General features: G+C 40.4%; 3 protein-coding genes and 3 long non-coding RNA genes across 8 annotated transcripts; 2 read left to right on the forward strand and 4 right to left on the reverse strand.

The window, feature by feature from the left end:
* Positions 1-22,282: 22,282 nt before the first annotated feature.
* Positions 22,283-26,566, reverse strand: LOC121688094 (protein RoBo-1-like). 2 transcript variants are annotated; one of them, XM_042067457.1, is made up of 5 exons: positions 26,282-26,566; positions 23,627-23,740; positions 23,149-23,295; positions 22,744-22,851; positions 22,283-22,609 (listed from the first exon to the last, which is right to left on the reverse strand). In XM_042067457.1, exons 1-5 carry the CDS (start codon positions 26,286-26,288, stop codon positions 22,407-22,409), a joined length of 579 nt encoding a protein of 192 aa, XP_041923391.1. In that variant the 5' UTR covers positions 26,289-26,566; the 3' UTR covers positions 22,283-22,406. The 2 variants fall into 2 exon arrangements, with proteins under 2 accessions (XP_041923391.1, XP_041923392.1); XM_042067458.1 differs by lacking the exon at positions 26,282-26,566 and adding an exon at positions 26,061-26,174.
* Positions 26,567-32,280: 5,714 nt separating this feature from the next.
* On the forward strand, positions 32,281-43,487 carry LOC121688099. Its single transcript, XR_006024499.1, has 3 exons — positions 32,281-32,297; positions 43,240-43,297; positions 43,441-43,487. It is a non-coding gene; the product is annotated as an uncharacterized LOC121688099 (long non-coding RNA).
* Positions 32,997-35,242, reverse strand: LOC121688095. 2 transcript variants are annotated; one of them, XR_006024496.1, is made up of 4 exons: positions 34,717-35,242; positions 34,021-34,100; positions 33,636-33,707; positions 32,997-33,137 (listed from the first exon to the last, which is right to left on the reverse strand). It is a non-coding gene; the product is annotated as an uncharacterized LOC121688095 (long non-coding RNA). The 2 variants fall into 2 exon arrangements; XR_006024495.1 differs by having other exon boundaries at positions 33,004-33,137; positions 34,032-34,100.
* A 6,611-nt stretch (positions 43,488-50,098) lies between the features above and the next one.
* LOC121688096 lies at positions 50,099-50,541 on the reverse strand. Its single transcript, XR_006024497.1, has 3 exons — positions 50,453-50,541; positions 50,254-50,361; positions 50,099-50,163 (listed from the first exon to the last, which is right to left on the reverse strand). It is a non-coding gene; the product is annotated as an uncharacterized LOC121688096 (long non-coding RNA).
* A 3,688-nt stretch (positions 50,542-54,229) lies between these two features.
* LOC121688929 (paraneoplastic antigen Ma3 homolog) lies at positions 54,230-55,898 on the forward strand. Its single transcript, XM_042068841.1, has 3 exons — positions 54,230-54,333; positions 54,418-54,745; positions 54,867-55,898. Exons 1-3 carry the CDS (start codon positions 54,230-54,232, stop codon positions 55,896-55,898), a joined length of 1,464 nt encoding a protein of 487 aa, XP_041924775.1.
* A 7,955-nt stretch (positions 55,899-63,853) lies between these two features.
* On the reverse strand, positions 63,854-65,843 carry LOC121688092 (ly6/PLAUR domain-containing protein 3-like). The gene is made up of 5 exons (XM_042067454.1): positions 65,739-65,843; positions 65,233-65,349; positions 64,751-64,897; positions 64,368-64,475; positions 63,854-64,225 (listed from the first exon to the last, which is right to left on the reverse strand). The coding sequence occupies exons 1-5, from the start codon at positions 65,785-65,787 to the stop codon at positions 63,993-63,995; spliced, it is 654 nt and encodes a 217-aa protein (XP_041923388.1). The 5' UTR covers positions 65,788-65,843; the 3' UTR covers positions 63,854-63,992.
* Positions 65,844-72,089: the final 6,246 nt, after the last annotated feature.

The raw sequence follows: 72,089 nt of genomic DNA on the forward strand, positions 1-72,089 counted from the left end.
CTTTGATCCTGTGCACTTCCTTTGCCAGTGACTTTTTCCCACTAAAACCATGGAATCACTGAATTCCAAACCATGGTATCACTGAATTCCACCCAGGTGGAAGCAATGTACAGAGACACAGCCGTAATCAAAGGATGCATGAAAATGGAGGCCAAATTGTCAACCTGATGAAAACATTCTGCAAGCACTGAGGGAATCATGGCTGTTACATAGCCCATGTAACATCCCTGTACTGTACTTTGCAGCGGCACTGTTTTGAAATACAACTCCTAACTGGCTTTGGTGCCTCTGTTTTGGTTGTTCTTTTGTTTACGAGTCTATTCTGTACAGATGCACAAAAATAACATGTAGCTATCTGTCCATTGCTGTTTTGAATTGTCCACAGATTACATAGACATTAAAATATAATATATAACATGCACAAATTCAATACCATTCTTACCAGAGTATGCCACAGCAACAGCACAGTGTTTTCTTTTTTTCTATTTTACTCACTCAATAATATTCAGTCTTTTACCCACTCAATAATATTTCAGTCTATTAGCAGATATTAATTTATTTAGATTCCTGTATGTATGTGTGTGAATGAGTGAATTAATTTGTTACACAAAACATTTTCACAATGTTCTGCTGTCTCCTTAGTAAATGGAACTAGACCATTTTAGGAAAGTTGGCATCTTTGTGCATGTTCTGATCGTAGGAACTGTCCCTATAGGACCTCCACCAGGGCCGTTTTTGGGGGTAGACAGAGTGCTGGCATTAAGCTATTAAGATTTAGAAATATAATGGGGGGGAGAGATTCTGTAATGCATCTGTTGCTACTATGCAGTCTTAATTCCTCACCCCAAAAGTGTAGCCTATCCCTTCTTCTTCATTCCCGAAATCTTTTCTGAAGCTGCACATAGCACCACTCATAAATAACTTTAAAACTTTGCCGCCAGAAGGTCGCAACAGAAGAAATACCATGGGCCGTCAAACAGTTTGTTGTTATATGCCATAATGCTGCGCTCAATTTTTGTGAAAAACTACAAATATTCCAATAGGACATTATAATCTGAATAATATCTACATGTCTAGAACTTACCTTAAGATTGGAAATAATCCACATACTTCGGTTATTGCTTATTCTGAATCTGAATATGATCTTAATCCGGTTAAGGCAATCAGAAAATGTTGTTTACATGGCAGTGTCTTATTCGGAATATTGTCTTAACTGGATTAATATTGAAATATTAATGTCCATGTAAACGCACTCAGTTATTCCTTTGTCTCCTGCTAATTCAACTAGGAAAGCTGCGAGAGCTGTAACCCCTACAAGGTTAATTCATTTGAAAATGTTCCCTCTGCATTTGTCTCACACACTGCATCACACTTCTCACATCATACCGAGGGCAGTGTTCACCCCTTCTTACGTCTTTTTGTCTCAAAGCCATTTCTATCACTCCTCTGGCTGAGAGAGAGGTCACTCTCCTCTCTGCACACCCAACCACCCATCTGTCAATCATTTTTGTCAGGCCCTTAAGTGCCATTTTGATTAGTGCCTGTCCTTATTTCACCCCACAGCGATGATTTTATTGGTCCTTGTCACAAAATTGTCTTTTTTTATTCTGATGCTATTTGAAAATGATTGGATGTTATGTTCACCAGTTGTCTCTTTCAAACAAGCCCAGTGCTGTTAGTTGCTATTGCCACATGCTGTTTTAGCCATGCAAATCCTCCTTGTCAGACCAATACTGTATCTCAACTATCAAGGATCCTACAGCAGCCATCCTCTTCCAGGAAAGTCTACCCTTCGGTGTAATGAAATGCCATTGAAAGTCATTGATTGAAGGTCATCACGTACTGTAGGCCTCAAAATACTCAGAGACTCTTTGAAACCTAATATCCAAAAACATAATGATGCATTCCATATAAAAGAAAAATAATATTGGTTTATGTTTAATTACTAATTTGGCAGTGTATTACGTTTCCCCACCTGTGTTTTGCCAGACTCTATTTCCTTTCCCTCCTCTAAACTTAACAACAGCTTTCAAGTGTAATTCAGACTACATCGATTAACCGCCCATCTCCAGTGAATGGCGTAATTAATTCAACAAGCTATAAAAGCAGTGCAATCCATTCTCTCTCTCTCTTCCACTCCTTTGCACCTTCTCCATGTTTTGTCTGTGCCCACATATTGCCTTTGTAACAGAAGGCAGTCTTCAATGAATAAAGCAAGTCAATTAAAAATGTTAACAAAAAGATTATCCAGATTAAGGGCCCCGTTCACACCAAGAACAATAACTATGAAGATAATGTCAAGCGATAACGTTCTAGGTAATGTGAATGATGACGTTCACACATAGTATAACGATAACGACACAAAGAAAGATATCATTGGGGATCACTTTCGGAGCGATTTCGGGAACGAAAATCTTGACAGAATCCATAACATTTTAGCCATCACATTCATCAACACGAGGAGAGACTTTCCTTAGTGTGATCTGTGTGGATGCTTTTATCGCTATTGTTATAGTTATCTTTAGTTATCATTCCTGGTGTGAACGGTCCTTAACACTGTATCATTATTAATATTAACCAGATAAGGCAGTCTGCAATTTCACAGAATTCATCTTGACATGGATTTCTTGAGAAAGCAGAGGCTAAATAATTGTGCCCAAAGAAGGTTGTTAGCTTGGTGTAGTGATCATTTACAAAACAGGGCTGCATATTCCTCCCTATTCTTTTCTTGTCAGACCGCTTACACTCCGTCAACCAGGACTCAGCACCACCTTTTTGCAAACTCGAATATAACTTCTTTCTGCTGCAGTGAAGATGTGGCGTGTCTGGCCACTCACCTGCTTTCATCTTCTCTGTAAACATGTAGCGTGGAAAACTATGTAGCCCAAAGTTCCATGTCATTGACATTTCCACCTAATCTATTTGGTTGTGCAATCAGATGAGGTTCTTCTGTTTCTTATTTCTCTGGTTTCTGCAGCTTGATATAAAGTGCCCTCTTCACTGAACTCCAAGCCCTGGAGAAATTGGTGTTTTTCCCTCCATTTCTGTCAGTGCATAACATTTTTTCCCTCTCACACTATATAGATTACAATATTAGCCACTGTGCCAACCAGAGTGTAAAAAAGACATGGAGCGTGTTCTGTGCCTTGCCAGTGGATATTTTTGATAGATGTGACTCATTGCCTGGGCTGCTTGGGTCTCAAACACCTGAAGGAGACTCTCTCGAACCCCTACTGTGTGATGCCCTTGTCCTAGAATTAGCAGTGGCGGGAGAGCTGCTGCCTGGTGGCAATGTGGTAGTGAGTGCTATACACTGGATGCTGCCTCTGGCTCCCTACTTGTACACAGATACAGAATGTAAATCAGCTTGGTGAAGGTTTTCAACTGCTCTACCATGAAGATGAAGTAAAATGTGTTTCTGGTTCATCGCAGCCATGGAGATATTTTACAAACCTGGATAAAATCACCTCCTAGCAAATTTGAATTTGATCTGATGGTCAGTCTGGCAAGGAGGCCATTGACACTTATTTCCAATGTTCCAAAAACCCAGGCACCAATCACAATCGCTTATCCGGCATGGGCAGGCTTTATATTATGACAGATAAAGCAGTGCATTCAACACAACCAATGGCTGTACTGATGGCAACAGGGTTAAACAGATATGGATGTGTAGTTTCTTTGGAATTGAGTAAACAACTGCATTTAAAACCTTTGTTTAGAAGAAAGATTTTATTGCTGCACTTCTGAAACGATTTGGCAAGAGCTTAACCAAGTTTAATTTCACTGCTGGTTATGCCCCTGGAAGTTCTGAGTCAATTAAGCCTTTCCAGGCCCACTCTCAATCTCAATCCCGGTCTGGTGTCAACCAGGCTAGAGGAAATTATTTTCTCCAAAGTTTGAACTATATTAAATCTAGCGTCAATAATTTTGTCTGCACCATTGTTGTTTATTTTGCCACTTAAAATATCAATTATATAATCACAGCCGGACCAATTAAGACCTATGAGGTTAAGTAGACCATAAGTCTCGAAAATTGCCATCAAATAAAGAGAAAGAACTTAGAGGAAAATAAAGAGAAATATAACAATGAAAGAAAAACATCTGGTATACTTTCAGACATACTTTCCTCATTTCCCTGGATGGCAGACAAAAGGTTTAGAATTAATTAAGTACCTCAATTACACGCTCTCCAGTCGGTTGCAATATTTATTTAATCCAGCCATTGATCCTGCTCTTTGCTGCATGGCATGTTATAAGAGAATTGTATCAGGCCAACACAAATTATTGACAACATTGCCTTTATTGTGCTATCATCACATAAGTCTGTTTTTCTGCTTGCAGTGCATTATACTAACCCAAACAAACATAAACATGCAGAGATGCATGCACACACACACACACACACAAGAGGCTGTTCATGCAAAGTTTTGTGTATGCCTCTCTAAGCGCGGTAGCTTACAAATACACACACACATGCACATGCACACACACACACACACACACACACACATAAAACATTTTTCCCAAGTATTGGCTCAATCTTGCCCCAGCACATCTAATCCCTCAGTTGTGCAAAAATGGCAAGGCGAGGCGTTTTCTTTTTCTCTAAATCCCCATCATCAAACCCTTCAATCTACTCCCCCACTGTGTCAGCTCAACACCCTACACACCCACACACACACACACAATCATCACAACTGTGTTCATAAAACATAGTCTGAATCACTCTTATGTGTACGTCTGCCCCAGCCTGTGTGCTGTGTGCAGAATGCAGGAAACATGTGTTTCCTCATATCCTGGCTCCTGCCATTGTTTACACAAACAGAGCACAACGCCCTCTGATCACACACTGAGCCGCTCCAAACAAGCTCCTGCAGTCCGACATGCTCACACACGCGATGCCTAATCAACATCGGATGTGTCTGTTTGTGTGAGCCAACACATTGTTCAGCTTTCAAGACATTGCACTCTATCCCGTTTTTAACATGAAGAGCACCAATATGCCCCTAAACTATGCAAGAAAAATATAACTACACGAGAGCAAGAGAGGGAGAATAGATGGGAGAAGGTGAGATTAGCGGTGCAATGTAAGACTACGTTTACACAAAGCAGGTATTTTCCTAAACGAATATCTGGCCATCTACGTTTGCAAATAAAACTGCATTTACACGGGACCGTTTTTTTTTTTTAAATGTGCATTTACACGAACCCGTGTACATACATGCTGTCATGAGCAGGCCAAACCACAGTGGCAGTCTAACGATAAGCTCAAGCTCACATTAACCAATCAGAATCCTGAAAGTTGCCCGAGCCACCGGAAACGGAAGTGTACTCTCTTCTTCGGATAGCAGCGGTAAAGCAAGTTGTTGTCGATACAGTAGGCCTACACATTCTTCTGTGCTCCTCCACATAAAAGATGAGCTGAATTTGCAAATGCAAACAGACAAAAAGGGTCTGCACCAACATAAACGCGATGGCTATTCTGAGCGCATCCATGATCACCTCAGCCCCAACATGTGAAGTCGCACGTGAGAACATGTAAATGTAAACATTGGTCGCACATTTGGTGTACTTCTCATACTGTGACGTTGGCTGCCCAAAACTCCGTTTACCACAGTTTACAACCAAACGCATAAACGAAGTTTTCCAAAAAAATCACTTTGGCCGGAGTTTTTTTGGATAACCGTTTTACGGGGCGAATTCTCTGTTTGCGTCTAAATGAAAGGCTCAAACGTAGGGAAATGTCTTCGTTTATAAAAATACACATGCTTGTGTAAACGGGGTCTAAATAAGAAGACTGCGAGAAGGGCCTAACAGCAGTCCTATGTGTCTTTCCTTACTGAAGGAAGGGTTTTCCCCTCTGAAATTCTTCACCAATGCAGATGGGAGCATACCCCATAGCTCCTGTTATCTGCTCTCTTTCTATTTATCCCTGTGAAGACGTCATTGATCTGTTGAGGGGGCACTGGTTTCTAACGAATGCATGGGGAGGCCCATGCCAAAGCTCCCTAGTTTTAAAGAGGTCATACTTATAATAAATATATTCAAGCCGTGTGACACAAAAATGCTTGATACCATCTATGTTGCAGCTCCACCTCCAAAAGGCATTATTTGTGTCTGTGTCTCCCAAATGCAGAAGGAATTGTCCTGTATATTTTCAGGCCTACTAAACTTGAAGTGAAGAGCTTGAACTTGCCGTGTGTATTTGTGTGAAAAATATCAGGATAAAAGCCTACACATAATCTTCAGCCTCTTAGTGTCCTGTTGTTTAGGTATATCTCTGTCAGCCACCTCATGGTGGAAGTGTGTCCTCAGTCCAGCCAGGACTGGGACAAGTTCTGTGTTTTATGCCAATACGTCTACACTACGTTTTGGTGTGTACTGGTGGAACAAGATGCTGGAGATTTCGTTAACTACAAAGGTAACACTTTACAGTAATGGTACACTATTTAGCATTAGTTACACAAACACTTAATTCATCATTACTAAGTATGTTTTCAACATTACTTAAAGATTAACACATATGCTTTTTCTCATTCATAGTCTGTTATTAAGAGTCTGTTATCAGTGTGTTTTCCTTTGTTATAAATTATGAATTCCTAATATGTACATACTGAACTCATGATGAATTCATAAGGTACAAGCAGTAAACTAACTCATAATTCCAATGTTTACATACTGAACACATGATGAATTCATAATGAACTGATTATGTCAATGTTACTTTAGGTGAATACCTCACTTATTTCATTGGCAATTCAATGTTATTCAGACTTCATGCTGTCCGAAACGGAAGCTGCCTGCTGTCTCGCTGCCTTCAGCTCTCTACCGAGTCACTTGCCGTATCAGGCATCAAGGTACCGGCTACAAACTTTGTTTTCGGACAGCCAAGCAAGATAGCAACACAGAACACAGGATACGAGAAAACGGAATAACATAACGTTTGACTTCAGCAATAGTTGCTAACAATTAAATCGAATTTTGGACGTTGAAGGTAGCATGAAGGATACATTTATGCTGCCATCAAAATTCGGTAAAACAAAGGTATCTTAGAAGGCAGCATTTCACAGAAATATTTAATTCGGACATGTCTCGATGCCTCGCTCCCCTGTTAGATATCTTAAAGGCACACTATGCAGGTTTTTTAGCTTAATATGCAAGTTGTTTAGCTTAATTTACCTTCATTTAACAGCTTCAGAGTCATTTGAATGGTTATTTAACTTTTTTCGGGTTGAATGGTGGCCTTCTCGCTTCCTCCTAGCGCCTGTGAGCGGAAAAACCACCCTTGCAACTGTGGGCCGGCGGGCGACGGCCTCAGTGTCAGGAGTGTAACGAATTGCTTTACTGCATTCAAATAAACATACACGCCATGCACCGGCTAGAAAAAGGTAATGATGGAGTTTCTCAGACATTTGTCATGACAGAGCCAGCGAAAAAGAAGCAAAAACCGAGAAAACAGTAAGGAAATTGCCAGTACTGCATAGTTTACCTTTAAAAGGCAGCATTTTTTCCCCGTTTCGGACACAGCCATGGTGTTACCACACTACAAATAGTGTGAGATATAGGCAGTCTTTGAAAGAACCTTTCCTTTGTAAGTGTCAAGCAGACTCTCACAGAAGAACTGCCTCATCCATAACCTATTTTTATTTCATCTAATCCCTGCATACTGAATATTCAAGAATTCTGTTGATTTCTGCTATTTGCATCAGAAGGTGTGAGGTGAGACATAATTGTTATGCTATAAGTCAGATAACGGGAAAATTCTGTCTGAGATGTAAATGGTAAATGGTAACTGCATTTACTGTTCTACTCAGCAAGTGCCTCACATCTACTCATTCGCACACTCACACACGCAGATGTGCTTTTTCATGTACTTACTTATGTAAATGAAAAGAAAGTGGCATTGAGTGGTATATAAAGAGATGTTTTTTAAGGAAGTATTTTAATGTCCTGCATTTGAAGGATATATGAAGGACAAATGAACACTTACAGTATGTTATTATACTCTGAGAGAGAGAGAGAGAGAGAGAGAGAGAGAGAGAGAGAGAGAGAGAGAGAGAGAGACACCGAGACAGAGAGGGAGAGAGGCGTGTAAGTAATGCACTGTGATGCCAGGTCCAATCTGTTAGTTGTATTTTCTGTTATCTGGACAGCATCTTAGCTTGCAGCAAAAGGCCTGCTGTGGTCATTTTGATGGCAGGTAAGACACACACACAGGGCAGGCAGGTCATTTGGAGAGGCCGAGAGGAAGGGGGCTAGATATCTCTTTCTCTGCCTCACTCTGACAGGGGTGAGTGTCCAGGAGTGTCCACTGCTGCTCTGCTCTCTCTGGAGCCTTCCTCCATCTGCTTGTTACTTAGCAAACACATCCACTCAGTTCAGACAGATGGAAAGACAAGAACAATGGGTAGAGGTTGGGTTCTCAAAAAGAGGACAGGCATACAGTAGATAGTGAGCAGCAGAGCAAAGAAGACAAATGTAACTCAGAAATTTAGGAGACAGACAGGACAGAGTTATATGTATAAAGGTTTGTTGAATTATGTTTTGTGCCATCTATATGTTATAATATTTGCTTTCTCTAGAGATGATTTGTATTATTTCTGTCTTCCCAAATGATTACTGGCTGCTCTCTTCCCTCTTCGGGAGATCTATCAGTTCCTGGTGCCTCAGAAAAGCCCATGGCATCGTTAAGGACCCATCACACCCAGGACACTGTCTGTTTGAACTGCTGCCCTAGGGCAGGCGCTACAGAGCAATAAAAACACAGACAGTCTAAAAAACTGTTTCTACCCCAGAGCTGCAAAAACTTGATTTTGCGTATGAAGTGAGAATGCCTGCAGAATGTGGAATGTATTGTGTGGGTGGTGGCATGATTCACTTTTTCCTTTTGGAGTTTTAGTTCATTATTTAAAATTATTTATTAAACTTAGAGGATTACTATTTTTATAAGTTATTTTATTGAACTATCTTTTGCACTTGATGTACATGTACAATGACAATAAAGATATTCTCTATTCTATTCTTTATATATACTTTATGTTGGGAGCCAGGGCAACCTTGTGTAGCACTGCATGCTAAAGTTGCATTTTGAGTATTGAATATAATGCATTTTGTATGTATATAAAAATGTGTGTCTGTATGTGTACTGTATGCGTGTGCCTGCTACCAGGCCATGTATTGTGCCTTGATGTTCTGCCTTGCTGCTGTCAGGCTTCCAGCCTTCAGTCTTGTTATTAACTTCAGCAGGCAGAGCATTTTAAACAGCACTGAGCACTGCAGGTCTGGATCAAAACACCCTTTATTCCTGTGCAGCTCTCTCCAAGGAGATAGCAGTAAGAAGCTAAACCTGCATCTTTGCATGCACAAGTTAATGCCCCCCCCCCCCCCCATGCTTATTTACCCCTCCTTGCACTACGGCAACTGTGGCACAAGAATTTTGCTATATTGCGACAATAAAACTTGAAACTTAAAAAAAAAAATGTGATCGCGCCACAGCAGTTGTTGGCCCTTGCATTACAGCAATTGGCCTATGTAATTATACAGACCAATACAACAGACTAATGTGTGGACACGCACTTCTGGTTTGGTGGCTTCGCCACTGATTTTGATTGACTGTGTTAGGTGAACACTATTGAAATGGGCAGGAAACCTTTGTGTGGCTTGGCCTGAAGATCATCTGTGCCAAACTTTGTGAAGTACAAACTCTGTACACACAACCTGCAAAACAATAGTTGAAAGATGAAAAAAAAAATAGGACTGAGAAAGAACAATATGTGATTACTTGCACAATCACATAATTGCAAAGAACACAGGGCTGTAGTTACATGTAGGTGTCTGTGTGTGTGTGTGTGTGTGTGTGTGTGTGTGTGTGTGTGTAGCTTCCATGGGTAGATTATTTTTGAGACTAAAGGTGTGGATGGAAGTAACATATGAGTGGAGGCTGTGTCAGAAAGGGGATGGGGAGAAGGCTGTTTATTTCCTTCAAAGACAAGCTCAAGCATATATTTAAATACCGAAGTTGATATGAACAGGGGACTGAAAGTGTAGGATCATTATGACACCCTCCGAATGCATGCCAAGTTTTGTGAACTTTCGTTCATGGGGGCCTTACAATAAAATAATTTATGTGTACATTTAGTGACCGTACACCAACAAGGATTCCCGGGACACGACTGGGGTACACGAAACTTGGTGGGCATATGATGGATAGCATGGAACCATCGTTTTTCGTTTTGATCTGTAGCCCCCCCGCTGTACTGGACCCCCCGAAAGGAGGGTAGGGCAGACACAGTTTTCTGTGAATATCTTGAGAACCGCAGGGCCTAGGATGACCAATTTTTTCTGTATGTTTGCCTCCAGGGGTCATGTTAACCCATTCCATGTGCACACATGTGCATAAACTGATACACACGCACACACATACATTCACAGTAATCATATGTATGACACATACTCACACAGTAGACATATGTACGCATGCATGCACATGCACAAACACACATACGCAGGCAAACACACAAGCATGCACACACACACACACACACACCCACACACATAAACATAAACGTGTACACGCACACATGCACACAATTCAAGAATTTCTCAGAATTATGAACAGGCAAGATGGGGGTGGGGTTGTATAAAATGAATTTTACATGTAAAATCTATGAACTAATCATGTTTTGGTACTTGTTGTCTAGCAGATACCAGTGAGAATTGAGTGTGGATAATGCAATTTAGTGAGACAGTTAGAATCATATAGGCCTTTCAGCATGATTTCTTTTTGTGGAAAAAATGTGCTGGACTGGGCGGCGGTCATATTTTGTACCGCTCTGCGGTACATCTAGTTACATGAGGATCAATGTGAATCCCTTAAATCTCCCTTGACCGCCCATTCTTATGATTGAAAATATTCATAATTTATTCTTTGATGTGTGTTCCACTTGGTCACTTTTAAAGCCTGTTTCATTCTCATGTATTCTCCTAGTCTTCTCCCAGAAGAATTAACTTGGGCTCCATAGTTTCAATACTGCACACTAGTTAAACTTATTTTTTGGTCACAAAAGGCTGAGTTTTTATATTTAAATCTATTTCTAATTGCACATGCTTATTGTGTGTGTTTACATTCCCGGGAAACTTTTCTTGTTTCTGTTCATCACATTGAGTTTGACCTTTGTGTAGAACAAAAGAAAAATACATATATGGTAACACACGTGAAACCAATGGAAATCAATGTAGATGATCAGAAAGGGAAATATAGGATCCATATATCCATATATCTCATAATCCATAATCCACTTAAGATAACGTTGCTCATAGAATTGCAGGTAGTGTTACTTCTTGTGGGTGAGACATACTACTGTATATTTGCATAGATGGAGGAGAGGGCCAGCCAATTTTACTCTTGATTGCCGTCCCAGCAGGTGCATGTTCAGAGCTGCCCCTTTGATTGCGGAGCCATTTCATCTACACCTGATTAACTGTGGGCTGCCTTTCCCTGCGTTCTTCCTTTTTAGGCCCTACATTCACTATACTATGGTAGGCAGGTTGAAACTCTACAGGGGGTGGGCCTGCCTCCTTTTCTGGAGCGAGCAGAAACGGGAGCGTGATCTTTACTTATGATTGTCACTTGAATTAAAAAAAAAAACACATCCAGGTGTTTACCATGTAGTTTCATTCCCTGAGCAGTTGATAAGCACTTTCAGACATACGTGTAAGACCGGAGGTTCTGCTGATGTTAAACGGTGGGGCCGTATATCTGAACGACATAACCGGTCATATGGAAGTCCGAATTTAGCCGGTTGTTCTACTACTTACCCCCCCCCCCCCCTAGTATTTCCTCCGGACATTATGTAAATGTGCTGTGTCTGAACGAAGCGTAGAACATGCTTTGTTCTTTGTCCAACTTTGTTCCAAGCTCCTTGCGTAAATGCAATAGACACATGGGGAGAGGATGCTTTTGGGAAAATAAACCATGAAAAAACGAACCACTTCACTGTTATGTTAGTATTTTGTTTGTTGCTTAAAAACGTTGTAGGCTATATGATGGCCTTGAAGTCGAGTTAGATTACTGAATTGGCTGGTATAAAGTTTGTGCATGCTCTCTCCAACGCAAACCAGATTTGGGGTTCCATAGCCAAGTAATTCTGCTATATAACGTTTAAAACAGATAATGTGTTTATTCGAAGCCCACATACAAATACTGTAGGTCAATTTCAAGTGCACACTTACGTGACTACTTCAAGTATTAGCCTACGCACAATAGATTTTTCTTCTTTAGCCTACATAATGCATACACTGTAAATAAACAGCAGCTGTGACAGCGGCCGCATATATTCTGCGTCATATCTCACCTCTTGTGAACTCTACAAGCCCCCACCCCTCACAACAACCACACAGAGATTCTGTAATGTGCGTGTATGTCGTTCACACATAGGTCCGTATAAGGTCAGTATAAGGTCCGCAGGTTAGCATCATATCTGAATCATCCGAAGGGTAGGACCTCCGTTTGACAAACCTCCGCATACTCCGGAGGATATATCTGAAAGCGCTTTATGAGTGCAGTGGCTTGGTCCTGTGCGATTGGAATCAGATGCTTTTGAACTTTGTATCACCAATAATGTGACCAGCAAAGCTACAATTGACCATTTTGGATACATCTCAAACAGTGCATGCAAACAAACACGTTTTATTGAACTATGTTTTCCACCCATGAACTGATGCTCATGAAATGTTACAGTAAGTAGTTTAATGCATTCTGTGTTGGGTTTATCCACTGGTACCAGTAATCCCGCATCTCCTCTGTACACCTCTCTCATACGGGACACACTCCAGGAGGCCACAATCACAGTTTCTCAGCCAGGAGGATCTACTGGATTCCTCTCATACATCCATGAAGGTTTTTTGTGAACTGCTTTGCTATGTAATATGCCAGGTTTGTAAATGATCTCACAAATACTCTCTGGAAAAATATACAAAATTTGCACCACGTGTTTGAGGATGCCTCTGTCTTTCAGCCACTTGCTGTATAACAAATATACAAACAGCCCCCTATGGCTAAGCTTTTTACATTTGGATCTCATTAGCCTGAGTGATTGGAAGGGGCGTAATCAGATGCAGCACTGTACTTTCTGGTGGGGGTTTATTTGGCGAAATGGCGAATGACTGAGATTTTAATCAACATTAAAAACCAATTGCCTAAAAACAAAATAAGTCAAGCAAATGAAGAGCCTCGCAGGAAAGCACGCATGAAACAGAGTCATCTGCAATAACACTGCACAGAACAATTAAGAATATGATTGCAAATTTAAATGGCTCCTTTATCTTTTAAAAGGCTCCGTTTGAGGCTTGAGGGGAGGAAATGTTTTCACAGCTGAGAGGAAAGCTTTAGTATCAAGGGATCTTATGCTGGAAATATTCCCCCCCCCCCCAAAAAAAAAAAAGAATCTGAATGTGGAAATGAAGCTTTATTGTCATTGTGTAAAAATGATTAAACATTATTTAAAAATGCAATCATTATTTCAAAGAATAAAATAGAATTATATTAAGTTGTCACTGCTGGTTTGTACCATATAAAAGTGTAAAGAGTCACATTGTCTACATTTCAAGAAATTCACTTGGACAGCCGGGCTGGATTTTCTCCTCTTCTTCCTCTCTCTCTCTCTCTCTCTCTGTTTCTCTCTTGCTCCTTCCCCCCCCTTTCTCTCTATCTATGGTTTTCTCACAAAGACATGTCTAGGCTGCTGGGTGTCTCCCCTTCTAGAACATGATGTTACATATTACTGTAATATGCTGGACTTCTCTTTGAGGGCCAATCACAGCTGCTTTGAAGCATTTTCCCTTCCATCCATTCTGTGTGTTGCTTTAAATTGTATGACCAGAACAGTATTTCCCTTAAGCATGCGTTAGTGCACACTATATGGGGATAAGGCTATCCTAAGAGCCAGGGGATACCTAGCTTAAAGGAGAAATCCAGCAATTTTTATCACATAGATCTCCGTTTCTTCAGGTCACCGAGTACTGTCGATACGGAAGATACTGAGAACAATCGTTTTTTACCCAGCTCGAGTTGCGGCAGCCAACACATAAAGCAGCCAGGCAGCTACAGCACTACACTCTGGGGGCATGAACATGGGGGCTAATACACATACCCCCAGAGAATACAGTAGCACAGTGGCTGCCTGGATTGCTTTTTCGGTCTTTTTCGACAGTACTTGGTGACATCGAGAAACAGAGATCTATGTGAAAAATTGCCGGATTTCTCCTTTAATATGAATCAAAGGTCTGTGGATATCATTTTTGATCCGTTCATAACATAATCTGTAAATGACAGCTGCTGTCTTTTTTCCCTTGACATTATTATTATGTATTTTATAGCCACTGTGTCACTATGTTTATATCCAAATAAAAAAGTTACAGGCATCAGCACGCAGATATGCTGACAATTACAGTGATGGCCAAAAGTGTTGGCACCCATGCTAAAGTTGACTGAAAAGAGGAATATAAAATCATCTTTTGGAAATTGATCTTAATGCCTTAAGTGAAAAATGAGGAAATATCTAACCTTTAAGGACACCAATTTTCTTAGTGAATGAATAATGTATCATAAATAAATAAATGTTCTTCCTTAAAATACAGGGGTCATAAGTATTGCCACCCCTATGTTAAATTCCTAGCCTAGAAATCTAGACGCGCCCCTAGCGGCAGCAAATTACATTTGCTGCCAGGGCTAGTCTAGCAACTCTCTGTTGGCTTGTGAGCTCCAGAAATCGAAACTTAATCTGGCATTGAAATCGTGTATAGAGTCGTTTGGTGGGCTTAACATAATGATGGCAGAGTTGCAACGGTTTGGCTTGAATTCCCTGCTACTTGAAAACAAATATCCTATTGCGTCCTATTGCGTGCAGAGGGAATTTGAAAGACAACTGATTATCCCGCCCCTCGGACTGAGCACTGCGAACGGTGAGTGTCCAGACCCTACATTTTAATGTGGGTCTGGCTCGCCAGGCTATTAAATTCCCATAGAGACAGGCAGATTTTTATTTTTAAAGGCCAGTTATTTCATGGATCCAGAATACTGTGCATCCTGATAAAGTTACCTTGGCCTTTGGAATTAAAATAGCCCCACATCATCACATACCCTTCACCATACCTAGAGATTGGCATGGTGTTATTTCAGTTAGCCTATTAGCTGGTTTGATGATCATTGAGCTTAATGCACACTTTTGGCCATCACTGTATGTGTGTGTGTGTGTGTTTGACTGTGTGTGCTTCTTTAAAACTATGCATGATTTTCACAATTGGTCTGACCGGAATTATCTGCTTGAAAGATTTGAAAGAAATTTAGCTGATAAAGAGAGAGAGAGATGTTTGAATATGTGTTTATATATGCATAATATACTGTAGCATACTCACTCATTCTGGCTTCCAAAACCGAGTGTACTTAGTACAAAAAGTGTTGCCTTTATATTCCTTATTGTGGCTCTATCCATCTCCATACCTTAATCAGCTGTGTAATTGGCAATGGAAGTGTAATTAGTGAGTAGTGGCAAGACTTTCTCAGATTTTATAAAACAATCAATCAATCTTGACTTTGTGACTTTGTTAGGGTTAAGCTATGGTTGAGTGAGTGGACAGAGTTTCTACTAACTCAGTAAAATGCCTAGCATCCTTTTAACCCCACATTTAAAGCCTTGGAAATCTTTTTATGGTCAAAGAACACAGACCATATTTCACCGTGAAGAACACACTCCAACTCTTATATTCTCTATATTTATTCCTCTCCCAGACTTTCTTGCTCCACTTCTAAGTAATCAATCTTGAGATAAACTCAGCATGTGCCAGTTTAAGTCAAATGAAAGGAAAGTAACTAGATGTACCGCAGAGCGGTACAAAATATGACCGCCGCCCAGTCCAGCACATTTTTTCCACAAAAAGAAATCACGCTGAAAGGCCTATATGATTCTAACTGTCTTATGCATTATCCACACTCAATTCTCACTGGTATCTGCTAGACAACAAGTACCAAAACATGATTAGTTCATAGATTTCACATGTAAAATTCATTTTATACAACCCCACCCCCATCTTGCCTGTTCATAATTCTGATAAATTCTTGAATTGTGTGCATGTGTGCGTGTACACGTTTATGTTTATGTGTGTGGGTGTGTGTGTGTGTGTGTGCGTGCTTGTGTGTTTGCCTGCGTATGTGTGTTTGTGCATGTGCATGCATGCGTACATATGTCTACTGTGTGAGTATGTGTCATACGTATGATTACTGTGAATGTATGTGTGCGTGTGTATCAGTTTATGCACATGTGTGCACATGGAATGGGTTAACATGACCCCTGGAGGCAAACATACGGAAAAAATTGGTCATCCTAGGCCCTGCGGTTCTCAAGATATTCACAGAAAACTGTGTCTGCCCTACCCTCCTTTCGGGGGGTCCAGTACAGCGGGGGGGCTACAGATCAAAACAAAAAACGATGGTTCCATGCTATCCTTGTGGGGTTACATGCCCACCAAGTTTCGTGTACCCCGGTCTTTCAGTGTCCCGGGAATCCTTGTTGGTGTACGGTCACTAAATGTACACATAAATTATTTTATTGTAAGGCCCCCCCATGCATTCGGAGGGTGTCATAATGATCCTACACTTTCAATTTCGTGCAGTTTTGACCATGTCAGCCAGAGATATTGTGATGAAAACACCTATTTTTTTGCTTTTTAATTTTTAACTAGGTGGCACTATACATGAAATAAGTGGTAATGGGATGGGTTGACATGCTCCCATACAAAAAAAAATGGTCCTCCTAAACCTTACGGTTCTCAAGATATTCACAGAAAACTGTGTCTGCCCTACCCTCCTTTTGGGGGGTGCAGTCCAGCGGGGGGGGGGGGCTACAGATCAAAACGAAAAACGATGGTTCCATGCCATCCATGTGGGGTTACATGCCCACCAAGTTTCGTCTATCCCGGTCTTTCAGTGTTCCGGGAATCCTTGACGGAAATTTGGACATGCGAAAAAAAAAATCAAAAAAAAAAATCTGACTAAACCTAGCTTCGCTGCGCGGCGGTCATAATTAGTACATTGTGAGTTGATTGAGGCCTCTCAGCTGAGGGTCTGTGGTGGAAAACAGTTCCCACAATCACCCTGTTATGCTCTTGTATTTGAGATCCCTGACATCTTAAAGGAGAATTCCGGTGTGATATTGACCTAAAGTATATTGAAACATGATACCGAGTGTGAACGTATGTCTCATAGCCCATCTCGGCTTGTCCCCTGCACTCCAAAATCTGGCGCTAGTTAGCCGATGCTACCAACAGCTTTTTCAATAGTGGTGCTTCGGCATCGGGCTAGCCATGCAAATAAATCACTGTTTTACACCCATTTACGAGGCTCGATGTATCTCCACACTTAATTGGTAGACTTCCGAGGGCCCTGACATTTAAAACGAGACATTGAGAACTTTGAAAAAGCACTGATAGTTTACTTACAAGACGATTTATACAGACAGTATGTTCACGAAGTTTAGCGTTTGCAGCCATCTTGAATTTAGTCACGATAAGTCGAGCAACGAGTAAGAATGAACAGGTATGATAAGGGATCAGATTCCAAAAATAATTCAGTGGAAATGCATGGATTCCAGTTGCTGCTACTGGAAGAAACTGGAATCCATGCATTTCCACTGAATTATTTTTGGAATCTGATCCCTTATCATACCTGTTCATTCTTACTCGTTGCTCGACTTATCGTGACTAAATTCAAGATGGCTGTAAACACTAAACTTCGTGAACATACTGTCTGTATAAATCGTCTTGTAAGTAAACTACCAGTGCTTTTTCAAAGTTCTCAATGTCTCGTTTTAAATGTCAGGGCCCTCGGAAGTCTACCAAATGAAGTGTGGAGATACATTGAGCCTCGTAAATGGGTGTAAAACAGTGATTTATTTGCATGGCTAGCCCGATGCCGAAGCACCACTATTGAAAAAGCTGTTGGTAGCATCGGCTAACTAGCGCCAGATTTTGGAGTGCAGGGGACAAGCCGAGATGGGCTATGAGACATACGTTCACACTCGGTATCATGTTTCAATACACTTTAGGTCAATATCACACCGAAATTCTCCTTTAATGTGCAGCTCAAATATTTCATAATTTACCTGGCTGCTTGTATTGTATGTTTGCATGTTCATATCAGTCACCCATCTTGACAGCTGCCAGACTGGGCTTCATATGAGTGCAAAAAACAGACCCGTACACAACCTACTGGCTGGACTCTTGGATGAGAGCTATATCATGTAGTGCATCATCATCACGTGCAACTACAAACGCCCCTTTTTCTCTGGGTTTGAGGTAATGTTGTTCTCTCTCCACTCTGTTTTGTTTTACATCCTGCGTTTTGAGGCCAACTGTGTGTGTGTGTGTGTGTGCGTGCGTGGATAGGTGGTTGGTTGTGTTCATGTATGCATGTGTTGCATTTATGCCCATGGCTGGAAACAGAGTGAGCCATGATTGATTGAAGGAGGTTAAGGCCATCTTACGTGCATACTGCATTTCATGTGAGTGTATGTGTGTTTACACAAAGTAAGCTTATAGTGTGCAGATGTGCACAGTGTGTGTGTGTGTGAGCCATAACCACACAGCAAAATCAATCTGATGTATAGTGTTATCTTATGTATTACTGCCATCTAGTGAAAAGATTTGGTTATATTGCAACCTTTGTTCTCTGAGTGATGAGATAATCTCACTCCCATATCTCCTATATCACCCCATTATACATTTCATAAGTAGAGGGAATTCACCCACCGATTTACAGGGATACTCTGTAGACACACTGGTTGTACCGGCCACGCTCTCATTAATGCAGCATAATTCAACTGCTGGTGTGGGACTAATGCTTCATATTGACCGACACCACTGGCGCCTTAATGCAGGGGCTTACCTGGGCTTCAGCCCAGGGGCCTCGACCAATGAGGGGCCTCCTAATAATAATAATGATAATCAATAATATTAAACGTCCGTGTCCGTATTCGCGGCGTCAGTCATAGCTTCTGGAGCTATAGCCTAATTGAGCACATCGCACTGCTCTACAATGACATCCATGCTTTGTCATCTCTTCTAAAGTGTAACAAAATGTAACAAAACTTAATAAATTCCAATGGGTGTGTAGATGAGCTAGAGGAGAGGCTGAAACTGAATGACAAACTTACAAACTCTGGAGATAACGTGGGTTGGATTGAAGCAACGATAAACGAATGACGTGGATTCCTGTAACTGTCCATGAAAACAGAAGGCATAGCAGGTAAATATCGTAGCAAATAGCCTGGCAAATTTCACTTGTCTCACTGGAGTGAACGCAGAACATGGGCTGTTGCGCAAAGAAATGAATTAGGGGCCGTGCACACGACGCCGGTTTTTGTGAAACCGGTGAGGTTTTGTTAACGGTTACGCCTTGCATGTACACGACGCCGGCAGTTTAGGAGACTGAAACCGACAGCTTTTGAAACCGGCTTCCGAAGTGGGAACTTTTGAAACCGCCGGCTAACTTTCGTCGTGTAGACGCCTGTAGGTGCGAAGCCGGCAACTTTATGACGACATAGCCCCACCTCTCAACTCAGCCACGGCACTCGACCTGACATGTTGCTTGTCAAAACAAACAATACCATTTATTTATCATATTAAAATGTTTTTCTTTCCCCTGTCATGATTTATGTGCACAATGTAGCCTATCAGCCTTTAGTGGCTAAGTTAGAAGCACACGTTAGCTTTACTTAGTTAAACATTAGCTTACTGCATGTTAGTGTTTTCTCCAGTGGTGCTCAGACCTAATGCAATGCGTAGGCTAAGCATTTGAAATTTCACATAGCAGTCACATACCTTGAAAATGAACTTTATTAGTTTAACAGTTGAATTGAAAACCGGATTGTCTGTAGTCTCCTTATTTCATGCGACTGCTTAACCAGAGCACTTATTAGACATTCTCTGGCTTAACAAACTGTTTTAACTGGCGCCATCGACTGGTCTGGCATATGCACTACAGCACATTTAGCCGGTTACACCTCTGTGTGTACACGCGAGGTTTTTTCTTGCCGGAGTCGTTAAAGGTGTGAAAGCGGTAAGAGAAAATCCACCCGGCGGTGTCGTGTAAACGGCCTCTGACTTGACTTGACTTAACCCATTCGCACAAATAATAGCCTATGTTATGTTTTCTCCATTGTTAACGTGAGATATGTCTCCATGTAGGGTATTAGTGATAATGCATAAGGTAGCCAATGTTCACGTCACATGAGCCAGCTGCTTTTTCTGTAGGCTAAAAGTATTTATGTCCCTCCCAAGCTGCGTTAAAATGGTGTGTTAAGTGGACAGAATTTCAAAAAACCTCCTGGGGAACACCCCGACACGACAAACACATGCACTTTTGAAAAGCTTGAAACATCCATATGTGTAGCCTAACGCATCTTTTAACTTAGCCAGCCAGTGTTGTAAGAGTTCAACGCTTGTTTTCGTGCAGTAGGCTAGCCTTTTTGATAAGTGATGTCAGGAGTAGGCTGACGTGATTAAGGAGGGCTTTCTGTTCCTGTTTATGTAAAGGTTTTACATAGGCTTAATAATGATAGGCTACACTGCATGTTATAGGATATATTAACCAAAAGCGCACGTTAAATAGGCGGGTCAGATCACGGGCCGGGTATCATTTAATCATAATTCATTTTTGCGGTTGGGGGGGGAGGCTTAAAAACATATAGCCCAGTGGCCTCAGGTGGTATTAAGGCGCCCCTGACCAACACATGTCTCTAAATGGCCCTGAGGTGCACAGATATCTCAGTAATTTCTCTCAGAGAACAAAGATATCAGTGTAGCCAAACATGCTCTATTGTATCTCCACTCTGTTACATCTTCCATGTATTTGGAACCTCTGTAAGATACTGACCCTGCGCAGGTGTATAGCCAGGTAGACAGATGAGCTACTACACTTCTGTGTATCCTTAGCTGCCTCGATCACTTTATTAGGCTTGTCAGCCCCATGAGACATGATGGTCCTCAAGGAGCGGTGGCTATTGCTCTGGTTTGCCTGCTAGATGCAAAGCTGGCTGCTCACGGACACCAGGGGTCATTCTTCTACACTGTTAAGTTGACAAACACTTTTAAGTTGGCTACAATGTGGCATACTACTGCAAGAAAGATAGGCTTTGTATCAGATTTTCCAGGGGTGCCACTAATTGTGGCATGTGTGTTTTATTTCTTTATGAGGATTTTTCTTTTTCTACTCAGCTTCCCTTCAAGATTAAATTTTTACTCATTGTTTTCATTGTGAACAAAAAGCCAAAAGGTGATTTTTTTTATGTACCTCATTTTACATTTAAGAGGGCTGCCAATAAACTGTGGAAAATGATGTGTGTTATCTATGTTCTCCTCTTGCATAGACTGTGAACTGCAGGAGCAGGACAATTGAAGCCCTACTCGGACGAGATTATTTGTGGGGTGATATACCTCCTGCGTAATATTAATCCTGTGTAATTACGACGCTCTGTAAAAATGTATGTAGATATTCTGTCATATCCTGTTTAAACATAGTTTCCATGGTTTTTGAGCATGGAGGCGCTTAAAGAAGCACTCGGTTTCTTCGGCAGTCAAAATAGGCAAACCTTAAGTGTTCTGAATATACGACGAAGATCAATCAAAAAGAAGGCCAAGAGGTCTAAAGCACTTATCAGAGGCACGACACTTCTGATTGTTATAGGTAATATATTACGATCAGCATTTTACTAATTAACATCCTGTTAATAGGCAATATAACCATTATTATTCGACTGGGAAGTTACGGCAGTACGACAGAAACAGAATAATATTAGTAAATATTGACAAGAGGATCATTCCACTGAATTTCCAAGTGATCAATTACTATCATCCATTCCATTGAAATTCAAATTTCAATTGATTGAAGGTTGCCATGTTTAATAATGTTCTGTGTTATTTTCCCTGTACATTGTTACAGTATGAAGATGAATTGCATTTGAGTATATGCAGAAACCCCTTACAGCTAGGAGAAGACACACATTTACCAAACAACCTTAAAGGGACACCAGGCAACGTTTTCGTGTTAATTACTCATCTTTGTGAGTCGGTATATGGTTAAATGACTCGTTACAGGGCGAATTAAGACTCTCTCGCCCGCCCCTACTGCCTGTAGGAAGAATATCCCGCTTGCAAGTTCAGTGTATCCTACCCGCCGACTGAAACAGGCAGGCTAACGAAACGCTAGAGATTGTTGCAAACGTGTGTATAATGGCAGAGCCGGCGAAGAAGCAGCGAAAACCCTTCACAGAAGACTCAAAGAAAAGGAAAAAAGCTTCAAACCAATCGAGGGGGAGTTTAGTAGAGAAAAAGCCTCAGGCTTGCCTGGTGTCCCTTTAATGTAAGAAGAGGAAGCAGGCTATTGACAACACCATGATTGTTATGCTATTCCTGTTAACTTCTCCTGTACTGTTGCACAGGTATCCCTCACAGCATGTCATATCCGCCAGGCCCTGTTCCATCTGATCTCTCATCTTCATAGTGCAGATGCTCTTAGAGGCACAGCCCTTCCCTGTCATTTTCTCACCATCTACATCCACTGGCAAGGGATAAAATAAAAAGCAGTCATTCCGATATTCTGATCTGCATTGGTATTATTGATAACATTTTAAAAGTCAAATTTATATTTTCTTACACTTTGTCTTAATTGTTTTTCCTTTTTTTTGTACTCACGTTTTGCTATTAGACAGCGGTCTTCCTCTCCCTCACATTTCAGTTTGCTTGAACAGTCACTCCCAATGCATGTGTGACATTCCTTTCCATTGGGAACTCCAGTGGATGCTTTTGAGAGATGTTACAATCAAAGTTTTTTGTCTATTTCCAACACATATCTACACCCAAAGCTAATAATCTGTAATGAAACGCACAAAGTGGAGAGTGACTTAAACAGTAACATCAATTGAATGGTAACAATGACACTCTGAAGAATCCTTTTGAGAACTGGATTACATCATGGTACAAGTTTAGCCATTATTATTACTCAATGCTGTAATGCAGTCAGTCAAAAGCATGCTTTTATCTTGCTGTTATATTGACACATCAGGTACAGGAGGTTTCTCCATGAAAACGTAATAATACCTTCAACTGTCCCGTTATTGCAGTCGTCCTTCATGCAGCATTTGCTGTTGATTACTTTTTTTATCTTACCCACATTATAGGAACCAACTATACATTGTTGAGGCACAACACAACTCTTCATGGCCATATCTGAGATCACCTGTCCACCTTAGATAGGCAGAAAATGAAAAGTGAATATAAGAAACAGTAAGCATTCACATAGTTAATTAAGCAGGAGTTATAGTTTGTATATTATAGTATATCATAGTATTTGTTTATTTTCATTGTTTATTTTCATTAGGCTATTGATTACATTGACATTATTGTTTATTATTGCTATTCTAATTCATGTATACCAACGTTTTAAAACTGCTCACTGTTAATTTAACTATTGTTTTATTTGTAACTAGCTTTGGACAAAAGTGTCTACCAAGTCCCATAACCATAACCATTCTATGTAAGTTATTTAACAATTTGACATGCAAAAATGTAGCTTTACCGGCAAAAGTGGCCACCCTCAGATTACCACAATAAGTAGTAGGAGGACAGATCGTTATGTCTTTGCATGGCCCTGTTCCATAAGGCATACACTGATAGCAAGTCAAGGAGCGGGCTGAAAGGAAGAAATCAGCAAAAATAAATAAATAACAAAATAATGATGTTGATTGAAAGGGGCATTGGAAATTTCCAACAGCTCAAGTTACGTCACATTTGGATATTAAAGGGAAATTCCAGTATTTAGCACTTTGAGTCCCTTTTGTGGTTTGTTTTGGATGGACTAGAGTGGTGGACACCGAAATTTTGACGATTGGTCCTGTCTCGACTTTTCTGACTCGTTTTGAATCGCCTTTGACTACTCAGAGTGGCTGCCAACAGGCATACTAGGCTACTCAAACATGTCCTAAAACAACCCTTAACGTTTGTTTTCAAAACTGTGCAACTCACCGAGTAGTTAGTGGTGTTGATTTCACAATGTATGATTTCCAGCCATCTTATTTGCTATTGTGGACAGGGGCGGAGCCAGACATTTGAAACATTGGGGGCTTAGCCCACAGAAGGTTTGGGGGTCCGGGGACATGCCCCCCCCCCCCCCCCCCCCCCCGGCAGAAAGTTTTGAAAAATAACCCCTTAAATAATGACTTCTAGTAGTGAATTAAACTAATGGACACATTGAGACTTGTGAGAGAAATGTGAGAGTTTAATCCCGGGCCCCTTCATTTCCCCTTCAGTGCTTCACATAGGTAGCCTGACGAGCCAGACCCACATTAAAATGTAGGGTGGGCACTCACCGTTCGCAGTGCTCAGTCCGAGGGGTGGGATAATCGGTTGTCTTTCAAATTCCCTCTGCACGCAATAGGACAGCCCTGAGTCCCATGCGTTTTCCCACCAGCGGAGCTAGTTTACTAATTAAACTTTTGCCATCTTAAAACAAGCTTAACTCGTGTCACACTGTTGGCCAACAGCAACATCCATCTTCGTTGTTTTCAAGTAGCAGAGAATTCAAGCCAAACTGTTGCAACTCTGCCATCAATCATTATGTTAAGCTCGCCTAACGACTCTATACACGATTTGATTGGCCTGATAGAAGTTTAATTTTTCGAGCTCACAAGCCAACGGAGTGTTGCTAGACTAGCCCTGGAAGCAAATGTAGGCTAATTTGCTGCCGCTAGGGTGCGTCTAGATTTCTAGGCTATCACATAGGGGTACTAATTCAGTTGGGGGGGGCTCAACTGACAACAGGTAATCTGACTCAGTCATTGAGACTCTCAATGACTCATACTGTATGAATACAACAAACATACTGTAGGCTACAACAAACTTTCTGTCTTTCTGAAGTTTATTTTTGCATTCCGGGGTAGGCTACAGTAGCCTAATTGCCTAATGTCTTGACAATAGTTTTTCTTACCGGCTTGCTGTTTAAACTGACTGGGCCGCTCTGAACTTTCCTGCCAGGCTAAACTACATCGCGGCTGGCATTGCCTAAACTCATCATGTGGGAAATCAGATTATCTGTCAATATTGGACTTTGAAAATAAGAGATAGGCCTATGCTCAGTAATAGTAGCCTACATTTTGTAACATTTATAGAGAAACCGAGGGGAAGTTAAATTAGAAATTAGAATCGTTGGAAATTGAAAACACATAGCTACAAAAAAGATTCGGGGCTTTTGAAAAAAGATTCGGGCTTGAGCTATATCTCCGCCAATAAGTGGAACTATTTATTAGCCACCTCACAACCGCTCAATATTGAACCTGAAGTATAGACGGTGGTGCAGTAATATCAACGTGCAATGAGTCTAAATCAATGGGATTTTACAAAATGCCAAATAAAACACGACACTGTATTTCTCTATACGCTACTTGTTTTGGAACATCAACGAACACCACTAACCACTCGGTGAGTTGCAGTTTTGAAAACGGACGTTAAAGGTTGTTTTAGGACATGTTTGAGTAGCCTATATGCCTCCCAGCGGGCACCGTGATGTCAATTTGATGTCAAGAATTAGTCAAGGTTTTGACCATCATGTTGAGCATCTATAATTTCATACTATTTTAGCATTACAAGCTATGGCTTGCTTGTGGTTGTAAAGAGGTCCAACAAGGGATCAATCTAACATGTAGTCACTGGTCTATAAAACTTGGGTCAATATGATTGATGTTAAATCAACGTTGATTAGATATTAGCTAGTGAGCTAACGCTAGTGATCTTAGCTGTTAATGTTAACTTTTCCAGTAGCAGACTAACTTCACTATTATGTAGAATATCTGTTTGTTTGCCTGTTTGTTAGTTTTAGAATGAAAAATCAGGCGCAAGTAAGTTAGCTATACATTTAAAGTAGCGTTAGCTACATTTAAAGTGGCTGTTACCATGCAGGCTAGCAGACACAGATGAAAGTTAACGTTAGAATTAATAATGGTTAACGTTAGTTTTACCTTGCGAACTTCCATGGGATATAGGTCACATTATTTAAACTTAATACATGTAGTGCTAGTGTTGATACATAATATACATGTAGTGTTGCTATAACTGCAAAGAGGTCCAGTATGAATTAGGTAATATAATATATATATATATATATATATATATATATATCAGTTATCTACCCACTGATTTAAGGAACTGCAGTTTAATATAGCCATGTTCATTAACAGACCTGTCATTTAATGGATGTGAGTGTGATGGGTGGGTGGCTCCAAGAGGGTTCACTCACCAGGTAAAGACATAAAAAACATTGTTGTTTTAGAATTTTCGAACGAAATGGTTGGTAATTAGCATGTTTACGAGTATAGTTTACATTACGGTATGATGGCAGAAGTGTCTTTGTGTACCGTGTGCCAAAACTATACTATTTAGCATGGTTGTGCAGCTACTTCAAATACTGTAAGTATTGTAATTTATCTACATATAACACTACCGTTAAGCGTGGGAAAAAGGTGGAGGCGGGGGTGGGGTGGGGATTGCATGGAAGGAGATACATGCTATTTCAAGAGTTGGACACCCATACTTTTTTAGCACAGTTAATTTGGACTAAATGCATCAGTTTTTCGTTTTTTTTTATTTTTTTTACATGGGTTCCTCTGAATTCCCCATCAAAAACTATACAATAAACTCATATTTTTGTTCAGTCTCTCTCAAATTTGAAGGGTTTGTTACATAAACCATATATTTTTCGCATAAAACGTAAAAACTACTGCTAACGTAACGTTAATTTACCCACTACATTACAGATATTGGTTTGTACCATCACATACGTCTGTCTTTGGTACTCTACAAATGAATGTTTTACTTTGCTATTTGTTATGCAATGTTAATGGTATACAGATTAAAACATGTTTACAGTGTCTCTTTAGCTGAAAACTACTTCCAACACGCTTGCCTCTTCCATGAATAGACGCTCTTAGCCTGGCTAACGTCAGACCTCATTGAGATAGGGTCTGGGAATTAGACATTCATGTATTTGAAACATGGTTTACGAATGCCCAGAGCCGTTTATTGGGCGCTACGAATGTCTATCAAATGCGTCTGTACATAGCTCATAACGACTTCGGCGTGTCGTCATCGTCTTGCTGCCCTCCCTCTGTTCTGTGATTGGTTCCTTCGTTGAGGTGAAAACGAAGTCCATAGAATCCAGGCTGCCTAGCAGCGTGAATAAAATTGCGTGCGTAAGGCAGCATGCACGTAAGGCCTAGTTCCAAACCACAATTGTTGAACTGTGATGAACTACCCTATTTGTGATTGTTTTTAGAGATTTTAGAGGTTTTATACTAGTGCTGCCCCTAACAACTAATAACTAATTTTGTTGTATAACTCGCACTCCTCCTTGTCCACAGGTGGCAGCAGTACGGTGGTGGCAGTGTGGCAGCAGAGCTGGCCTAAACAAAATAGTCTTCAGTCCTTGGAACCGCACCTGGCTCTTTGGCCCCAAGAACAAACCTTCCGTCATAGGTGCCTCTGATAGTGCATCACTCACAAGAATGGTAACAAGAATGCACTTAAAGAATGCCCTGGCAGGAGCATCACATATGAATGCTTTCACAGACAGTTGAAGTGCTTTGTCTCCATGAACAATGCCATCTTGCTGTAACTGCTGCAACTCCTGGAGAAAGTCACTTAAGTACTCTTCCACTGAATTTGGTTTAGCAACTCCACAGTAGATGGCCACAATGAAAGGAGCAAAGTTGTGAAAGTTGCAGAGTATGGGACACATTTAGAAGTTGCAGGATTTAAAAAGTGGCACACCATCAATGTTAAAGCACAAATGTAGGTGCTCAACGATTCCTGGATGCTGAGAAAAACGTTTGGTTTTGGAGTAGCATTGTCGTGAATGGTCAGAAAAATCTACCAAGAAGTTTGTAAATTAAAGGATGGAAAAAGTATGGGATTTTGAAATAGAAAATGTGTAGGAACCTTTTCTCTGTCTCTCTCCATTCAACTGGATCTCTCAATGTTCTCCAACATTCCATTACTTGTTACTACATTGTACATGTTGTCATACATTGTTCATATTTAGCCATATTTATTCTGCCCTTATAAGATAACTACTAATACACTGCACATATTTAATTTATATTACACTAAACCACCTTCTATAAACCAACTGTATACTACTGTCTGTCTTGTCCTGTCTATGCACCACCTGTCTATACTTTGTATATCATTTTTCTGCTTTATGCACTTCTAGTTAGACACAAACTGCATTTTGTTGTCTTTGTACTTGTATTCTGCACAAATAATCAAAATATATGTCAATAAATTCTGATGTAATTTTGACATCAATGTTTGTCGCATTTATGTTTATTTGACATTGAAGCTTGATATTGAATGATATCAAAACGACATCAACATCTTGACATCAAATAGATGTAGAATTGACATCAAATGCCAACAAAGTTTGACATGGAAATGACATCTTGATGTCAAATAAATGTCGAATTGACATCAAAGCTTGACATTGAATGATATCAGAATAGCATCAAAACGACATCAACATCTTGACGTCAAATAAATGTTGAATTGACATCAAATGGCAACAAAGTATGACATCAAAATAACATCAAAACGACATCGCGGAGGTAAAAATATTGACATCAAATTGACATCAGTACATTGACGTCAATACAACTTTCATTCTAGACCTGTTTTTTGACATAATTTTGACGGCAATGTTTGATGTCATATTGATGTTGAATTGACATCAAATGCCCACTGTTGGCAGGCACTGAGTAGCCTAGTAAAAGGCGATTCAATCAGAAAGGTCGAGACAGGACCAATCATCAAAATTTCGGGGTCCACCACTCTAGTTAATCCGAAACAAACCAGAAACAGGGACTCAAAGTGCTAAATACCGGAATTTTCCTTTAAAGCAACAGCATCATCCTTGTCTTCCATAAACATTTTAGACAATGGATTGCATTTGACTGTTGTTTTCCTGGCATACCAGGCGTGGCTGTTAAATAGTAGGACCGTTAGTAGCCTACCATTATATTTATAGATTATAAAGAAGATTTTTTCTTTAGTAGGCCTAGTGCTAGGCCTAGTGCTAGGCCTACAATTGAATCGCAGAATTAGTAGCAGCTAGTCTTATTTAAGTCACACGTGTCATTCAAACAACCAAAAATTCTGCAGACAGACAGGGACTCAAAGTGCTAAATACCGGAATTTTCCTTTAAAGCAACAGCATCATCCTTGTCTTCCATAAACATTTTAGACAATGGATTGCATTTGACTGTTGTTTTCCTGGCATACCAGGCGTGGCTGTTAAATAGTAGGACCGTTAGTAGCCTACCATTATATTTATAGATTATAAAGAAGATTTTTTCTTTAGTAGGCCTAGTGCTAGGCCTAGTGCTAGGCCTACAATTGAATCGCAGAATTAGTAGCAGCTAGTCTTATTTAAGTCACACGTGTCATTCAAACAACCAAAAATTCTGCAGACAGTTTCATTAGGCTACACCTAAAAGTTACAAAAGAAATGTTATATAGTAGCCTACCTCCAGAGAACAGGCAGCTCAAAGTAATGAGTATCAAAGGTATTCCCATCTTTGTTTGAAAGAGGATCTTTCTTTTTAGGATGTAACAACACTCGTGAGTGCTGGTGACTATCATGTAGCCTACGTCAGAGCGGTAGAAAAACAGAGTGGCGACACTCCCTGTCCCATAGACTCAGTAAAAACGGCGCTTTTTCCAGGCTACTTCCGCGTTACTAACTTTGACATTCACGGCTTTAGCTAGGCCTGTCAAACTCGATTCCTTTTAAGGATCCGGGTTATTCTGAGTCACTCACTAAACTGATCCGGGTTGAACGAGTCACTTGAGTCAGTATTGCTAAATCGCAAAGAAATTCAGTCCTACGTTCAAGCAGTGCAGTGGGGTGCTTCATTTCGTTAAGTGCCTTCTCATGTTGGATGTGGATCCTCCATGATTTGAAACCAGGTTTTTGCAGTACTTGCATTTAGCCTAAGAGTTTTGGTCTCCTGGTCAAAGTGCATCCACACATTGTTCATCTTTTTGGTGCTCATGTTCAGAAACTTTGATCTTATTGACAGGGAGGGTAGCCTATATTATAATAATTAATTATTTGTTGTTGTTTTGTTAACAATAGAAAATTTGCCTAGGTCTAATGCTACTCTGCTACAATGTTTATTACCACTACTATATACTAATAGTAGGCTACTAGGAATCTATTCTAATAAGTATTATAGGCAGCTAATAGGCCTACTAGGCAACTAATATTATTAGCCTATTAATCATAGCTATACATATATATATATATATATATATATATATATATATATATATATCATGTTAGGTAGCCTAATATAATATCATATATAATATAATATAATATAAAATAGCCTAATATAATAGCATCAAAATCTCCACCCACTCACGGGAAAGAAAGCAGTTTGAGCCAGACTGTTTATTTATTGTCTTAACCTAGCCTAAGCAATTGACTTTCAATGTAGACATAGAAACAGGAACGTAGAAATGCCCTGCAGTGACTAAATTATTATTATTGTTATTATTATTATTATTATTATTACTACTACTACTACTACTACTATTCTCATTAGGCCTATTATTATTATCACCTTGACACGAGTAGAAACTAGGCTACTTGCTCGTCTACAGATCCACTCATGACAATGTAGCCGGCTGATTCGACTGACTCGCACTCATAACAACATAATGTAACCGGTCCGCCCGCGGCTGATCCAAATGACCCAGGTAGGCTAGCCTACTCAAGCAACTCCATACAGAGCTTGCAATGTTTCGGACATTGCAACTGTCTTCGCGACCTAATTGCATTTTAAAGTAGGCTATGCGTGCAGAATATATGTTATTTCAGAAGTGAACGCATGGCTTTTGTTGTGGATTTTCTTTTAACCTTGACGAGGAGTTACTCGTTCCTCTAAAGATCCACTCATGACAACGTAGCCGGCTGATTCGGCTGACTCGCACTCATAACAACGTAACCGGCCCGCCCTGCTGATCCAACAGACCCGGCTAGCCTGAGCAGCTCCATACAGAGCTTGCAATGTTTCGGACTGTCTTCGCGACCTAATTGCATTTTAAAGTAGGCTATGCTTACGTGTAGAACATTGTATGCTATTTCAGAAGTGAAAGAATGGCTTTTGTTGTGGATTTGCTTTTCACCTTGACGAGGAGTTACTCGCTCGTCTACAGATCCACTCATGACAACGTAGCCGGCTGATTCGGCTGACTCGCACTCATAACAACGTAACCGGCCCGCCCTGCTGATCCAACTGACCCGGCTAGCCTGAGCAGCTCCATACAGAGCTTGCAATGTTTCGGACTGTCTTCGCGACCTAATTGCATTTAAAAGTAGGGCTAGGCCATGCCTACGTGTAGAACATTGTATGTTATTTCAGAAGTGAAAGAATGGCTTTTGTTGTGGATTTGCTTTTCACCTTGACGAGGAGTTACTCGCTCGTCTACTGATCCACTCATGACAACGTAGCCGGCTGATTCGGCTGACTCGCACTCATAACGTAACCGCCTGGCCCAGCGATCCGACTAACCCGGGTATACAAAGCAGCTCCATTAAGAGCGTGCAATGTTTCGGACTGTCTGCGCGACCTAATTGCATTTTAATATGCTATATCTATACACCAAATCTAAAGTATGCCTAGGCTACATGCAGAACATTGAATGTTATTTAAGAGGTGAAGAATGGCTTTTGTTGTGGAATTGCTTTTCACTTTGAGGAGGAGCTACTCGCTCGTCTACAGCCACTCATGACAACGTAGCCGTAGCCGACTCGTACTCAATGTAGCCTAACCGGCCGGCTGATCCGACTAACCCGGCTCTGCGTGAAGTTAACCAGTTATCTCAGACTGCCTGCTCACTCAGTCGCTTGAGTTGATTTGTGGAGTTGTGGTTATCCTACTTACGAAATTGTTAAATTTTTGGCAGCTATGATGGCTAGTAGGCTAGCTAAATGTTGCAAGAGGTTTGTGTGTGGCGCTGTTTATCGTTTTAGATTGAATTGTAGTAGGACTCAACTGATCCGAGTTAATGATACTAGAGACTCGCGACTCATGGGTTAATTTAAAGATACGGGTGAAAGATCCAAGTGAATCACGACTCAAACAGGCGTAGCTTTAGCCCCGTTCACTTCCATTGCTGTCTGCCTGATATTGTCAGTGGTAAGTAGACGAAGGTACGACGTTTTTTCAGTTGGCATTTCCTTTACCAACTAAACTAGTAGATACTGGTATTGTTCTTTGATGATTTTGTGCTGCTTGTTTAACTGATATGTATAGCAGCTACCCAGATAGTTGCTAGTTGCTATCTGGGCAGATCCGCAAAACGGACCCGGGCCGGTGTCTTTTGGCACAACGGGCCAATACCGTTCCGCATCCGATTTCATGATCTGGCCCAGCTCTGAACCGGATGTGTTTTTTATCTGGTGGATCCGGGCCAAATGTGCAAATTATCGTCATGATCTGGGCCAGATCCGGACCAGATAAGTGTTCGATAGTGGCGATTGCGGCCCTTATTTGGGCCAAATGTGCACTTTATCATAATGATCTGGGCCAGATCCGGACCAGATGAGTATTCGATAGTGGCGATTGCGGCCCAGCTCATTTTACGTCTGGCACCCATTTGTACTATACTGTATAGTCAATGTCACTAACAAATCAAGGAGTTACAGTATTTGTTCAGAATTTCAAGCTTTAAAAAGTTAAGATTGTCAAATGTAAAGGATTACTAATAAAGCTTTTTAAACAGTAACATCCAATACCCCTAGTTGAACTCAGTAGCCAGTAGTTTGATCATGTATATTGAGTGTTAAATTATCAACATCTTGGAATAAATTATCTAAAAATCAAAACCTTGTACTAATCTATTTCAGAAAAGAAGCACAAATTCAAAATTGTACTTACTTTATTAAATTTCATTTATCACACACACTTTCCCTCTCAATTTATTACACACACATGTAGCATGCACTGGGTGGTGGGTGGATCTTGTCCTTACTGCCCCTGTTGAGACAAGAAAGGCAATCAGCACACATGACAATCCTTGGCTAATGCTTCCTGTACAAAAATGACATTACTCAACATTATCAAGATAGTTAATGACTTGAGAATGAATGATGTGATGCAGTGTGTCATGCTTCCACTAGATTGAAAATGTAAAAATCTTGTTTGAGAAAGATGACAAGTCTTAGTCTTGGAACAAGAAAATGTAAAAAATCTGAAAATGGTGGGTACAAATTAGAAGACAAAGTGGAATGTCTATTTCTATCCCTGTTCAAACAATTTAAGCAAAAAAAAAAAAAAAAAAAACAGCGTTCCACATTCAGCTTTTAGAGAGACAGTTATCTTTGATTATGAGTGCACCACCAGGGACTCGAATTTCTAAATGACGATTGTCCGTCATACGAACGAGAATTTTAATCCTGATAACACCTTTTATGTAATATATTTTGGTTTTTGAGTTTTAAATGTCAGAAACAGTGCTACAAGACTTACACTTACCTTACTGAAAGGCAGGATTGCAGACAGGGCACGCCGAATTCACGTCAGTCACACCACCTCAACGCCTCGGTCCTGGGGCTGAAGAGACTGGGGAGGAGGGAGAAGGCATGATTCATTCAATACTTGGATACCCGTCTAACAATATAAAATCATTATTTTAACATACAAACACGTATCTCACAACATAGATAGCTCGCCAACATCCCAATTCGTTCCATTGGCAGACGTAATAGAAAGTTTTACAATGATCGAACTTGTCTTAAAGATGGCACCTATGATTTCAGTTGCCGGAACTCTAATCCCTGATAACACCTTTATGTAATATATTTTGGTTTTTGAGTTTTAAATATCAGAAACATAGGCTAAACAGTGTTACAAGACTTACACTTACAGTACCTTACTGAAAGGCAGGAATGCAGACAGGGCACGCCGAATTCACGCCACCTCAACGCCTCGGTCCTGGGGCTGAAGAGACGGGGGAGGAGGAAGAAGGCATGATTCATTCGATACTTGGATACCCGTCTAACAGTATAAAATCATTATTTTAACATACAAACACGTATCTCACAACATAGACATAGATAACTCGCCAACATCCCAATTCGTTCCATTGTTAGGGACCTGAAACCGGTCTATACGGCTCTGTAAATTTTCATGGTGGATTACGTCGAATAAGTCAACTAATCGCTGCAGCACTACAAAGAATCTGTCACTGTTTATGTTATAACTAGATTGTAACTCTGTAAAGTGTGTTTTCCATTGCTGCTGCTTCAGTTTTCTCAACCACGATTACCACGAGTTTGAAAATGCTCCCTCCCGCTATGTAGTCAAGATGGCGCACGCTGAGGGCGAAAGATTCTAGAGTGAAGCACGTATCCAGCGTTCCACATTCAGCTTTTAGAGAGACCGTTATCTTTGATTATGAGTGCACCACCGGGGAATCGAATTTCCAAATGACGATTGTCCGTCGTACAAACGAGAATTTCAATCCCTGATAACACCTTTATGTAATATATTTTGGTTTTTGAGTTTTAAATGTCAGAAACATAGGCTAAACAGTGCTACAAGACTTATCACTTACTGAAAGGGAGGATTGCAGACAGGGCACGCCAGTCACGCCACCTGAACGCCTCGGTCCTGGGGCTGAAGAGACGGGGGCGGAGGGAGAAGGCATGATTCATCATTTGATACTTGGATACACGCCTAACTGTATAAAATCATTATTTTAACATACAAACACGTATCTCACTACATAGAACACATCTCAATTATTTTCTGGCTTACAGAGGATGCGGCAGCGGTTAAGGAATCAGGCTAGCATGCTAGCCTGGAAATTGTGGGTTAAAATCTCAGCCCAAGTTGCTCTAAGGGAGACTAGCCCTGAAGTAACAAGTAAATTGACCAAATTAAGTCGCTTCGGATAAAAAGCGTTGCTAAATTAATTTGTACATGGATAAAATGAACATTTCATTAACCCTTGCTTACCCCAAAAGCTAACGTTAGCTAATTGTCCAAGACCAGTTTAAAGTAGCGTAAACGTCAAAAGGATCCATTAACATTATATGAAAGCAAAAATAATGTATTTCATTCTAATATAGTTGAAGCAAATAGGCTTACCTGAAACAAACTCTTCTTTTCACTAGCTCTCATGTTCACCAACCGCCTCCGTTAATTTCTAACTCAGCTCTGGCGGCGGTAAGGCAGTCGACGAAATCGCAGAACTAAAAATTTGCGCTTGCGTTTCACGACGGCTGGCCGTATCAGTTGTGACTGTGCTTCCCGCCCCCTGGTGTCTGATCCGGGTCAATGTCTCCACGACAGTAAAACAGAGGTGACAGTTACACGGATTTGCCAGTTTGAAGGCGGAGTCTGTCCGGAGTCTACTGCTATCTGGGTAGCTTAAATGTTGACCGAAATTTCAAAGCTAAAAGTTAGCCTGCAAACCTTGATGTGGAGAGAGGTTAGCTTAAAGATAATGTAATTCCTACGTCAATAATGAATTTCAGACAAAACACATTTGGTTGGTGTAGTAGGGCAACTGTAGATGATAGGTTGGTTGTCAACAGGTTTTTATTATGTTTAGGCTATAATGCTATATTTTTCAAACCTGATTGCGTTAGCTTACGTTACGGCTCACGTCTCACGTATCGTAACCCCAGTAAACAAAATAAAGTCCTGGCGACGTCCCCTAAAGGTCCCCTGGCGAACGTCACCTCCTCGACATTGTGTAGGGTTCCCTTTACGTCCCGCGGACCTCTGTTCGGGAGGTCTAAAAGACGTCCACGAGACTTTGAGAGGACGTCCTGTAATGGTCACCGCGACGTTATGCGCGCAACGTTTATATTTCCGCGATGGTAAAAAAAAAAAAAAACATGAAGCGCGATTTGGTATGGTATTACATCCTGTAAGTCTCAGCGTTGCTAGGAGAGAGGTAGACGGAACATGAACACGCATTAATGACTTGATCTACAACTACACAATCACTACAACTACACAATCAGCTTCACTTACCTCATATTTTCACGCATGCATGAAATCACGTCCTCCGAATGCATTACACTAATGTTGAGTAGACATGGACATTTATACCGGGCTAGCATGTGCTGCTTTCACATCTACGGTGTCATTTTCTTTAAAAACCTAATACGTTTTAATGGGCATATCCCGTAGCATATTGTTCAAAACATCATCAGAGTAGGCCTAGGCTAGCCTAAGATAAATTGTTCAAACCATATTGTTTCAAAATATTAAAAACTAACAATAGCCAAAAATACTAAAAATACGCAATGCATGCTGGGAAGCAAAACTCAACATGAAATAAAGTAGCCTACATGAAACATAACTAGAATGCATTGACGTTATATCCACTCGTTTTCTTGGACCTGTGATCAAACAGGGACAGCCATGTAAGCCTATCTTCCTGGAACATTGCAGATCAAGAAAAATTTATTGTTTTCTCTAGGCTATGAATGCTCTTTGTAGCCAACTTTAAGATGAAATAAATAGATTCCAGATGTTTCTATTCTATATCATTGTTTTATTAATAAACAGTAGGCCTAAGGCTCTGGTGAGGCAGAGAGCTTGCTCCTCGTCAGAAATCTCATCGGATATGTGCACTCTTTGCTGTTTCCACAAGGAGCTGCTGTAACATCGGGGACAGCTATCGTGACACTTTTAAACGTGAGCATGCGTCAAATAAATTACAATGACATTTAAACAAGTCATGAAGAAGCAGTAGCCTATCCTTAATTCTTCTGCAATGTAGAGCTAGATCGTTTTGCTTTACAAATTAAGTAGTCACTTCTGTTGCTAGACAACCCTAAACAAATGCTACGTGGTCTGTTTTTAACATTTCTCTAGTTTTATTGCATCGTATTCAGCTCCAAAAGTCGGTTCAGCCCAATTCGGCCGTGTGTGTGTTTATGAAAATAAAACAGATAATAAGTACGTGACTATGTTAAATAAACCACTGCCTAATTTAGAGCATGTTACATGCATCACTTAATGACAGTTATCTGAAGAAATGCGCCTTGTAGGCTAAGCTAGAAGCTAAGAACAGCGACTTTGCTAACGTTACACCACGCATCACATCAGCTAACATGAATTTGATAAAATCCCTTCCCTAGTTTGTAACGTTATACATATAATGTTAAACTCAAAATGTATGTGCTACATAATTCAGCACATTAACGTTAAACTCAAAATGTATGTGCTACATAATTCAGACATACTTAATTATGTAGCACATAGGCTACATTTTGAGTTTAACGTTAATTAACCTTAACCCTTTTCCCAGTTTATGAAGTTGTGCGTATGAGCGAAGTAGACATATGGTTCTACTTTGCTCATAGACACACAACTTCATAAACTGTATGATATGTTGCCTTAGACTACGGTAGGCTAATGCAGCTACTGCTAGAGACTAGATAGATAGATACTTTAGTCATCCCCAGACGTGTAACGTGAAGTCGTGCATGGATTTGATGTCTCCGTCCTGCAGGCGGTAGCCAGAGCGCTCTCAACTCCGCTGCCATGTGTGAATTAACAAACGTCCCCCCCATGTCCCCGGTATAACGTTATTTTCGGGTCCTTAGGAGGTATTTGAAATGACCAAATGCAAATGTCATCCGAGGGACCTGACGGTGACGTCCCCAGAAAGTCCTGCACCGGACGTCACGCAATAACGAAACGATAACTTGCTCCAGACGTCAATAAGGTCACCGGAACGTCCGCTAGAGAACATGACGTTCGGGACCAATCGGGGACGTTGTGAATGTCGGCATAAGGTCCGGGGGACGTCCCGTGTTTGTTCGGGACGGCTCATTCACACATAGTGTTAATTAGACATGCTATAAGGACAACACGGAACTTTATCTTGAAAAAATACATTTCATTCAGCATGGCAACTCTATATTCAGATGTGCTGGTTATTAATTGGTTTGTGATTAACGCTCTTCTGGTGAAAAATGGAGCAAATGAATGTGATTATTGTCTTTAAACCTGATATAGATAGCTTGCTAGATGGCGAGTTTTATGGCGTTATGAACTGAACCGTGGCCTGAACATGACATGAAGTAGGCTAGTGTCCACGACTCGTGAACGAGGGGATTTCAGTTATGAATTTCAGGGGAAGCAGTAGGAGCAAAACCTACACTATTATAAGTTATTATGACCGCCGCGCAGCGAAGCGGCGGTCATATAGGTTTAGTCCGATTTTTTTTTTCTTTTTCGCATGTCCATATTTCCGTCAAGGATTCCCGGGACACTGTAAGACCGGGGTACACGAAACTTGGTGGGCATGTAACCCCACATGGATAGCATGGAACCTCCTGTTTTCGTTTTGATCTGTAGCCCCCCTGCTGGACTGGACCCCCCGAAAGGAGGGTAGGGCAGACACAGTTTTCTGTGAGTATCTCGAGAACCGTAGGGTTTAGGAGGACCATTTTTTTGTGTATGTTTGCCTCCAGGGGTCATGTAAACCCATTCCATATGCCCATTCCATATGCTCATGTATAGCACCACCTAGTTAAACACAAAAAAGTAAAAATGAGGTGTTGTAATCGCAGGTATCTGTGACCTAACATAGTCAAAACTGCACGAAATTGTAAGTGTAGGATCATTATGACACCCTCTGAATGCACGCAGTTTTTGGAAGTTTTGTGGAATTCCATTCATGGGGGGCCACACAATAAATTAATTTATGTTACTATACACCAACTGGCCTGTAGGTGGCCGGAGACAGTTTTCTGTAAATATCTCGAGAACCGTAGGGCCTAGGAGGTCCACCTTTTTTTTGTATGTTGGTCTAAGGGGGCATGTCAACCTATCCCATTACCACTTAATTCATGTATAGCACCACCTAGTTAAAAATTAAAAAGCAAAACATTAGGTGTTTTCATCACAATATCTCTGTCTGACATGGTCAAAACTGCACAAAATTGAAAGTGTAGGATCATTATGACACCCTCCGAATGCATGCCAAGTTTCGTGGACTTTCGCTCATGGGGGGCCTTACAATACAATAATGTATGTGTACATTTAGTGACCGTACACCAACAAGGATTCCCGGGACACTGAAAGACCGGGGTACACGAAACTTGGTGGGCATGTAACCCCACATGGATAGCATGGAACCATTGCTTTTCGTTTTGATCTGTAGCCCCCCCGCTGGACTGGACCCCCCGAAAGGAGGGTAGGGCAGACACAGTTTTCTGTGAATATCTTAAGAACCGTAGGGCCTAGGATGACCAATTTTTTGTGTATGTTTGCCTCCAGGGGTCATGTAAACCCATTCCATATGCACACATGTGCATAAACAGATACACACGCACACACATACATTCACAGTAATCCTACAGTACGTATGACACATACTCATACAGTAGACATGTATACGCATGCATGCACATGCACACACACACAGGCACATAAACAGGCAAACACACACATGCACGCACACACACCCACCCACACACACATAAACATAAACATGTACACGCACACAATTCAAGAATTTCTCAGAATTATGACCAGGCAAGATGGGGGTGGGGTTGTATAAAATGTATATTACATGTGAAATCTATGAACTAATCATGTTTTGGTACTTGTTGTCTAGCAGATACCAGTGAGAATTGAGTGTGCATAATGCAATTCAGTGAGACAGTTAGACTCATATATGCTTTTCAGCGTGACTTATTTTTGTGGAAAACATGTGCTGAACTGGGCGGCAGTCATATTTTGTACCGCTCTGTGGTACATCTAGTTGTTGTTGGCTATTGGTGCGTGGCTCTTGTGTCCCTTGCCAGCCCAGTCCTGTGCCACTATCACTGTTCCAAACGGGACAGTGGCACAAGCGGTAGGCGAATGTGACACGAGCGTGGTCGTGGGACAGTGGCGTCTTTATAGTAGCCTATGGCCTAGGAGTTTTTGCTCCAACTGATAATCGATTTCAGGTTAGTTAATTTAGTTTTCAGTAATTGCATTGCATGTAAATGCAATGGACTATTATCGCTGTTCTTCTTAATATTATTGTTATTCTTCTTCCGACCAAATTTGACGTTCAAAGGCTCTAAAACCACTGAACCGTTCGACGTCATTCAACCACTCCTACAAAGGTCTTGTAACGGAGATTTGTTCTATGTTTTTTCACATTTGTGAATTTTAGATATTTATGATAAAAGAGCAAGAAATTGAGTTAACATTGACCGCCGTGGCGGCAACGCTTAGCATTATGACGTGACCTGCAGCTGAAAACAATCAACAGCTGAACGCGAGCTACTAGGCCTACTACCACTAGAGCTGTGAATCTTCTGAACGTCTTCGCCTGCTGTGCCGTGGTCACTTTATTTGCTCGTAAAACTCTCATTTAGAGGCACATTTCTCTAATTACAGACAAGGTAAGTGTTCCAGTTTTTGGTATTGGAGTCATTTATGTCATCAAATATTATGTTATGTAAAGTTAAGTTGTATGAAATGATGGGTCACAAATAGCTAAACTAACGTTATAACGTTAGGTCAGTTAGTTAAATAGTTAGTTAGTTAACGTTAGTTAAATAGTTAACGTTAGCACCTTGAAACCCACTGTTAATCAACGTAAATATGTCGTCAACTTTACAGTGACCGGTTAGCTGTAGGTTTTGATAGCTAACGACAATCAAACGTAACGCACTAACGTTACATTTGTTATTAGGTTAACCAGCAGCGTTTTAACTATAACCAGACTATAATCTTCTCTGCTAGAACGTTAACGTAGGCCTACAGATAGGCCTACTAATGGCTCTGGTTCTATTCAACATCAGGTCACTTTCCACAGGTTTATAGAATCAAGCACCTAGAATAGATTATGAATGCAGACTACATGGTGCTTGATTAGGCTATACTGTGTGAAGGGACCTGATGAAACCCATCATGTGTTTCATTCATGGCATGAATAACGTTACTCATTGTTGATGATCATAACATTATAGCTTCTACCGTTCACATTTAGTTAAAGCTAACAAATATGTTACTGTTTTTATTTTACCAAATTTTTAATGTTGTACACCACTTGTTTGTGTATCAAATAGACCAGGCTATGTTTTCATTCGACGCTCCTGATTCTAAGTAGCCTAAGTAAACACTATCACGGTATGCTATCGTTCGTCTATTGTTTCGTCAGGTCCCTTTCCACAGGTGTACAATCAAGCACCTAGGTTATGAATGCATTGGTGCTTGATTAATACTCCTGTGGAAAGGGACCTTATGAAAGCCATGAATAGGCTACTGCTAGGAAATGGACCATATCACTAAAGTCTTGTTAAAACACACTACAGAAGTTGAGCTGTACCGTTTGTGTTGTCAACATACGCTACAATAGTATGTTTACTTGGCTTACTCATTTCTGCATTGTTCTGGTCTATAAATTAAAGTGTAGCCTGGCACGTGAATCAAGCTTTCCAGTTGTAGTACATAGTAATCTGTAGGAAAAAATGTTGCTCACAGACCTAGCAAGCTGTTTAAGTTATAGCAGTTGGTTATCAAGATACTTAGTATCAGAATGATCTGTCCTTACTCTTATGATTATTAACAGCAACAACTAAGCTGTTTATGTTTTATTTTTAACAATAAAACACAGAATTCTGCTTTGTTTGCAATTTAATATTATAGGCTAGTATTTAAGCTTGATGGTACAACAATTGTATTATACTCTACCTTTTTTTATTGTCCTAGAATTGTTGAGAGAATTGTTTAAAAAGCTTAAACTGTTTACCATGTTAGTCATTAGGTTAAAAATGTGTCAGCCTAATGTAATGTAGCAACTTCACTTAAATAAATGAGTTGTATTAAACAATTGTACAATTGCAGACATTCCTTGTATTATTTTGGTATAACTGTTAAACTTGTTTGCTTTTGTCTTTTAGGTTCCAGACCAGACCAGTGATGATGGCCGTGTATGACATTTTGTGTGTGCCTGTCTGTGCACACCTGTCAACCAATCTCTGACAATGTTGCTAGAAACATACCTACTAACATACATTCTTACAAACATGTGACCATATCTCAACATATCTGTGCACATACCATTTAACCATACTGAGACTTATCCAAGATCTACACTGAGACATTCTGAGAACTATATTGTTGTGTGAGGACTATACTAACTATATGGAACTTTATATGGTATACTTGTGAATCATATTTGTCAACCATTCATACCTTTGAATCATACCTGTGCTGTAACATCTGTGAAACTTAGCTGTGCTGTTAGTCCTCTGTTTTTAGACCTGAGCTGTGCTGTGTGAACATTAAGATTCTAACCTAAGTTCTGTCTAAAACGGATCATCTGAAGGGCTAACTCTTTTATTCTTCAGTATATATCACCATCAAATTTGACCTATTATCATTAACTGAGGCCTCTAGCTGTTGCTGCCAGATCAGAATAAAACTGATAAATAGATCTGTCTTAGGATAATATGATTGGCATCATCAAGTTCTGTAAGAATGCAAATTCAGACATCTGGTTTCTCCCTTATCATTATTGGTTAACTTTAAAATTGGTTTCAACAACTTTTTTGACTTCAAGCTTGCATTGGTTGTTAAGTGTTCATTAGTGTGTTCTGAGTATCATTCTGCTGTTTCTGCAGTACTGTATTAAAACAAAGAATTGTTGATCAATATTGAATTGACAATTTATTTGTACTGACTGTCATATACTCTAAGCTAACATCTAACCAAGTAAGTGGTTTTCAAAAATATTGTAAGTCTACATGTATGTAATCTGAATAATCATACTGTAAGTAATGTTATACACAACAGTTTTTACATTTACATGCAATGGTAATTCCCTGGAATTACATTTTCTAGTTTTACATTTCGTGTTGGTGTTCTTGGTGTAATCATTTTGATTGCTTTGTCTGCCAAGTAATTTGTCAAATACATAGCAAAGTTTGCATGGAAGTGACTGAAGTGACAAGAGGGCATGCATTGCCTTTCATTAGGTCAGTGATCTTTGTAAGTAGGACAAATGTATTTTTTTGGATAACTGAAAAGTGTCAGGTTAATAGGGCATAGATCACTCTGAAAGTAATCCCCAACAAAAAAATTTTTCATGTTGTTATCGTTATAGTTTTTGTATGGACTTGTGGCACCCCCAACCAGCCTTGCAAATGGTTGGCTGTGTATGGGTAGCCTATGTAAAACTCTTGCTGGCCTCTTGCTTAGGTTTCTGATACTTACTCAATGTGTTGTCCCAAGTACTGTATACACTGAGTGTTACCTGCTCTGTTCTCTCCCTCCATTCTCCACTGTGCCTGTTCTGCTTATCCAGGACCAAGGATGCAGAGGACAAGAAGGGTGTGCGATATATGACTGGAATAGACAGATAAGATCATTTTTTTTTATGTTTGAGGTCCACACAATAGGGCCCTTACATAAAGGGAGTTGTGTTGATCCAGCATCTTCCACACCTATAACACTCCTGACTCCAGCCAAATGTGTTGTATCCTCCTTACCAAATAGATAGATAGATACTTTATTGATCCCCAAGGGGAAATTCAAGAATGTCACCATGTCCCTCTTATAGGTGTACAGAGTATATGGAGAGCTATCCATCCCTTCCACATTGTGTCTTTTGTGTAGTTAACACACAGGGGAAATTCAAGGTTCAAAAAAAAAAAAAAAAGATTGCCATTGGTTAATGTTTTCAATAAAAAGCAACCTATCTACAATGAACAGAGAGAGATTTAGGCCTAGATACAGTATGGTGGGGAAGCAACGTAAAAAAAGGGCACCAAGCTTCTCGTTAGAGGAACTGTGAGCTTGCACAAGGTGACACCGTTTTCCAGCTTTCGGAATAACTTGTGCAACAGCAACAAAAAAGAGCTATGGAGCGACATGGACTACACAGCGTTTTTGATTCAATACAAGGACACGTTGGATCGCTGCCATAGGCCTAGTTGGTCGCTTACTGGACACCACCATGCTTACCCATTTATAGATCTTAGCCATTTAGAGGCAAATTCTTTGCCAGCTTTTAATTATCAAAAGTGATTGCCAATTTGAACGCTTTAATGACATTACTAAATAGCCTAGGCTAATTACCACCATATTAGTTCTGATACCAAATAAAGTAAACTTCATAAATAGGCCTGCATCCATTGCGAACATATTTTATTATTAGTCTTAAAATGTCCATAACATAAAATCATCGCTGAGCCACAACATTGTCAACATACTGTCGGCCTACCATAGTATGACTTGTACTGCGCTGCGCTGATTTCTAAAGACTGCTGCACAGTGGTGGCGACTAGCGTCTTGAGAGCTCAAACAATGCTAAGAGAGAGCTTACGAATAGTCCAGACCAACCTTACGAACGCGTGACTTACAAAAGATAAAGAAACTTAGCGTAGGCTACGAACGTGTCGGGAATCGTACCATAACGTTAAGAGAGAGGTTAAGGAATAGGTTAAGAACTACTTGATAAGAACGTTTTGGGGAACCGGCCCCAGATCAATGGTCATCAAATTTCTCTCTCATATTGCTCCTCATAACCATCTTTAAAAATCTAGCCCGAAGTTTTCTTTCTTTGTTTTTCTTTTTGAGCACGTCCGAATCCCAGGACATGCACTGGACATTAGGCTATAGGCTCGAGATTCCAAAGGGGGCAGATACTGTAGGCTACTGCAGCCTGAGGGGTTTTCAACCAGTGGTCCGCGGCCCACTTGTGGTCCGTGAGGACATTGCTGGTGGTTCCTGACCATGGATCATGGAGTATTAGGGCCACACATGAAGAAAAAAATATTTTTTGCCATGACTAGATTAAACTTGCCATGTCGACATTAAACTCGACATTTCGAGAATAAAGTTGAAATATCATGTCGACTTTAATCTCGACGTGTCGACATTAAACTCAACATTTTGAGTTTGGAGAGAGAACGCTCGGGACGATTGAAAGGGAGGACGAATGAAACATTGCAGTTTTCTTCGAGTGCAACAATGATTAGACATAGGCTAGGCCTACATCATGTGGACAAAACATAGAACATAGGCCTATCAACCTCTGTTGCTCAGCCAAATAGGCTACTTTCCTGTTATCACAGGCGATAAATGCGATGGTCAAATGTAAACGTCATTAGCGGTTTATTTATTTATTGTAGGCCTATTATTAAAGAGTGTTTTTCATCTAAAGGTTCAACTTCATACTTATGCACTAGACTAGGTATACTTAGTGCTCTCCCCATCCCAGACTTTCACATTGCATGTTTGTTTGTAATGGATGCAAAACAGCCTATTGCTGAATGTCTATGGAGGGACGAATGAAGCTGTCCTCCCGACCAGACAACCCCATTCTAAGTAAATGCACACATATTCCCTCCCGGGATCAAAAGAGTATAGGCCTACATATCTGTGTTTATAGCCTCCTATAGCCTATGTATTGCAGGTGAGACATGAAAAAGCAGTTTTAGAACAATGAGTTTTGCCATGTTAACCTATGGAGAGTGACTGCCTGTGGGTCATGAAGGGCAGTTATTTGGATGTGCGGTGGCCTTACCCACGTAAAACAGAGTGAAATAACATTTTGTAGCCTACTATAGAAACATTAGGCCTATATCATTGGAAACATGTATTATTCTAGCTATATAATAGTGCATGGTATAACCATGAGATAGGCTACAGCGCTTTACGATGACGGCAATGAGTTAACAGAAGACGCAATCTACAGTAGCCTATCTGAATATCTGAAATAACACCTATTTGAAGTAGGCCTATTATTCATGTCACATATTGTGTGTTAGTGTAGGCTACATAGCTTAAACTGTAGGCTATGTTTAAACTGTATTTCGAGTTTAATGTCGGCATGGCGACTTTAAAGTCGACACGTCGAGATTAAAGTTGACATGACATTTCAACTTTATTCTCGAAATGTCGAGTTTACATGTCGACTTTAAAGTCAACATGTCGAGTTTAATCTTGCCATGGCAAAAATATTTTTTTTCTTCATGTGTGGCCCTAATACTCCGTCGTATGGATTCAATAAGCCTAGCTGCAATGTGGGAATCAGTATTTTTATTCAGTGGTGGTCCTGGATTACGTAGGCCTAATTAGTCAGAATGGTGGTCCCTGGTTCACAATCAGTTGAAAACCCCTGGGCTACTGCACTTAAAGCTTAAAAAGATTGAACGAAGCTTCCCGAACTTTTAAATGGCAGACTGGCATCGGGTGAACGAATTTCCCCTCTTAAAGACAAGCTGGTGTAGCTTATTGGACTACTATTAAAATGCACCGATGGTAGCCTAGGCTATGTGTAAAGTAGGCTATCGCATGATTTCATGCACGTAGTGCATGCCTAAGTGAAAAGGGCATGGCATCTGTCAAGTTCGCACAGGGCCTCGCACCCCCTTGCGATGGCCCTGCAGCTCAAGACAGCGGGAAAAAAGTTAAAATAGGCCTATGTGATAAACCCGGAAAAAGTTGACAGGTTTGTTTCGGTGACGGTCCTGGTGGTTATTTGTGAAATTTTGCAAACGACAGCCTTTTCAAGGAAGGAGTGGTATAGCATGCAAGCTCCCAAATTGACCCAGTAGCCTACAGAAGGTATCAATAAATTGTTGGGGATGGGTCATGCGTTTTTTTCTCAATCATTTGGAGGGTCAGAAAAAAATCTTGCTTGTGAGGGAGGGTCGTCTTTTTTGACTGATGCTCCCAAAACTCCTCCGGTAGCCCCTTAAATAAATAACGAACTGTCCCTTAGGCCAGGGGTTCCCAAACTTTTCCACGACAAGGCCCCCCAAATGCCACTAGGTTCTGGCCAAGGACCCCCTTATTAAACCCATCGACAATACTACGGCAAATGTAAAAATACATTAAGCTAATCCTAATAATTATTTTAGCCACAAACACTTGGAGCATACGCGATGGAGCATACAGTGCATAAAAATTGTATTTGGGGATTTCAGCTATATGAGAGCTATCACGACTATTATTCCCAGTCATTATCATGGAAAATATAATGTTCAGATATGCGTCACATTATTATAATGGCATTGTATAACAACCCTCATAGTAATAGGTATATTTAAATTTTTCAAATGTATTTATTTGTTGCTTTTATTTTTCCCTCCAACTTGCTGAGGCCCCCCTGGCACCCTCTCACGGCCCCCACTTTGAAAACCACTGCCTTAGGCTACTGAATGCAATTTATATATTTGATAGACGTTTATTGCTAGTCTTACAATGATCAAAGCTGTAGATTTTGGGCGGGGGGGTTCTCACCAAACGAACTGAGAATGACACTGGATCTAATGTCCACACACAAAAAGGATACACAATGCATAGCCTACATTTTGACAATGTAAGTAAAGTATATGCAGCGTGATACAGGCAAATGTAGGAATCCAATAGCTTATTAGGAAACAAACGTTCAGTGTTAGAACTACCAAAGAACATATTTAATTTAATGTTGCAGACCAATTACACTCGCAATATGTAGGCTAATTGACACTAGGGGCTGTATTTTGGGCACCAGCGCATGGCGTAAAGCTCGTTATTCACCCGCGGAAAGTTTATTTGGTATTTTGCATGTTTATTTTTTAAGCATTGCGCCCAAGGGTGTGGCAATTAACAACCTAGGGAGGGGCCTGGCGCGTTGTCTAAAAATCGCTATCATACACCACCTAAACCTGGTCAGAAGTCAATGGCGAGTTGTTCATATGCTATTTTAAGAGCGCATGTCAACAGTCATATTGGCAGGTGCACGCACCATCCTTCTATCATTCATGAACGCACACCAGCGCAAGTCCATGCAAAGCATTACAAATTGCACGATTACAATGGGAAACATAATTAAAATAAAGATATTACGAAATACTGTACATCTCATGATGAGTAGTTATTCACCATCATTTGCAAATTGGTAATGACGGTTAAAAGTGATTAGGGGATAGGCGAGAGACACATAGGCTATGGAGCACAGCTGAAGACGCACTGTCACGAGATATAAGCAACTCCTCTGCAGGATAAATGTTGTTTTATTCAGTCATTTGAGCAACATTAGGGTAAGTGTTGTGTAACCCAGGTTTACAAACTAACCTATAAGAACCCAAAATAAGATAAATAATAATAAACGTCAAAACATTGTTTAGTTTATTGATTTATATTTTATTGACTAAGAAAGAAATGACAACAGAAAATATGCATTGCAGATATTTGATTAAGTGAATAAAAATGAACTCTATAGCTTTAATGAGTAAGAAAATGTTAGAGCTCCCTCTACAGGATGTAGTGAGAGAAAACAGGGAATCGAAACTTAACTAAGAATTCGTCAGTCCAGAAAAGAAAGATACGGAGCCCCGGATATGTCATGGGGGAAAAAAATAATAAGTTGTGGCCACAAAATAGCAATTCGTTCCCACAAAGTACTAATTTGTGGCCACGAAATATTAATTCGTTCCCACGAAATAGTAATTCGTTCCCACGAAATAGGTAATTTGTGGCCACGAAATATGTATAGTCTAACGTGCACTGGACAGCTGGGTGAGCAAATCAAGCGCCAGTAGAAGCCTGTCGTGTCTTTTCTCATCACTCCCCACCAGCTCTCAATTCTCTGGTTTGCAGTAGGGTACAACCGGGACGATTGAAACAGGGGACGAATTAAACATTCTGGTTTTCTCCGAGTGCAACGGTGATAGACAGACATCATTTGGACAAAACATAGAGCATCCAAATGCCATCCTGTTACGTCCTGTTATCACGGAGTTACAGGCGATAAACGATTTCTGATGGTCACAAGTTTACTTCATTAGCGGTTTATTTTTTTTTGATTATTAAAGAGTGTTTTTCATTTAAAGGTTTGACTTCATGCTTATTCAGTAGAGTATTTAGTGCTCTCCCCAATCCCAGACGTTCACATTGCATGTTTGTTTGTAATGGATGCAAAACAGCCTATAATGCTAAATGTCTATGGGGAGACGATTGAAACCTATTTGTCCCGACCAGGCAGTAAACCCCATTTATTCTAAGTCAATGCACACGTATCTGTGTTTATACTATATGTGACCCCCAGGGGGTGCTCAAGCTCACAATTTGTATAGCTAAGCTAGGCCACCAAACAGAGCTCTCCCTCAAACTATCTAGGCAGGTTATGTCCAATGAAGGAAGAGGAATGGAACTGATGTAATCAAAAAATATACATTTATTAGACACTAGACAGACACTATAAATACACTGATCGGCAATTAGGACAAGCAAATGTTCCACATAGGCAACAGTGGATGAAATTCTACAATAAATAACAACGATTGAATAGGTCTTCCAGATGAGTTACAGTGTATAAAGTCAAATACATTAATAAATACTTCACATACACAATCTAAAAGCACTCCAATCTGCAAGAGGCACTTCACACCAAAATGGGCCGTACACACAGACACGGCGTTTCACACTTCACACTAGTGAGCACTGCAAACGAAGCACTGTCCCCATAAGAACTATTGCACCATTCCCAGGCCGAACACGTATTACAATGACTGGCAGACAAAGAAACAAACAAAACATTTAAGATAGCAGGTTACCACCAGCAGGCTTCCCCCTAGGCCCACCTAAGTTCCCAGTAAACATTCAACAGATGTGGTAGGTTCCCGAGGCACATACATACATTAATTAAAATAAAACGAAGTAGTTAATTCCAGGAAAAACAGTGGCTTGGACAGACGAAGGCAATCCTCCTGTAATAAAAAGCATAAATGGTTTGTAATGCTACGTTTGGTAGCATCGTAGCATAAACGCCAAAGTCAATTGTACGAAGGCCAATATCTTATTCAAATGGCTGCAGTCAGCTAGTTACGCTTTTTGAACTGCGGCACTACTTCCTATTACTAAATGTAGTAACAATTAAATCAGGACTAAATCTCCGATTGAAAGACTAGCTACGTAAAAGGAGTTGAATGAACTTACGTTTTTAAGACCAGCCAAGATGAATTAGACGGGCCAATAAAGTTATACCAGTGTGGATGACTAATAGCTGTGCACACTCTCACCAGCATCAGCGTTGCTTCTGCCCATAGACAATATCAAGACAGGAAACGGTCAGAGCTAAAAATACTACTTGTTACGTCTGAAGGAAAAGGGGAGCAAGTAAACTTACGTTGCTGCAAACCAGTGTGGATTCACTACTCGCTATTATGCGAGCAAAGTAGACTTGAAACTGCGTGTACCATTTACTGGTCACCATACGCACAGACACCAGGCCGAGCTACAAACAAACAATGAACCGTGTTAAGTGCTACTCGATGGAAACAAGTTTAGTGTTAGAGACCAAGACGTAACCTTCTGAAAAGACTCACGTTTTCCTGTTTGCACAGCTTATTCCACAAAGCTCACTCTTCAACGCACACCGCATTATTGTTCTCCTGTCCGCATCTCACTCCACATTTAAAAGGAAGCGCTACTGGTACCACCTGATCCAGATAATCAGCGTCAGTGGGACGGTCTTCAAGCTGCGCTTCCTGTCTCAACCACCCTACCCACTACATATATTTTATTCAGGTGAGACATGGAAAAGCAGTTTTAGAAAGATGCAAATATATTTGGGGCCATCAGGTAGGGGGTCGAGTTTTGCTATGTTAACCTTTGGAGACTGACAGCCTGTGGGTCATGAAGGGCACTTATTTGGATGTGTGGTGGCTTTAACCACATACAAACAGAGTGAAATAACATTTTGTACTATAGAAACATTATATAATTCGAAACATGCATTATTCTAGATATATTAATGGCATAGTGCATGCTATTTCCATAACCACGAAATACGCGCATCACCATGACGGCAATGAGTTGTTAAAGGAGAATTCCGGTGTGATACTGACCTAAAGTGTATTGAAACATGATACCGAGTGTGAACGTATGTCTCATAGCCCATCTCGACTTGTCCCCTGCACTCCAAAATCTGGCGCTAGTTAGCCGATGCTACCAACAACTTTTTCAGTAGTGGTGCTTCGGCATCGGGCTAGCCATGCAAATAAATCACTGTTTTACACCCATTTACGAGGCTCAATGTATCTCCACACTTCATTGGTAGACTTCCTAGGGCCCTGACATTTAAAACGAGACATTGAGAACTTTGAAAAAGCACTGGTAGTTTACTTACAAGACGATTTATACAGACAGTATCTTCACGTTCAAGTTTAACGTTTGCAGCCATCTTGAATTTAGTCACGATAAGTCGAGCAACGAGTAAGAATGAACAGGTATGATAAGGGATCAGATTCCAAAAATAATTCAGTGGAAATGCATGGATTCCAGTTTCTTCCAGTAGCAGCAACTGGAATCCATGCATTTCCACTGAATTATTTTTGGAATCTGATCCCTTATCATAGCTGTTCATTCTTACTCCTTGCTCGACTTATCGTGACTAAATTCAAGATGGCTGCAAACGCTAAACTTCGTGAAGATACTGTCTGTATAAATCGTCTTGTAAGTAAACTACCAGTGCTTTTTCAAAGTTCTCAATGTCTCGTTTTAAATGTCAGGGCCCTCGGAAGTCTACCAATGAAGTGTGGAGATACATTGAGCCTCGTAAATGGGTGTAAAACAGTGATTTATTTGCATGGCTAGCCCGATGCCGAAGCACCACTATTGAAAAAGATGTTGGTAGCATCGGCTAACTAGCGCCAGATTTTGGAGTGCAGAGGACAAGCCGAGATGGGCTATGAGACATACGTTCACACTCGGTATCATGTTTCGATACACTTTAGGTCAATATCACACCGGAATTCTCCTTTAACAGACATGAACCAAGACATAGCCCAGCAGCAATCTATCTAAAATAACACATACTTGAAGTACCATTCATGGTATGTTGTCAAATATTGAAGTTGTGGGAAGTTTACATAATTTAAGCTGTATGTTTCATTCTTCCCCCATGCTGTTTCATTTGTCCCAGCCAGGAGGGACGAATGAAACATAACGCACATTCGACTTCTCCTTAAATAACTCTTGAACGGTTTTGTTCAGAGCTGTAAATGCAACTGTATTTGACAGAGGACAGATGTAGGTTGCTAGTGACAAAATATTAACTTTCAGTGTTTTACAATGTCTTTGTAAATTACGTTTCATTAAAAAGTGTTTCATTTGTCCCGGTTCTCCATCAGCCTCGGCGTTGCTCCTGACCGTCCATCTATCTCGGCACAGGTCCTCGGGTCAGCGCACCTCTGCGACGCGACGTTTTACAAAAGATAGAAGTGCCCGATATATGATTTCATCAGCGTGCGGCGTATGCAAATAATAACAAAGAAATGGAACAGTGATGGGTGTGTGGGTAGATGAGATGAGGATGGGGAAAAAGTGAGAGTGAGGAGGGGGGGGGGGGGGGATGAAGATTCACCTTCAGCTATCTGATGCATGTTTTAATGGAAATGTTCACGGCCGCCTTATAAAAATACGCAAACGAGAGAGACACGTTCAAGTCGTACCTACGCCGGTGCAGGGACCTGGCTCTTAATAGTCTGTGGAGATGCCTCTCGCTAATAATGAATCCCTCCAATGCCAGGCTTTTCAAAATGTCTTTGTATTTCATTCCCAGCCTAAAATAGCACTCTACCATACTATCCCTGTATATTGTGTGACAGAGACTGTTCCTGTTTGAGGAGTTGCGCTTGATTTGCTCATCCAGCTGTCCAGTGCACAGCCTATAGGCCTACCTATTTCGTGGCCACAAATTACTATTTCGTGGGAACGAATTAATATTTCGTGGCCACAAATTACCTATTTCGTGGGAACGAATTAATATTTCGTGGCCACAAATTAGTACTTTGTGGGAACGAATTGCTATTTTGTGGCCACAACTTATTATTTTGTGGGAACGAATTGCTATTTCGTGGCCACAACTTATTATTTTTTTTCCCCCATGAGATATCCGGGGCTCCGTAGAAAGAGAACGAAGACGGAGGGAAAAAGAAGCGCTGAGAAACGATAGAGTGTGAGAACATTAAAAGAAACCAAATACAACTAAACGACTTGGTTAAAGTCAGTTTAGGTCAAGATTTGAAGTATTATACTTTCAGATACCGTTTGTGTGAAACGAAACGTGCTGTTTAAAGCTACAGCCTTTTATTTTTTTGTCCATTTGAGTTCTAGCTCCAGAGTATAGCCTGCATCGTCATTGACTAGCAGCATTATCTGTTTTGAGATTTTTTTTTGAACGTCATCAGTTTTCACAACTTCAGTTTTCAGAAAAGACTTTATTGAAGATTTGCCTTTCTCAGTTTGATTGTGTAAATGTAACGTAACGACAAGATGGATTCTACTACACACAGAGGATTAGCCCGACTGGAAGCGTAACGTTAACTAACTTTCTCTTTTTTCCAGTTTCTCAATTTCTACAATAAGTAAGACTTTTCAGTTCCTTGGATAAGACAGAAAAAGACTTTGATAGAAAACCGAACCTAACAAACTGAGAATTGACTGCTACTTGAAAAAAATATTTCTTTGTAAATGTGAACTTGCTTGTATTTCTGTTACTAATGTTGAATTGCTCCACATGTTCTATTTGGATTTGAATGTGCATTTTGATTTGAGGGTTTGAACTGAGGTTTAAATCATTCCAATAACTTGAATTTAAAACTAAAATTTAGTAGAGAATTTAGCTTACAGTAAGATTCAATTATTTTTTCTACAAAATAGGAAATAAAAAGACAAATTGTTTTCTTTAAATAGGAATGAAACTAGAAACAAATAGGAAGTAAATAGGAATTAAACAGTGTTAAAGTGAACTTATGCTACTGATTGAAAATTTAACTGAAACAGAAAGGTTTTTGATTGAATGATTATCTTCTGAGCTTTTGTACCTATGTATATAATTTTCATTTAACTAAAATTCTAAACTTGCTTTAACCGTGTGTGCTTGTGTTTTACACTCCTGAAAAATACCATAGATCTTCTGATGGCCCAGATTTGAAGTTAGTCTATTGTGTGACAATCAGTTGCACATTTAATGTAAACAAGTGTTACAGCTTGGCGAGCGAGCAGCCAGGAGGAGTATAGTATAAAACACAGACTAAAAAGCACTAAAAGAAATAGATTCACTTGACTAAAATTGATACAGTGAAAACTTAGAACCGAAAATGGAAGTTATCCAGGAAAAGGGAGTTAAAACACCTAATGCTGTCCTAATCAGCGGCATAACAGAAACCGATACAGATGAAGAAATATTTGACTTTCTAAAGCAGTACGGTTCAATTGCTAGGCTTATTCCACTTGCAGACACTAGCTCAGTGTCAGGGAAATCCATAATAGTTTAATATAATTCTAGGAGTGCTGTACAAGACCTTCAGCCCCTCTTACCTCGAACCCAGCAATCCCGTAGTGACTCCAACGTGTCATATAGTGTTGTAGCTCTGGCCAGTGTCTACACGCAGCAAGCTGGAAAAGATATAACTCAAACTTACCTGGATGAACTAAGAGAAATAGCAAAGCGTAGCGGAAAAGGCTATGAAGAAGTCCTGAAAGAGATGTTAACAGAGATTAGTGAAACCATCACCACTACAGAGAACCTTGAGCCAGTCACTGTTGAAACAGCTGAAGTTGCACCTGACAACATCACAATCACAACTTCTTCCAACGCTGGTGCCATTGTCACTGTAGAACCACAGACACCTCAAAATGTTGTGCATAACAGTTCAGTGCACACAATGCCAATAGGGAGAGCTTCAGTAACTCCCATCTCTCTCTAACAGCGACCTGAATCCTCCCGACATTCAGAGAGTAGTAGTAGAGCACATTGTACGCAACAATGACTCAATGGCTCATGGCCATCTACCAATCAGACTGCGAACCTTTTCTGGTAGGACACCTCGTCCGTCTAATGAGGTTGACTATGACACCTGGCGTGCCAGCGTAGAACTGCTCTTACAAGACCCAGCCGTGTCTGATCTTCAAAGAGTGCGGAAAATCTGTGACCGTGTATACCCACCAGCTTCTGATATTATCAAATCAGTTAGCACAGGATCTCCACCAGGAGATTATGTCAAATTATTAGATTCAGCCTTCTCCACCATGGAAGATGGTGATGAGTTATTCGCCAAATTCATGGGCACTTTCCAGAACACTGGTGAAAAGCCATCAGTTTACCTACAGCGACTTCAAGTGGCTTTGACTCTCACTGTGAAGCGTGACGGAGTGCCACCTGCTGATGTGAATAAGCATCTCTTAAGACAATTCTGCAGGGGATGCTGGGATGACGCACTTATTACAGAACTGCAATTAGAACAGAAAAAACAAGACCCACCACCATTCACAGAGCTGCTGACATTGTTACGCACTAAAGAGAACAAAAATTACTCTAAAGCCACACGAATGAAACAGCACCTAGGTGCTAACAAGCAACATGCTACAATAAATTCCCAGATATCATGCTCTTGCCAACAAGAAGAGGTTACCCAGCTTAGCTCAGTCACTGTTCAGTTGACAAAGCAAGTTGCAGAACTCCAGAGCCAGCTTGCCACCTTGGCTGATAAAAAGCAGACATCCAAAGCAAAGACAACCAGTGGTGTCAAACCACAAAAAGATAATCAGAACTCAAAAGCTGAAGCAGAACCTAAATCTAAAGCTACAAACAAGCAACAGGCTGTCCAGCCTAGACCATGGTATTGTTTTAAATGCGGTGAAGATGGACATATCGCAAAATCCTGCAGTAGTGAACCTAATCCTGCATTAGTGGCTGACAAGAAAAGACAATTACAGAGACGACAGTGTGAATGGGAGTCCCATGATGGTCACAACTTTTTAAACTAGAAGAAGTTCCTGTTGCGGGACGAACAGGGACTGGACTTAGGAAAGAACGTCTCACATGTCAAAATCTAATCCTACATGACAAAACAAGATACAGATCACACACAACAAACGTACCCAAGGGGTTGGTTGGCACAAAGTGTACCACCCAGATAAGAATAGCTGGAAGAAAATGCACCTGTTTATTAGACACAGGATCACAGGTCACGACTATTCCCGAATCCTACTACAACCAATACTTAAAGCAGCCCATCCATTCATTGAACAATTTATTGAATGTTGAGGGAGCTAATAGTCAAGCTGTCCCGTATCTGGGATATGTGGAAGTCACCATTACATTCCCAAAAGACTTTGTAGGAGTAGACATGGAAGTGCCAACCTTAGCATTGATTGTTCCAGACCTTCCCTCACAGTCTAATATCTTAGTTGGCATGAACACATTAGATGTGCTATACAAAGACTATTCCAAAATACGAAATGTCCAGCATATTCGCCCGCAGTTTGGCTACAGAGATGTATTGAAAATCTTGCAGATACGTCAGCAACAGTTTACTGAGGGAAACATTGGTCTTGCAAGACTACCTGGCAAAGACCCCAAAGTAATTCCAGCTGGACAGAGTATGGTCTTATGTGCGTCTGTCACAGTCAAAGAACTGCACACTGACGAATGGGCTATTCTTGAACATCCAACATCTCCTTTGCCCGGAGGACTGATTGTAAAGACATGCATGGTCACTATTGAAAACAAACAGCATTCTCACTTACCTGTAGTGATAACCAATACAGCAGATCATGATGTTCCAATTCCCCCAAGATGCATAGTAGCCCAATTGAATGCAGTGCAGTCTGTGCTTCCCAAAGAAACGCCCCTTACAGCCTCCAGCGATGTTAGTAGCATGGCTGCAAGTCCAGAATTCAACTTCAGTGATTCCCCCATTACTCCTGAATGGAAGGAAAGACTAACACAGAAATTGCAGAAAATGTGTGATGTGTTTTCCCAACACCGCTTGGACTTTGGATGCACTGACAAAGTAAAGCACAGAATTAACTTGACTGATGAGACCCCATTCAAACACCGATGTCGACCCATACACCCTGAAGATCGAGAAGGTGTTTGAAAGCATCTCCAGGAGTTGCTAGACACCGGAGTTATAAGAGAATCTGAATCTCCCTTCTCATCGCCAATTGTCGTGGTACGGAAAAAGAATGGAGACATTAGATTGTGTGTAGACTACCGCAAGTTAAATCTGAGAACAGTGAAAGACGCGTATGCTCTTCCGAATCTTGAGGACACTTTCATGGCTTTGACTGGATCGAAATGGTTTTCCATTCTTGACCTAAAATCTGGTTATTACCAGATAGAGGTTGAAGAGGCTGACAAGCCGAAGACCGCCTTTGTGTGCCCGTTTGGATTCTATGAATTCAACCGAATGCCACAGGGAGTAACAAACGCGCCGAGCACCTTTCAACGCATCATGGAGAAATGCATGGCAGGTCTGAATCTGAAGGAAGTTCTTGTCTTTCTAGATGACATCATCATTTTCTCTAGAGACCTAAAAGAACATGAGGAAAGATTGTTTAGAGTCCTGAATAGGCTAAGGGATTATGGCCTGAAACTAGCGCCAGAGAAATGTGTCTTTGCACAGACCTCTGTGAAGTATCTAGGTCACATAGTATCTCACAAGGGAGCCAAAACGGACCCAGACAAGATAGCCGCTCCAAAATTCCATGATTATCTATATGGAAGTTCTTTTACAGTAGTTACAGACAGCAATCCTCTAACATACGTGCTGTCCACTGCTAGACTAGACGCAACCAGTTACAGGTGACTGGCCTCTCTATCCACATATAACTTCAAGTTAATGTATAGAGCAGGAAAACAGAATAACGATGCTGACGGATTGTCGAGACGATCACATGGAGAGCTTTATGACGACCTCACATCCTAGAAAGAGCGTGAGCGTATACAAAAGTTCAGTGAAAGTCATCTGTGCGATGATGAAGTCACCTCTGATGTTGTCCGAGCCATTTGTGAAAGCCGCCTCATCCAGATGTCTGCACCTGCTGCAGAGGCTGCGTTTGTTGGTTCTTTGACAATGGATACCGATGCCATACCAGACAGTTTTGTGAATGAAGATCAGTGTGGAGGATTACCTGTAATTTCCCACCTGTCTAATTTCGACCTTGAGGAGTTGCAAATGGCAGATCCCTGTATAAGAGAAGTCATTAGACAGATGAAAACTGGAGAGAAAACATCTCGTTCAGTGAGAGAAGCCATTCCAAAGTTACCTTTTCTGCTTAGGGAACTGGATCGCTTAGTCCTACAAGATGAAGTTCTTTACAGAAAGCGAACAACAGGAGGTCAGATTACTTACCAGCTTGTTTTGCCAGAACAGCTTCAAAGTGATGTACTGAAGAGTTTACATGATGACTTCGGTCACATGGGTATAGATCGCACTCTAGATTTAGTGAGGAGGCGATTCTATTGGCCCAAAATGGCTATAGATGTCGAACACAAAGTCAAGACATGTGGACGGTGTGTAAGAAGAAAAGCCTTACCTGAGAAAGCAGCTCCACTTGTGAATATTACCACCTCCAGACCCTTACAGCTTGTCTGCATGGATTTCCTCTCAGTAGAGCCAGATCAGAGTAACACTAAGGACATATTAGTGATAACGGATCACTTCACCAAATATGCCTTAGCGATTCCTACACCCAATCAAACCGCCAAGACGAAAAGCCTTTGGGAACACTTGATCTCTCATTATGGCTATTCAGAACGTCTACACAGCGACCAAGGCCCTGACTTTGAGTCCCGGTTGATAAAAGAACTATGTGAAATTGCTGGAATTCAAAAAGTTCGAACAACACCTTACCATCCCAGAGAAAACCCAGTAGAAAGATTCAATAGAACACTCTTGAGCATGCTGGGTACCCTGGAGAACAAAAGCAAAAGTCGCTGGCGAGAGTTTGTGAAAACGCTTGTACACGCGTACAACTGTACAAAAAACGACATAACTGGGTTTAGTCCATATGAACTCATGTTTGGCCATGAACCAAGGCTGCCAGTAGACCTAGCTTTTGGACTACCCTTGAGAGACAAAGAACATACATCACATTCACAGTACGTACAGAATCTGAAATCAAATCTTGAGGAAAGCTTCAAAATTGCAGCTGAACATTCAAAGAAAATGGCAGGACAGAACAAGACCAGATACGACAAACATGTGACTGCCTCACAGTTGAGAGAAGGAGACTGTGTGTTAGTGAGGAACCTACGCTTGCGTGGGAAACACAAACTCGCTGACAAATGGGAGCAAACCATCTACGTGGTAGTTAGCCAGGCTGGTGAACTCCCTGTCTATAAAGTGTGTCCTGAGAACCAATCTGGACCAATACGAACACTGCATAGAGATCTACTTCTGCCTTGTAGTCTTCCCCCTGAAGAAGATGAACAAGTTTAATCAGTTCCTGTCCGAACTCGTAGAACTAGAAGAAATTGTAAAGATGTAACCTCAGTGGAAGAAGAGAGAATGTCATCTGACTCCGAAGATGATGTGCCTTACTTCTTCAGACCCTATGATTTTGAGATTGAACCTGTTAAAGGGAAAGAACCATGTACAGAATGGATTGACCAGAGAAATATGGAGCCTAACTCCAGTCCTGCTCAACCAGACATGATCAGTCAAACCAGAGAGGAGGTTTTGGAACCTCAGAGAAATGAGAGTGACTCACCTGTGAACATTTCTGCTGCTGAGAGTGACTTACTTTTGACTAACTCACCTGTCAGTTCAGAAGCGAAACCTGTGGAAGAAAATCAATCTGAAGATATGTCCAGTCAGAATATCTTACCTGAGGACAGAAATCTAGAACCTACGTCAGTCTTGGAAGAGAGGATGAGAGAAAATCAAGAGACACAACAGGGCTCTACAGTGCGCCCATTTCACTCGCACATGCGAGTAAAAATGATGCCGTGCAAGTGCAAAAAAATATTTAGGCGCACTGGTGCGAATGACTTCTAACCATGTCAATGTTTGTCTACAAAATACACCGCAACATCGAGAAACATTACTGGTGCAGACCATAGAATCACGTCGCGAATGCAGCATAAAAACTACACCTCCCATCAACGTTAGCAGTTTTGCGTTGTGACTCGCTAGTAGTCGCTTCTATCAAATCCAAGAGTGCGCAGAAAAAGCGGAAAGTCAGACTAGCCAGCCAAGATGCAAAGATTGAAGAAATTAGTTCTTCTATCCACCGAATTCATTGGATATAGGAGGAACAGGATGAGATTCTGAGAATACAGTGAGAGAAGGAAAGGTAACCTAACATGCCTTTAAGCCCAGTTGACGTATTAGCTGCAATATACAAAATATAGCTGTAGCGAACCGGGACAAAAGTAGCCTCCCATAATAATCCCATTTTATTCAAAGGTAGAACGCTACTGACAACTCCAGGCTTCCACGCATGCTTATTTGTTTACACCGAGTGTGTGAAAGTGCAAAATGAAAGTAGGCCTAACGTTTGCCTACTGCCCCCATCAATGCAGATATTTCAAATAAAAACTGAAAGTATAAAACATATATCCTTGATTAGCCTATGTTGGGTTTTGTGGAAGAGAAAATTGACTGTTTTAGTAGTAGTATTAGGCAGTATGCAGTCAGATAGGTCACCATGGGCATATTTGAGATGGATTCACAAATAAATAAATTAGCCTATTGGCAGGATACTTGATACACAGGCTAAATGCAAATATTGCAATGTATTATATTATTTTACATTAACAAAATGTAGGAAAATAGAACAGACTGAAAATAAAGTAGGCACTGATCTTTAAAATCCTGTTTCCTGTAGCCTAAATGTTGTCAGTCATTCTTAATATTCGCAATTGGTGCACTGGCATGTTTAACTGTTAGCTGAGTATAATGTTAGATTATGTGTAAGTTAAGTACAGAACTCACTGCGCCCAATTTTTTGTCTGTGCTCCTATTTTTTTTAACTTGGGCGCACAAGTGCTCCTGGAATTTTTTTTTAGTGTAGAGCCCTGCACAAGAACAGTTAACTAGTACAGATACAGCACCTGATCAGACCTGTGAACAAGAAGAATCTACACTAAGAAGGTCTTCCAGACACAGAGAACCACCTAGGAAGCTGACTTACCCTGAATTTGGGAACCCATTAGTGACTATAGTTAAGTCCCTTTTCCAATGTCTAAGTACAGCCATTGTAGAATCACTCCCAGATTTAGCTAACCCCGAGTATCTCAGTCCTATAATAGCACAGCCTATTAGCATGCAAAGGGACTTGCATATATTCAGAGGGGGAGGGTGTAACCCAGGTTTACAAACTAACCTATAAGAACCCAAAATAAGATAAATAATAATAAACATCAAAACATTGTTTAGTTTATTGATTTATATTTTATTGAAACTAAGAAAGAAATGACAACAGAAAATATGCATTGCAGATATTTCATTAAGTGAATAAAAATGAACTCTATAGCTTTAATGAGTAGGAAAATGTTAGAGCTCCCTCTACAGGATGTAGTGAGAGAAAACAGGGAATCGGAACTTAACTAAGAATTCGTCAGTCCAGAAAAGAAAGAGAACGAAGACGGAGGGAAAAAGAAGCGCTGAGAAACGATAGAGTGAGAACATTAAAAGAAACCAAATACAACTAAACGACTTGGTTAAAGTCAGTTTAGGTCAAGATTTTTAGTATTATACTTTCAGATACCGTTTGTGTGAAACGAAACGTGCTGTTTAAAGCTACAGCCTTTTATTTTTTTGTCCATTTGAGTGCTAGCTCCAGAGTATAGCCTGCATTGTCATTGACTAGCAGCATATCTGACCCAAACATGGAACCAAGAATAAAATGAGTCTTGATTGTGATATATTTGTAATAGTAATGGGAGGCTGACACAACAGACGCATAGCCTATTAGTGAGCCACAGTGGTGAAGAATAAAGTTATTGATTTGTAGTTTACAAAAGATATACAGTAAGTTCAGACATCTGAAGACTCCCCCTACTATCTGTAGGCTATGGAACGCCACCTGGGCCCTTGGGGCGTGTCTAGTACTCACCTCAGCTCCACAGTCTAACGGTCGGACCTACCACGGTTAGTTAGCTGCCAAACAGAACAGCTATATCACAACTATAATTATGTAGGCCTACACTACTTTAATAATTTATATATTTTATTTTACGTACATATAATTTGCGGGAGTGCAGCGAATCATGTTTCTCCCGCTTCTGCAGACTCACCTCTTTCCTCCCACCCGCACCCAAACAGAGCTTTCAATACAGTGCAATATCTACATTTTTACATTTTGAATATTATTTTTCCCTGCAAAAAATGCATTTACTGCATTAGGAATGATGAACATGTTCTTTCTGGAGCTATACCTCAGCACCCTCAGTTTAATTTTTTGATGTAGCCTAATGTGTAATTGAATGTTCAGTTGTGTTTTAATTTGCACTGGCTTTGTGTATGAGCTAAAAAAAAGTCTTAGTTTGAGCACAGTTAGAACTTTTTGAAGCGATTGTTCAAGTTTGCAAGAAGTCCAGAGTTTTGTGAATGTAGCTCAACAAATGGATTTTGTCTAGATACAGTAGGCCTACTCAGTCTGTCAGGCAGACATTAGATGGAGCATGTCTATCCAAAGGCCATGACTGATCAAAGAATGGCCCTGAGGTGCACAGATCTCTCACAGTAATTTCTCTCAGAGAACAAAGATTACAGTGTAACCAAACATGCTCTATTGTATCGAGACTATTTCTCCACTCTGTTACATCTTCCATGTATTTGGAACCTCTGTAAGATACTGACCCTGCACAGGTGTATAGCCAGGTAGACAGATGAACTACTACACTTCTGTATCCTTAGCTGCCTCGATCACTTTATTAGGCTTGTCAGCCCCATGAGACATGATGGTCCTCAAGGAGCGGTGGCGATTGCTCTGGTTTGCCTGCTAGATGCAAAGCTGGCTGCTCACGGACACCAGGGGTCATTCTTCTACACTGTTAAGTTGACTAACACGTTTAAGTTGGCTACAATGTGGCATACTACTGCAAGAAAGATAGGCTTTGTATCAGATTTTCCAGGGGTGCCACTAATTGTGGCATGTGTGTTTTATTTCTTTATGAGGATTTTTCTTTTTCTACTCAGCTTCCCTTCAAGGTTGAATTTTTACTCATTGTTTTCATTGTGAACAAAAAGCCAAAAGGTGATTTTTTTTATGTACCTCATTTTACTCACCTTTACGAGGGCTGCCAATAAACTGTGGAAGATGATGTGTGTTATCTATGTTCTCCTCTGGCATAGACTGTGAACATTTTCTGCAGGAGCAGGACAATTGAAGCCCTACTCGGACGAGATTATTTGTGGGGTGAAATACCTCCTGCATAATATTAATCCTGTGTAATTATGACCCTCTGTAAAAATTTATGCAGATATTCTGTCATATCCTGTTTAAACATAGTTTCCATGATTTTGGCGCTTGAAGAAGCACTCGGTTTCTTCGGCAGTCAAATCAAAATAGGCAAACCGTTGCAAGACATCCTGTGGTGAAACCGTTGCAAGACATCCTGTGGTGAAATTACTTTACCCAACTAATCCCGTCCGAATAGGGTTTAAGACTATGAAGACTATATTTCCAAATATATGTATATGCTATTTTCTTTTTTTTAAAGTTGCCAGTTTAATATTTTTAGTACATTTTGAAATGCTTAAACTGCCCATCATCATAGTGTCAAGAAATTAACAATATCAAGTAGATACACAGATACAAATGGTTTATTATTTATTATTCATAAAGTAGCCTTTACAGATTCAGAAACAGAATAATATTAGTAAATATTGACAAAAGGATCCTTCCAATGAATTTCCAAGTGAAAACTAAGTCTTATCAGTTACTACAGTATCATCCATTCCATTGAAACTCAAATTTCAATGGTCTACTTATTGAAGGTTGCCATGTTTAATGTTTTGTGTTATTTTCCCTGTAGTCTTACATTGTTATGAAGATGAATTACATTTGTGTACATGCAGAAACCCCTGAGAGCTGTAGGAGAAGACACACATTCACCAAACAACCTTAATGTAAGAAGAGGAAGCAGGCTATGGACAACACCATGATTGTTATGCTATTCCTGTTAACTTCTCCTGAACTTGTACCACTCCTGGTCTTGCTCTTGTCACCGTTGCACAGGTTTCCCTCACAGCATGTCATATCCCCCAGGGCCTGGCCCAGCTGATCCTTCATCTGCCCAGTGCAGATGCTCTTAGAGGCACAGCCCTTCACTGTCATTTTCTCACCACCTCCATCCACTGGCAAGGGATAAAATAAAAATAAAACAGTCATTCCGATATTCTGATCTGCATTAGTATTATTAAGAACATTTTAAAGTAACATTTATATTTTCTTACACTTGGTGTTAATGGTTTTTCTTTTTTTTTTTTTTGTACTCACGTTTTGCTATTAGACAGCGGTCTTCCACTCCCTCACATTTCAGTTTGCTTGAACAGTCACTCCCAATGCATGTGTGACATTCCTTTCCATTGGGACCACCAGTGGATGCTTTTGAGAGATGTTACAATCAAAGTTTTGTCTATTTTCAACACATACTGCACAGTATTTATGCCCAAAGCTAATAAGCTGTAGTGAAACATACATAGTGGAGAATGACTTAAACGGTAACATCAGTTGATAACAATGAGACTTTGAAGAATCCTTTTGAGAACTGGATTACATCATGGTACGAGTTTAGCCATTATTATTAATGCATGCTTTTATCTTGCTGTTATATTGACACATCAGGTACAGGAGGTTTCTCCATGAAAACATAAAAATACCTTCAACTGTCTCGATATTGCAGTTGTCCTCTGTGCAGCATTTGCTGTTGATTACTGTTTTCATCATCCCCACATTATAGGAACCAACTATACATTGTTGAGGCACAACACAACTCTTAATGGCCATATCTGAGACCGCCTGTCCACCTTAGATAGGCAGAAAATGAAAAGTGAATATAAGAAACAGTAAGCATTCACATAGTTAATTAAGCAGGAGTTATAGTTATAAAGTTATAGTTTGTATATTATAGTATATCATAGTATTTGTTTATTTTCATTGTTTATTTTCATTAGGCTATTGATTACATTGACATTATTGTTTATTATTGCTATTCTAATTAATGTATACCAATGTTTTAACACTGCTCACTGTTAATTTAACTATTGTTTTATTTGTAACTCGCTTTGGACAAAAGTGTCTACCAAATCCCATAACCATTCTATGTTATTTAACAATTTGACATGCAAAAATGTAGCTGTACCGGCAAAGGTGGCCACCCTCAGATTACCACACTGAGTAGTAGGAGGACAGTCCATTTTTGTGTCTTTGCATGGCCCTGTTCCATCAGGCATACACTGATAGCAAGACAAGGAGCGGGCTGAAAGGAAGAAATCAGCAAAAATAAAAAAATTATGATGATTGAAAAGGGTATTGGAAATTTCCAACAGCTCAAGTTGTGTCACATTTGGATATTAAAGCAACAGCGTCAGCCTTGTCTTCTATAAACATTTTAGACATTGGATTGTTGTATTTGACTGTTGTTTTCCTGGCATACCAGGCGTGGCTGTTAAATAGTAGGACCGTTAGTACCATTATATACAAGTTATAGATTATAAAGAAGACTTTTTCTTTAGTACAATTGAATCACAGAATTAGTCTAATTATTTAACAGTCACACAAAATGATATTCAAACATCCAACAATTCTGCAGACATTTTCATTACACCTAAAAGTTACAAACGTTAAAAGTTAAATGTTGTATAGTACCTCCAGAGAACAGGCAGCTCAAAGTAATGAATATCAAAGGTATTCCCATCTTTGTTTGAAAGAGGATCTTTCTTTTTAGGATGTAACAACACTCGTGAGTGCTGGTGACTTTATATCATGTACATGAAGAGGAGTGGCTTGGACAGAGTCCATTGAAGTTCACTGAAATTACACATCTTTGCATTTATGTTTACACTTTTATCTAAAGCTACTTGCAACATAACAGTAATAAATGAGCAAGTCATCATTAAAAACAATAACCATAAGCATTTACAAACCATGTCCGTAAAAAGAAGTAGCTTTTAACTGTTTTTTTTTAGCCTGAATATCTCAAAATGATTGCTATACAAAAGACAACACTAGGAAAAGCATTCCCCAAACATGAAACCAAGAATAAAATGAGTCTTGATTGTGATCTCTTTGTAATAGTAATGGGAGGCTGACACAACAGACAGACGCATAGCCTATTAGTGAGAAACAGTGGTCAAGAATAAAGTTATTGATTTGTAGTTTACAAAAGAGCTAGAGGTGCATGGGTGCATTTTTCAGTCCCGCTACCGCCCGCTCCAACAATATTCTGCCCACTCCCACAAAAATGTGTCATTTTTAGTCCCACTCCCACTCCCAACATTATTGTAATATTGTACAAGTTCAGACAAGAGACTCCCCCTACTATCTGTATGGAACGCCACCTGGGCCCTTGGGGCGTGTCTAGTACTCACCTCAGCTCCACAGTCTAATGGTCGGACCTACCACAGTTAGTTATATCACAACTATAATTATAGGCCTACACTACTTTAATAATTTCTATATTTTATTTTACGTACATATAATTTGCGGGAGTGCAAATCATGTTTCTCCCGCTTCTGCAAACTCAACTCTTTCCTCCCATTCGCACCCAAACAGAGCTTTCAATACAGTGCAAAATCTACATTTTTATAATCTACAATATCTACAATTCTGTAGCAGACAAAATATAGCTGTTACATTCATCCATCAGATACCAGATGACAGAAAAAAGCATTATGGCATGAAGAGCTGAATTCTGTGCTGTCTAAAGAGTAAAGGGTTAAGATGCCCGACATTAAATCATTGAAACATGTGTAACCCCTTTTTAACGAGTGCTAATCACTCAGCACAGTAAAGGTTAACTTAGTTACACTAAACAATGGCGCGACAGGATCCTGAATTCTCAGCGGTGTAATATAGTCCGTGAGCCAGAGGGGTTGGTCGTTACCGAAAAAGTGGCAAAGGCTACCATACCTTTTCTGAAAGCCTGGAATCACAGCTTTTCAATGATGTATGGCCATCTGACAAGAGTAGCTGTTTTGAGTTATCACACATAATGTAAACTAAGGTTGAGAAAATAATGCGTATAAATCAAGCAGCACACTGACATAGCTGAAAAATCTATATTGGACATATTGAAATATTTTATTTTGTTATGTTTGGTATCATTTTAAAGGGGAGACTCTGAGCTTTCATTTAAATCCTTTTGTGAACATTTTGGATAAGTACAGCCAACCCTGGAGCTCTTCAAACTTTTAATCACACACATTTTCCTGCCATTTCCGCCTAAGTCATCTTTTGTCTTTTAATCCTGTGGCACCAGGGAGCATCAGAGAAACAAAATCCAAACACTGAAATACTGGCATGACCCTAAGGATTCAGAAAATGTATCATTTACCCATTTTATCTGATGAGGGGGATTTTCAGTCTTATATCAGACATGGCGTTCGAGAAAATAATGCGTATAAATTAAGCAGAACACTGACATAGCTGAAAATCTAAAAACAGTATAACAAATAACAAATAAATGTTTTAAGGTGTGGTAAACCCAATTATGACATTGCCATTACTGTAAAAGGTCAAGGTCATGACCTTTAGGCATAGTCAATGACATTTTATGACATTTTCGCATAAATCGAGTCCGTCTCCGAAGGAGAATGCAACAGGAACTAAGGGGCCGTGCACACGACGCCGGTTTTTGTGAAACCGGTGAGATTTTGTTAACGGTTACGCCTTGCATGTACACGACGCCGGCAGTTTAGGAGACTGAAACCAATAGCTTTTGAAACCGGCTTCCGAAGTGGGAACTTCTGAAACCGCCGGCTAACTTTCGTCGTGTAGACGCCTGTAGGTGCGAAGCCGGCAACTTTATGACGACATAGCCCCACCTCTCAACTCAGCCACGGCACTCGACCTGACATGTGGCTTGTCAAAACAAACCAAACCATTTATTTATCATATTAAAATATTTTTCTTTCCCCTGTCATGATTTATGTGTACAATGTAGCCTATCAGCCTTTAGTGGCTAAGTTAGAAGCACACGCTAGCTTAACTTAGTTAAAAATTAGCTTACTGCATGTTAGTGTTTTCTCCAGTGGTGCTCAGACCTAATAGAGTGGTGAAGTCCCGCCCCTTCTACTTCCGGTCCATGGGACCTATCTTTCAAAAAATTATGAACGGGAGTTAATGGAGAGATAACAATTATTTTTTGGTCCAGTTTGAATTGTGCCACAAATTTCACATATGATGTGTGTGAATTTAAAAGATAATTTTTCACGTCAAGAAAGTACTGTTGTTCGATAGACTTCAAAAGTTATGTTGGTTTTGTGCGAATCCACTCAGTGGACTACATCTCTCGCCTCGAACGATGTACGTCACCAACGTAATGAAACGATAAGAGCTGTTATGCTAGTTAACGGTTGCATCTTGCTGCCTGCTATGTCACTTAACAGTATGTAATGTACAGTCTATGGACGAATACAACTTACCTGATGTGTTTAATCCTCTCTCCGCAAATGTCTTTACATGAAAAATTGTCTTTAAAATTGACAAACATCATATGGGTAATTCAAGGCACAAGTCAACCGGGACCAGAAAATAATTTATTTTTCGCCATAGACTGCCGTTCAAATCTTTTTGAAAGATAGGTCCCATGGAGGCAAACGGAAGGGGCGGGACTTCACCACTCTATGCAATGCGTAGGCTAAGCATTTGAAATTTCACATAGCAGTCACATACCTTGAAAATTAACTTTATTAGTTTAACAGTTGAATTGAAAACCGAATTGTCTGTAGTCTCCTTATTTCATGCGACTGCTTAACCAGAGCACTTATTAGACATTCTCTGGCTTAACAAACTGTTTAAACAATGTTTTCTTCTATGCGATTCACGCGAAATTATTGTGAAGCTTCTGCACAGCGGCGCCATCGACTGGTCTGGCATATGCACTACAGCACATTTAGCCGGTTACACCTCTGTGTGTACACGCGAGGTTTTTTCTTGCCGGAGTCGTTAAAGGTGTGAAAGCGGTAAGAGAAAATCCACCCGGCGGTGTCGTGTAAACGGCCTCTGAGTCAGCTAGCTACCCAGGTCAGGATAGCTTCAGCTACAAAATAGCACCGACAAATAGCAAGCGGAAAGTCTGACCAGCACTTAACCGGTAACTTAGAAGAGAAAATCTAAGGAGTAAACAAGTACGATGCGCCGATGTTATGGAGTAAGTGGGCCTATGAACTTGTCCAATGGTCTCCACAAACTACTGACAGCAAAATATCCTCTCTCTCTCCAGTGCAAATCGGACCGGGGCTGACTTTGAGCAAAGATTCTAGCTCCGCTCCTGGGGTGTTAGAATGTTCAGAGCTCACCATTTTGCGGGCATTAAACATTGAAAACACAGAGAACAAACAAATCTGATTGGGCTGTACCGAATTCCATATCAACATATTGCAAAAACATAAAGCATTATGGTCATTGTAGTGACAAAAATTAAACAGTGCGGTAATAAACACTATAAACAGATTTTACAGGTGCTTACACATGCAGTGGTGATCTTAGCAGCTCAGAGGTGATTGGAATGTTTTCCTTTCCACTTTTTTGTTTTTTATGATTCGACCTGTAAGGAAAATATGTGAGCAATATCACAACACAGAGAGAGAACTCTTAATTCAGGGATTATGCATGCTAAAACATGTTTTAGAGCTTCAAATGTCAGAGATTCAAACCCCTCAAGACTACAATTTTGCCAAGTTATTACCTCCAGGTCCTATCCACACCATTGTAAAACACAAAACAGGGTGTGCCTCAACTTTACTGAGCTGAACTCTACTCTATACTGTTTGTTTTTCATTTACAGTGGGAACTCATCCGTAGTCAGGTGTGATCTTATGCAGTGTTAGCTTCATGTTATGTATGTTACAGGCATTATGTTACATCTTCTATGCTTTATTTGTTGTTCAGCATAAATACACACATACACGAGAACTATCTGAAAATAAATTATAGTGCTGAGTTTTACTCCCATGATACAAATTCATGAAAGGTATATTTAAGTGCTAAACCAAGCACACATATTTGACACTCCCTCCTTACGGTTCCAGGGATGTTCCTACTTTGGTGTAGCTCATTCCATTAATTCAGAACATAATGGTAGGTACATGTTCCAACAGTCCCTTTACTGTGCACCTGAAAGGTCATTCACAACCAATTACTGTATGTGTTTTTTATTATACTTTGTTAAGGAAGACTATGACACATCCAGGCCATGTAATTTTGTGATTTAAGTCTGAAAGCCAGCAAAAATGTGAGAACAGTTTTACTGCACCGTGGAGGTCATCCGAAACATGCATCAGTTAACAAGCTATAGGCTAACCTGCCTTTATCAGTTCCCATCTTTTGTTGGTGTTTGCAAGGCCAATTTGTTTCCTTTTTGCGAATAAGATCATTACTTTAAAAGACCACAAATTAAATATGCACATTGTGAATTTTTACCTACAGGTTCCATACTGAAAGAGAACAACTTCTTAAAATGATCTGCATCAGTCATTATAGTTGCTGTGCAGGGTTGCGTTTCCCAAAACCATAGTTGCTCACCTGTTAACAACTTAGTTGGTTAGCAATGGGAAATTGCATTGCAACCAACAAAGTTGCTCACTTAGTTGCAACTATGGTTTTGGGAAACGCGCTCCAGATAGCCATTAAGGACATAATGGCAGTTCATGTCGCAACAAGCTGAAGGTATTTTGTAAATGTCAGTAAATACCCCAGGTGAACAAGCACACACCCTTCCCTGCCCTTAAAAATGGTGGTGGTGTGTGAGAGAGGCATCAGAACATGAATCAGGATTCCATGTCTTGTGTTCCGTGACTTATCTGACATCAATGAATACACAGACGCAGTCAGCAGGTTTATACAGAAGTGTGTGGAGTATATTAAATCAATCCATGTTTTTCCAAATCAGAACCCATGTCAGAGCAGCCCTCGCTGCAAGGGTCAGTGCCTTTGCTTCAGCTGATAAGGAGAAGAAAGGGACACGCAAGTCATCAAAGAGGGAATACAAAGCAAAAATTGAGAATCAGCTCAGTGAATGACTCATATCTGACTTTAAGGTGAGACCTAATGTCTCAGCCTCATTGTCAGATGAGCCGGTTTGAAACCACCAACACCATACTCCCAGAAATAACCTTCATCAGTAGCCTCGCCGATACCACCATGTCCAGTGCTCTGACTGTCACTGAGGATGAAGTGAGGAATATGTTCAGTAAACACCCGAAAAGCTGCAGGTCTGGATGGGATCCCTGCCCAGGTAATCAGAACATGTGCAACAGAGCAAGCAGGCTTCATTTTGAACTTTCTCTGTGTATTCCCGTCTTGTTCTAAGTCTTTCACGATTGTGCCAGTACCAAAGAAAAACAAAGTATTTGAATGAGTGGAGTCCTGTGGCCTTCACCCCCATAGTGAGCAAGTGGTTTGAGGGGCATATTCAAAAATCATATATATACTTTAATATCATCTGCACTAGACCAACATCAATTTGCCTAGATCAGCTTTTTACCACCTCAAAAATATTGCCAAACAAAAGGGCTGATGTCAAAACATGACTTAGGAAAAAAAACCCCTCATTTATGCATTTATCTCCAGCAGGGTTGACTACTGCAATGGACTGTTCACAGACCTTCCTAAAAAAGACTATTACATGTAAACAGCTTCAGGTGATACAAAATGCAGCAGATAGGATTCTAACAAAAACTAAAAGAACTGACCACATTACTCCAATTCTTAAGTCCCTGCACTGGCTTCCAGTGAGTGACAGAATTGACTTTAAAGCACTATTGCTGGTTTATAAATCAGTAAATGGAGCAGGACCTAAATACCTATCAGACATGCTTCAGCAGTACACACCTTCTCGTCCTCTCAGGTCCCAGATGAAAAACCTGTTAGTAAAACCTATACTGTTAGAACTAAACATGGTGAGCTGCTATGCTAAAGTGTTTCAAAGTTGAATAAGTCACAATAAATTCTATGTGTTCAAAAGCCTTTTGTGAAGGATATCATAAGATCTTGAGG

This window comes from Alosa sapidissima, chromosome 17 (genome assembly GCF_018492685.1).
Source record: "Alosa sapidissima isolate fAloSap1 chromosome 17, fAloSap1.pri, whole genome shotgun sequence".
Taxonomy (NCBI): domain Eukaryota; kingdom Metazoa; phylum Chordata; class Actinopteri; order Clupeiformes; family Clupeidae; genus Alosa; species Alosa sapidissima.

Coding starts and splice junctions, on each gene's coding strand:
- LOC121688092 (XM_042067454.1), bottom strand. CDS start 65,787: ATGGGAATACCTTTGATATTCATTACTTTGAGCTGCCTGTTCTCTGGA. Junction 64,898..65,232: donor GAGGGTGGCCACCTTTGCCG/GTACAGCTACAT, acceptor TGCCTATCTAAG/GTGGACAGGCGGTCTCAGAT. Junction 64,226..64,367: donor CCGCTGTCTAATAGCAAAAC/GTGAGTACAAAA, acceptor ATCCCTTGCCAG/TGGATGGAGGTGGTGAGAAA.
- LOC121688929 (XM_042068841.1), top strand. CDS start 54,230: ATGGAAGTTATCCAGGAAAAGGGAGTTAAAACACCTAATGCTGTCCTA. Junction 54,334..54,417: donor ATATTTGACTTTCTAAAGCA/GTACGGTTCAAT, acceptor ATATAATTCTAG/GAGTGCTGTACAAGACCTTC. Junction 54,746..54,866: donor ACGCTGGTGCCATTGTCACT/GTAGAACCACAG, acceptor CCCGACATTCAG/AGAGTAGTAGTAGAGCACAT.
- LOC121688094 (XM_042067457.1), bottom strand. Junction 23,296..23,626: donor GAGGGTGGCCACTTTTGCCG/GTAAAGCTACAT, acceptor TGCCTATCTAAG/GTGGACAGGTGATCTCAGAT. Junction 22,852..23,148: donor CAATAACGGGACAGTTGAAG/GTATTATTACGT, acceptor ATCTCTCAAAAG/CATCCACTGGAGTTCCCAAT.